The sequence below is a fragment of the Ochotona curzoniae genome, unplaced genomic scaffold (assembly GCF_017591425.1).
Source record: "Ochotona curzoniae isolate NIBS_2020 unplaced genomic scaffold, NIBS_Ocur_1.0 scaffold_2587, whole genome shotgun sequence".
Classification (NCBI taxonomy): domain Eukaryota; kingdom Metazoa; phylum Chordata; class Mammalia; order Lagomorpha; family Ochotonidae; genus Ochotona; species Ochotona curzoniae.
In genome coordinates, this window is record NW_024467096.1 from 16,558,597 (window position 1) to 16,630,685 (window position 72,089).

At 45.0% G+C, this 72,089-nt stretch overlaps 1 protein-coding gene and 2 pseudogenes across 1 annotated transcript; 1 reads left to right on the top strand and 2 right to left on the bottom strand.

Moving 5' to 3' along the window:
* Positions 1-16,567: 16,567 nt before the first annotated feature.
* On the bottom strand, positions 16,568-18,120 carry LOC121171229 (annotated as a pseudogene).
* A 6,073-nt stretch (positions 18,121-24,193) lies between these two features.
* Positions 24,194-28,506, top strand: LOC121171108 (annotated as a pseudogene).
* A 10,016-nt stretch (positions 28,507-38,522) lies between these two features.
* LOC121171247 (nmrA-like family domain-containing protein 1) lies at positions 38,523-47,709 on the bottom strand. Its single transcript, XM_041002871.1, has 5 exons — positions 47,612-47,709; positions 44,284-44,522; positions 42,898-43,147; positions 41,650-41,840; positions 38,523-39,162 (listed from the first exon to the last, which is right to left on the bottom strand). Exons 1-5 carry the CDS (start codon positions 47,649-47,651, stop codon positions 38,983-38,985), a joined length of 900 nt encoding a protein of 299 aa, XP_040858805.1. The 5' UTR covers positions 47,652-47,709; the 3' UTR covers positions 38,523-38,982.
* Between the last annotated feature and the right edge of the window lie 24,380 nt (positions 47,710-72,089).

Below are 72,089 nucleotides of genomic sequence, written 5' to 3' on the forward strand. Positions count from 1 at the left end.
GGGAGATCTCTGTGAGCTGGGCAGCTTTCCCAATTTGTGTCAACCACAAGAAATTTAAAATTTTTATGTACCCAGAACTCCAGCTTTTCTTTATGAGGCATTTCTTTATTACATTTAGGCTTAAAAAGTCATTTCTCATCATGAGATGGAATAAATGTACCTTTAAATTTTCCTCTAGGATTAAAAATAATGATTTCCTTTCAATATTTAATAGAACTTGGGCAGTTTTCTTTACGAAAACAGAAAAAACACAGAAAACAGGACTCAGGGCAGGAAACTTTCTCGATTTCACAGAAGGAAAAAAAGACATGAGAGATTTTTCTTCACTGATTTACTATGGGTAAAGAGAATTTTTTTTTTAAAAAAAAGATTTATTTATTTTTATTACAAAGTCAGATATACAGAGAGCAGGAGAGACAGAGAGGAAGATCTTCCATCCGATGGGTCACTCCCCAAGTGGCTGCAATGGCTGGAGTTGAGCCAATCTGAAGCCAGGAGCCAGGAGACTCTTCCAGGTCTCGCACATAGGTACAGGGTCCCAAAGCTTTGGGCTGTCCTCGACTGCTTTCCCAGGCCACAAGCAGGGAGCTGGAAGGGAAGTGGAGCTGCCAGGATTAGAGCCAGCACCCACATGTGATACCGGCGCGTTCAAGGCGAGGACTTTAGCCGGTAGGCCACGCTGCAGGGCCCGAGAATATCTTTTTTAAAAAATTAAATTTATTTTATTTTTTTGATGATGATTCATGGTTGGCCAGGGTGGGAAGGACTGAGGGTTAGGGAAAAGTGGATGAAATCACTGTTTCCTAGTTCTCCTTTTCTTCATGCCTCTGGGTGAGGGGGAGACATAAAGGCCACACCCAGCCTCCCAAATGTCCCAGTACCCAGGGATGGGGAACCGCCATCCAGGATCAACCCAGGGTCCCGCTGTAGTGCAAGTTCTGAGGGTTCTGATCAGGTGGTTTGGATAGTTCTGAAACGCTGTCAATTTCACTGATCCAAGCATGACGCAACCCTCCCTATGTCCATTAGCTGACATAGTTGACCTCAAGGCTCTATTCACCAAGATTTTTGCTGTCATTGTTTGCTGGGGTAGTTGTTTAGTTTGCTCTGTTCTTCTTCTTGTTCGACAGTACCACATGGGCTGGCATATTCTCCATGTGCATCAGGGTCTGCATCCACTACTATGCCTTTTTCACTCATGGGCAGGTCAAAAGATCAGGGCCAGGTGACATGAGCCCCACCAGATCCTCCACCTCCAGAGCTTATGAACCCAGCACCCACCTCACAGGCAGGACCCAGGCTGGTCAACCCAAGCCCGTCTGGATCCCCCACCTCTGGGGCTCATGAATCCAGTACCCATCTTGCAGGCAGGACCCAGGACCCAGACTAGGTAACCCGAGCTCTGCCAGATCTCCCTCCCCTGGGGTTCCTGAACCAAACACCCACCTTGCAGGTGGCCCCAGGGCCCTGGACCAGGTGACCCAAGTCCCCTTGAATCTCCCACCCTCAGGGCTAACGAACCTAGCACGAGTCCAGGCTGGCATGGCTTGTCTTACCTCAGCATCCATTATCACGTTGCCCTAGTGTGAACTGGCTGATGTTGTGGCCTGACCAGGCCCCTTCTCAACCCTGTCCTGGTTATCAGGTCTGCTAGTGGATGTTATGAACTGGCCCAACCTGATCTGTCCCCAGACCTGAACCACATGTGTGCTTTCAGGTATTGTAACCTGGCATGGTCTGGGTTGTTCCTTGACTTGGTTCTTGTGTTCACCTACATGGACTGTGTCCCTACAAAGGAGTTTCCCAAGCTCCTCTGTCAGATCTCCTCCCAGTGGCAGTTCTTGCGCACACCAGTGGGTCTGTGGCCCATGCTGGCTTTGTCCGCCTCCTGTCCTGGAAGAAACAGTGACTTTGCTCAGCCATCCCACATCCATTCTGGTTCTTACTGTTCGGTGCTACAGCCCAGCCACACCTACTCCATTCCCAGACACAACTATTACATGGTTCAGCGGGAGTCAGGACCTAGCCCAGCCTGTCCTATACCCACCATGGCTCTCATGAGCACCAGTAGATGCTGGAGTGTAGCCCAGTCTGTTGCTCCCCAGACCCAGTTTGCACCCACATGGAGGGAGACTATAGCCGTGTCCAGCCCAACCTGCTGCCCTCAAGCTGGCTCTCGTGAAAGAGGATATCAATGTTCTCTTTGTTCTCACCAGCATGTTTACTTTGCCAGCACCATTAAAAGAAGACTAAAAGAATGTACTGTGTTTCTCTCTCTTTTAAGATCTCCATATTTTTGTGTGAAAGGCAGAGTTACAGAGAGGAGAGACAGAGAGGCCTTCCGTATGCTGTTCCACTCCCTAACTGGCCACATGGCTGGATCTTGGGTGGCCTGAAGCAGGAGCATTTTTCAGGTCTCAGAAGTTAAAGAGAGAGAAGGGTTTGGGAGAGAGATTGAGAGCAAGTTTTCCATTTGCTGGTTCATTCCCCAAATCACTGCAACCGCTGGTGCTGAACTATTCTGACACCAGGAGCTTCATCTGGGGCCAACAGGGGCCATCTTCCATTGCTTTCCCATGTGTATGAGCAGGAGGCTGGATCAGAAGTGGAGTATCTGGGACTTTTACTGGCATCTATATTGTGTGCTGGCATTGCAGGCAGTGGCTTAACCTGTGCAACAATGCTAGTCTCAACAATATTACTTTGTTTTAGGATTTATCTATTTTTATTGCAAAATCAGATACACAGAGAGGAGAACAGACAGAGAGGAAGATCTTCTGTCCGTTGATTTACTCCCCAAGTGGCCACAGTGGACAGAGCTGAGCAGATCTGAAGCCAGGAGCCAGGAGCCTCTTCCAGGTCTCCCACATGGGTTGGGTTTCTCCTTGACCTCTTTCCCAGGCCACAAGCAGGGAGCTGGATGGGAAACAGGGCTGCTAGGACTAGAACTGGTGCCCATATGGGACCCTGGCATGTGCAAGGTGAGGACTTTAGCCACTAGGCTATCCAGGCTATCACACTGGGCCCAACAACATTACTTTTTAGGCAGATTTGGGAGCAGGTTTTGTGGCACAGCAGGATAAGCCTGTGCTTAGAATGTCTGTTTCCTACGTCGGTGTGCTTGGTGTGCCTAGGCTTCCTTTCCACGTCCCTGCTATTGCACACCCTGGATGGCAGCAGATGGTTCAAGCACTTGGATCCCTGCCACTCAAGAAAGAAACCTGAATGAAGTTCCTGGCTACTAGCTTTGACCTGCCTCAACCTCCTCTGTTGGGGCCTTCTAGAAAGTGAACCAATGAATGAGATAGTTCTCTGTCTCTCCTCTCTCTGTGTGTCTATGACACTCTGCTGTTCAAAATAAACAAAATATTTAAAAACAGGACTAGGGGACAGGTGTGGCACAATGGATTAAGCTGCTGCCTATCATGCCAGCATCCCATGTGAGTACTAATTCAAGTACCGGCTGGTCCACTTCTAAACTAGTGCCCTGTTAATGTGCTTGGGAAAAAAAAAAGTGGAAGACAGACCAGGTACTCGAGCCCCTTCCACCCAAGGAAGAGACCTGGATGAAGCTCCTGTCTTCTTTCTTTAGCATAAACTATCCCTGTCCAATGCAGCCATTTGGGGAATAAACTAGCAGATTGAATATCTTTTTTCTCTCCCTTCTCTCTTTGCAACTCTGCCTTTCAAATAAATACATAAATGTTTGTATTTATTTGAAAGGCAGAGTTAGAGAGAGTTAGCAAGAGAGAGAGAGAAGAGAGAGAGAGAGAGAGAGTCTTCCATCTAATGGTTCACTCCTCAGATGGCTGCATCAGCTGGGGTTGGCCAGACTGTAGCCAGGAGTTGAGATCTTCATCATCCTGGTCTCCATGTGAGTACAAGGGCCATTTTCTGTTGCCCTGGACAGGTAGCAGAGAGCTGGATTGCAAGTGAAGCACCTGTGACACAAACTGTTGCCCAGGCCGGATGCTGGTGTCACAGGCTGAGGGTCAACCATCATGATCACAACATTGGCCCCCAATAAATGAATCTTTCAAAATTAGTTATTGATCTGTTGACTTTAGGTATAGGAAGCCATTCTGGGCAAACTGGTTGAACCTGATTCAGCCAGTTTAAAGGCCTGAGGACTGAGCGTGTGCTTCCTGGAAGAACTTTGTCCTCCTTGTGGCAGCTGCAGCCTGGGCCTCCGAGCTCTGTCCTGCCCTTTCCGACAGCCCGAGGGCTGCAGACTTCAAGGCAGTCCTTATAACCATGTGAACCAGTTTCGTGTAACAAAATTCAATATACTTCTCCTGCTGGTTCCGGTTGTCTGGTTTAACCCTGACTGATATACTCTATGCATTTTTAAAAATGAGTTTGTTATTTGTGAAACTTCATTCTTTGAAGTAAAATTAAATTATAGAGGTGGACATTGAGTTCTTTAAAAACATCCATGTAAAATTTTGTTCTTTATGGCATCTAATGTGCTGGTCAACTTGGAGGAGATGTACTTAAAATATTAAAATGTTAAGAATAGCTGTCTGCATAGCAAGATTCGAATCTATATTCCTCATAAAAGTTTGAAAGTTGTAAAAAAAATTATTTTAGAGACCAGCACAATGGCTCAACTGACTAACCCTCCATCTCCAAGTGCTAACATTCCGTAGAGGTACCCATTTATGTCCCATTCAGCTCTTTGCTTATGGCCTGGGAAAGAAGAGGAGGATGACACAAGTTCCTAAGATCCTACATCCAAAGAGGAGAGCCAGAGAAGCTCCTGGCTGCTGTATCGGTTTGGCTCAGCTTTGGCTGTTGAAGCCATTTGGGCATGAACCAGTGGATAGAGGACCTTTTTCTCTATCTCTCCTTCCTTTTGTAACTCTGCCTTTTGCTGTAACTCTGACAATAAATAAATCTTTAAAAAAGTTAAATATTTTTAAAAGTTCCTTTAATAAAACCTCATGTATAGTATTCATTAATTTATACTTTAGGGCCCAGCGCCATAGCATAGCGGTTGAAGCCCTCGCCTTGAATGCGCCTGGATCCCATGTGGGCACCAGTTCTAATCCCGACAGCTCCATTTCTATCCAGCTCCCTGGTTGTGGCCTGGGAAGGCAGCCGAGGCTGGCCCAGAGCACTGAGACCCTGTACCCGTGTGGGAGACCCAGTAGAAGTTCCTGGGATTCTGGCTTCAGATCGGCGCAGCACTGGCCGTTGCGCTCACTTGGGGAGTGAATCATTGGACGGAAGATCTTCCTCTCTGTCTCTCCTTTCTGTATAGCTGACTTTCCACTAAAAATAAATAAATCTTTATAAAAAATTATACTTTAAAAATTATTTACCTGAGGCCAGGCTGGACTAGATTATATCACCCATTGATGAGAGCCGGAATGGGTGTGGGCCAGTCTGGTTAGGCTGCCAGTGAGTACAGGGACTGGGGGCTGGCCATGTCAGTCTGGGCAGCAGCACACACTGGCACATGCAAGATCTGTTGCTGGGAGTGGGTCTGGTAGAGGAACTTGGGGAACTCCCCTGCTAGGCCTCAGTTCCTGCTGATGAGCATGAGAGCCAGGTCAGAGAGCAGGCTAGGCCAGGCTAGGCTGCAGCACCCATTCAGGTATGTGTGAGCCAGTTCTGGGAGTGGACTAGGCAGGGTCAGTCTACAGCATATATTGGCACAAGTGAGAGCCAGGACATGGTGCAGGACAGGTCAGGTTGGATCATAACACCCACCAATTCATATGAGGGCTGGGCCTGGAAGTTGGCTCCCTTGGCTAAGCCTGGGCTGAACCAGACTGTAACAGCTGGTGCAAATACTGAGACTGGGGACAGGCCATCTTAGAGTTTGCCACAGCATCCACTGGTGTGTGCAAGACCCAAAAATGGGAGTGAGCCTAGTAATGGAACCTCTGACACTCCCTTGCTGGGCCGGTGCTTCCACAGGTGAGCTTGAGAGACGGGACTGGGGCTGGACTGGTCTGGGTAGGGCTGTAGCACTCAACAGCTGGCATTTATGCTGGGTTTGGAAGTGGACTTGGGTGGGTCAGGTTGAGCTAGGCCTCAGTACTAGCTGGCAAGTGCCAGGAATGGGTCCAGGTCATGTCAGGCTAGACTACAGTACCTCGTGATAGGTGCAGGATTCATGGCTGGGAGCATGCCTGGCAGGGAAACTGGGGGCACTCCCCTGCTAGGCTGTAGCTGGGGCTGATGAGCACAATAACCAGGGTTGGGGGTAGGTCAGGCTGGACAAGGTGGGACAACCTCCTGGCACACTTGTGAGGTTGGGTCTAGAGGCGGGTGGGGCTGAGCTAAGCCACAGCGTCCATGGGTGTGCATGGGTGTGGAACTGTTCTTTGTCAGTAAAAAGATTCCATGGTAGAGGGTGATCCAGTTCTCTGGAATTTCTAGTCTATTTAAGCAAATTCCAATTAATCAAGTTACTCTTGGAATTACTGAAGTTGCTCTGACCATCTTTGCTATTTATATACCTTATAATCACATCTATCCAGTTACACCAAAGGAGATCATCTCCACTAGGGGGCACCAAATCTCAACCAGAGCAGATAGGCTTGAAAAAGACACTAGATCTGGCTCAATCTTGGGGGACTGCACCTGCTCAACTCATCCCAGCTATTGCCTGTTTTTGTATCTTTGGCATTGTACTTCATGTGGCTGAACTTTTACTAGCATTTTTCAGGTGATATAATCCTTGAATTGGCTCTTAGGCGTGTAGAGTGAGGGTTACTGTGATAGGAATAACCAAATGGAAGCCTTTGAAACTCTCCCTTGGTATTGAAATAGAGAAATTCTGAAGAATCACAGAACCTTAATGACAATATCAAAAGTTTTTTTTAGAAGCAAATATTTTATTTCTTATATTAAACTTACTTAATTCATTAGTTTGATAGTGTAAAATTATATTAAAAATTCAAATTTAAATATTTAAAATACTCATTTTTATTTGGAAGAAAGAGTTACAGAGAAAAGAAGAGAGAGAGAGAGTTATATTCTATTTGTTGGTTTACTCCCCAAATGGTAGAAAGGCAGAACTACACCAATCTGAAGTCAGGAACCGGGAGCTTCTTCCAGGTTTCCTATGCAGATACAGGGTTCCAAGACTTTGGGCCATTCTCTACTGCTTTCTCAGACCATAAACAGGAAGCTAGGTGGAAACTGGAGCAGCTAGGACTGTAACCAGTGTCCATATGGGCTGCTGGTGCTGAAGGTAGAGGCTTAGCCTACTATGTGTTGGCACTGGACCCAAGTCAAATGATGAAAAAAAAAAAGATAAATCTATTTATTTGAAAGGTAGAGTGACAGAGAGAAAGAGAGGAAGAGATTGAGACAGTGACTAAAAGAGATCTTCCATCTTTTAGTTCACTTTCCTAAAGGGCCACAACAGTCTGAGCTGGGCCAAGGTGAAGCCAAGAGCCTGGAACATCATTTGGTTCTCCCATGTGAGTGGCTGGGGTCCGAGAAATTGTGCTATCTCCTTCTCCTTCCCTGGGTTTATTGTCAGGGGGCCAGATCAAAATTGGTGTAGCCAAAACTCAAACCAGTACCCTGATATGAAATGTCAACATTATTAGTGGCAGCTTAATCCACCGCGTCTCAACTCTGGCCCAGGAAGATAAGTATCAGAGAATAATGTTAGGTTATCTTAGGTGAAAAGTCACCACAATTGCATTTGCTCTTCCAGATGGGGTCTCCTATTTGCAGAAATCATTGTAAGTCTTGGTGATTGGTACATAGCTATTGATTTAGTAAATTGTGTCTATTCAAGGTTCCACAATTTTCTATTGATATATTTATCATATGTTGTGGCTTGCATATTATTTGGGGTGTTGAATTTTTCCCAAGGGCCTGTGTGTTAAACGCTTGGTTCCTGGGATGCACTACAGAGAAGTGATGGAGACATTAGAAGATGTGTCTATTGAGAAATCCTAAAGTCATTAGGGCATCCCTTGGAAGGTAGTCCTTGTGATAAAATTCTTATAAAAGCCTCAATTGGGGCCTGGTCTTTTCTGCTTCTCACCATATTACCCTTTTGATAGGTCTCTGCCATTGCTACCCTTTGCTCTCACAGAAGCCAAAATATTTTAAGAACATTTTTTTTATTTGAAAGGCAAAATAAAGAGGGAGATGAAGAGGGAGACATTTTTCTACCTGTTGGTTCACTTCCCAAAAGGCTGCAATAGCTGGGCCAGGCTGAAGCCAGGCGTTTGAAAGTCCATATGTATCTCCCGCATAGGTTGCAGGGCTTCACTTGGAGCATCTTCCATTGCCTTCTTTTCTTTCAAAGATTTATTTATTTTTATTGGAAAGGCAGATATACAGAGAGGAAGACCCTCCGTCTGATGGTTCACTCCCCAAGCATCTGCAATGACTGGAACTGAGCCAATCTGAAGCCAGGAGCCAGGAGCTTCTTCTGGGTCTCCCACATGAGTGTGGGGTCCCAAGGCTTTGGGCTGTCCTCAACTGCCTTTGCCGGCCACAGTCAGGGAGCTGGATGGGAAGTGGGGCTGCTGGGACTAGAACTGGTGCCCATATGGGATCCCGGGGCGTTGAAGGTAAGGACTTTGACTGCTACGCTGTTGTTCCGGGCCCGTTCTTCCACTGCTTTTCTAAGCACATTAGCAGGGAGCAGAGTTGGAAGTGAAGCAACCAGGACTCTAACCAATGTTGTGTTGCAGGTAACACCTTAACCTATGCCTCTTCATGCTGGCTCCTATCCCAGATACTTCATTATTGTAACAGAAAGCTGATTAACAGATTATAGAAAGGACAATAATGTGCCTTCATTTTCTCACATCCCAATGAAACTGTTGGACATGTGTAGACAATGGGATGCTGGACTGTCTGACATTGTCTGTGCCAACAATGTCGGGGTGCACTTAAATAAGAGACTGATAGAATTATGATTCCTTATGAAGTACTACACTAATGTAGTAAATTAGGAAAACTCTGTTGGGGGGTGGTAATTTGGGGGGAATCCCAGCCAATTTTATTTTATTTTCATCAATTTTAATTTTTAAAAAAGTTTAATTTTGATTACATAGTTGAGAAGGATGTAAGCCCATGTGGATTACTAATTAGGATGGGAAGGCTCAATTACTATGGAAAATTGGATGAAATGATTTGTTTTCAATTTTTTTTCTTCTTCTTGTTTCTGGCAGAAAGAGAGAGAGAAAAGAAAAGGCTGCACCCAGCATCCTAGCCGCATCAGTACCCGGGAACTGGGGGACAGTCACCCGACGTGATCTCAGGGTCCCTGATGTGGAGCATTCTCCGAGAGTACTGCTCAAGTGGTTTTGATAGTTCTGAGAATTTTGAGAATTCTCAAAATTCTCAATTCTCAAAACTGAGATCTGAGGTTTTGAGGATTTTGTTGCTTCAAGATTGAGGAAATCCTTGCAAGGTCTAATGGCTGACATAATCCACTCTAGAGTCTCCACTTGCCCAAATACTTGCTGTCCATGCTTGGCTAGGAGAGTTGTCCAGTTTATTCTGCCCTCCATCCCCTGCTTTGAGAGTATATGTCCTCTGTAGGCCCCAATGGACTGCCGTATCTACCATGTGCATCTGGGCACACTGTCTACTGTTCTGTCTTCAGCAATTGAGGAGGCCCAGTTCTGACTCATGCACTCCAGAGGCAGACTACAGATCTTATTATCTTCCCTGTAATTTGAGTTCTGAGTCCAGCAGTCTAGTTGAGGGATCTCCAAAGAAACTTCATTTGAGGTGACCCCAGACCTGACTCCTGTGTGTGCTCAATAGTGTGGGGTCAGGCTTAGTCTGTCATCCACATCAACCTACATACATACTAGTGGTTACAGTTGCTGGGTCAGTTCTATTTCCAGCGCTATCTGTTATGTAAACCAAAGGATGCTGTAGCCCAGCCAAACCCTACCCACCACACCCTTAGCCAGCAGGAACTGCAGCCCAGTCAGAGTGATCCCCCAATAACCCCCACCAGTCCTGTCCTCTATCCTCAGTCCTGGTTCCTGTGCATGATTGTATGTGCAGCATACTAGTCCTGTTTATCCTGCATACCATTCGGCTCTCATGCATGTCAATGGGTGCTACAGCCTAGCTCAGCTCCTCCGACCCTAATATCTAGCCTATACTTATGCTGGCAGGTGCTATCACTTGACCAGCCAGATCTACCCCCCATCCTAGTTCTCATGCACACCAGTGCATGAGAGTTGCAGCCCATCAGAGAGGTGCCCACAGTTTTCCTACTAGGCTTGCTTCCAGTCTGGATCTTGCACTTTCCAGGTAGTTCTTCAGTCTAGATCAAGACTTGCCCCTAGTCCTAGCACTTGCCAGCTGATGCTGTGGCAAAGCCCAGCCAGCCTACACTTACTCTGTCTAATGCATGTATCAGTGGATACCACCACTTAGCCCAGTCTGGCTTGCCCCCAACCCAGCTCATATGCAGGCCAGCAGGTTTTGTAGACCTGCCGGACTGGTCTGCCCCTGTCCCAGCTCTTACACTCTCCAGAGGGAACAGTGTAAGGGAGCCTCCACAGCCCTAATACTGGGCTCACTAACTCCCTCCCCAGGTTTTACATATGTTGGTGGGTGCATGATCTGGCATGGCCCATCCCATTTTGGCATTTGCTAGTGGGTGCTGTAGCCCAGCCCTGTCTGCCTCAGTCCCAGCTCATACTGGTTCCAAGTGACTTTTAGAACATCAGTAATTGAACTTAAATGTGTTACACAGCTGGGAAGTTCTTGAATGACTATGAAAACAGAGGACCACATGTTCATTAGAAAGAACACAAATTCTTTTTTTTTTTTTAAGATTTGTTTTATTTTTATTGGAAAGGCGGATATACAGAGAGGAGAGATAGAGAGGAAGATCTTCTGTCCGATGATTCACTCTCCAAGTGAGCGCAACAGTCGATGCTATGCCGATCCGAAGCCAGGAGCCTCTTCCGGGTCTCCCACGCGGGTGCAGGTTCCCAAAGCTTTGGGCCGTCCTCCACTGCTTTCCCAGGCCACAGGCAGGGGAGCTGGATGGGAAGCGGGGCTGCCAGGATTAGAATCGGTGCCCACATGGGATCCCGGACGTGCAAGGCGAGGACCTTAACCACTGCGCCATCGCACTGGGCCCAAGAACACAAATTCTTGTAGCCAGAGAGAAATAAGAACTAGACTGCAACCCTGGCTTTACCTCTTGTTCTACTTGCCTGGCATAAGATTCATTCCCATGACCCCTGTAAATGTTTTCTTGTTTGAGTAAGGAAGATAACAGTGTGATTGCTAGATGGGATAACAGAGTCAGGGCCCTGTTGGAATGAGAAAAGAGGAAGTTTAAAAGTGTATAAGAGGCTTCTGCCCAGAAGATGTTTTTAACAAGACAAAAGTACCATTTCACTCCTCTGAGTTTCTGGTTTTATCAAGAGATTAGAAAGAAGTTACTGGTCACATACTTCGGAAGGCATTTTGTTTTTATTATGTACAAGCTAGACAGGATTCTTCTTTTTTTAAGATCTAATTTTACTGGAAAGGCAGATTTTACAGACCAAAGGAGGGACAGAAAGATCTTCCATCCTGGTTTACTCTCCAATGGCCATAAAAGCCAGAGAAAAGCAGAAGCCAGGAGCTTCTTCTAGGTCTCCCATTTGGGTGCAGGGTCCCAAGCCTTTGCCCCATTCTCCACTGCTTTCCCCAGGCTATAAGCAGGGAGCTGGATTGGAAGTGGAGCAGCCAGGAGATGAATGGGAACCCATATGGGATACTGGCACTTGCAAGGTGATGATTTAGCTTCTGAACCATCACACCAGGCCCAGGACTATTATTCTGCCTTCTGATGGGCTTTGACCCTGCTCTCTGGCTGCTTCTCGGCTGTAATTCTATACTTCTGACTTATGTTTACCATACAACTGGATGATCAGGAAGCAACAGTGGGAATGCAAGTACAGAAGTGAGTGTGTGACTGTCTCAAGGATATTTTAAAGCACAGGGCACTGTGGCCTTGGACCATTGCCAACTGCAGATCCTTGCCTGCACACCTTGAGTTTGCTCTTAGACTTTTTGCCTACTCATAGAGCATTGCCAGCATGATTTACCTTGGTCACTGGCACCAGCAGCCTGTGAACTCAAGATTTCAGGCATAGTCTGCCCTGCTCCCTGATCTTCCTGGTCAGTTCATGCTGTCATTGTTAAAAAAAAAATCCATTTTTTTCTTTTTTTTCAAACTGCCTGTGGCAGTGTTTCAAAAACACCACTTTGATGATTCTCTTGGGTTTTCCTTGTTTGGAGTCCCCCTCTTGACTTCTGTGGCAGGAGGTTTCCTGACTTTAAAAACCTTGCTTTGCTCACTGATTTGTCCATATGGAAATTCTTCCGTCTAATGCATAAACCAAGGTTGGTTCCTTTCCTTGATGCATTTTCCCCTCTTTTTAAAAAAGATTTATTTATTTATTTTAAAGATTTATTTTATTTTTATTGCAAAGTCAGATATACAGAGAAGAAGAGAGACAGAGAGGAAGATCTTCCATCAGATGATTCACTCCCCAAGTGACCGCAATGGCCGGTGCTGAGCTGTTCTAAAGCCAGGAGCCTCTTCTGGGTCTCCCACGTGGGTGCAGGATCCCAAGGCTTTGGGCTGTCCTTGATTGCTTTCCCAGGCCACAAGCAGGGATGGGAACTGGGGCTGTTGGGATTAGAATTGGCACCTGTGAAGGATACTGGCTTGTGCAAGGCAAGGCTACTCTACCAGATCCAAAATTAAATACATCTTAAAAGAAAAAAAAAAGAATAAAGATGTGGGGAAGGCGAGGAATGCTGAGCCAAGGCATGCCACCCTGCCCCCCAGGTGGCAGGTTGCAGATTACTTGGGGTAAGGGGTCTAGGGATGTACCTGAGTGGAAATGGCTGAGGGCATGTGTGAAAGGGGAAGCATAACTTCTGGGGTCTCATTAGGCTGGGCCAATAAACTCCCAGGGAGGTGAGGAGCTCAGACAGAGTGGTTTAGAGGAGATTTAAGTCACCTGCCCATGTGGGAGACCTGGGTTGGACTAAATGGCATTGCTTACCTGCCACTGGTACACACAAAATTGAGGCTTGGGAGCATGTCTGGTTGGTCTAGGCTGCAATACCCCTGCGAATATTAGAGTAGGGAGTAGGTCACATCAGCCTGGGCACAGCACCCACCAGAATGCAAGATAACTGATCTGGGGGCAGATTCTGTAGGGGAATTGTGGGCTCACCTCTGTGGGACTATAGCACATGCTGGTTTACCCAGAGAGCTGGGAGTGGTAATGGGCAGAGCCAGGCTGGACCACAAAACTCACCTGACAGGAACCCATCTGACACAGGAACTGGGCCTGGGAGGAGGCTGGGCAGGGCCATGCTACAGCATCTACAGCATCACGCCAAGGCTGGAACTGAGGAAAGACCATACCAAGAAAGACCTCTGCTCCCTCTGGCATGTGTGAGACTTGAAGTTGGGAACAAACCTGATAGGGGAACTTGGGGAACTCCCCTCTGAAGCCATAGCTCCTTCTGGGGAGCACAAGAACCATGGCAAGGGTGGACCAGACCAGGCTGGGTTATAGCACCTGTTGGTGTATGTGTGAGCTGGGTCTAGAGGCAGGCTAGGTAGGGTCAGTCCATAACACACACTGGCATGAGTGAGAGCCAGGATGGGGTGTAGGCCAAGTTGGGTTGGACTGTAACACCTACCAGTTCACCTGAGGACTGGGAATGGGCCAGACTGGGCTAAGCTGCTGAACCCATCAACAAGAGTTGGGACTGGGGGCAGATCAGGCTAGCCAGGCTCTCTTATCCTCTGGTGATACCAAGATTGGGGGGTGAACCATCTCAGAGTAGGTTATAGTACCTGTTGACATGCTTAAGACCTGGGGCTGAGAGTGGGCCTGGAAAGGAAATTGGGAACTCCCTTCCTGGGCTGTTGCTTCCACAGGTGAACATGAGAGCTGGGACTGAGGGTGGGCCAGACCATGACACTTCTTTAGGTACCTCCTTCATAGAGTCCGTGGCTATCAGGCTGCCACTATTCAGCCCATCCTTTTAGACTCTGAGTCCAAAGGTCCCAAAGGAAACCTTAGCCCATCAGAAGATGCTCGGGTCAAAGAGCAAGATGCTTGGGTCAAAGAGCAAGATGCTTGGACTACCGAGCAAAGATGTATTTAAACAGTGGGATGATGGTATCAACATGAGTAGATAGCACATGTCCCCAGGCATTCCAATGGAAAGACTGCCTTGGGCCTGGTGTGATGGCTCAGTGGCTAAATCCTGGGCTTGCAAGTGGCAGTATCCCATATGGGTGCTGGTTCATATCCTGGTTGCTGCTCTTCCAATCCAGTTCCCTGCTTGTGGCCTAGGAAAGCAGTATAGGATGGCCCAAACCCTTGAGGTCCTGCACTCACATGGGAGAACCAGAGGAAGCTCCTGGCTTCACTTTGGTTCAGTTCTGGCTATTGTGGCCACTTGGGGAATAAACCAACAGACAGAAGACTTTTCTCTTCCTATCGTTTTCTCTGTAAGTTTGGTTTGCCAATAAAAACAAATAAATCTTTTATTAAAACAAAGACTTTATTTAAAAATAAACATTTTGTTAGAAAGATATATATAAAGGAGAGTAGTAGGAACAGAGAGAATGATCTTCCATCGGCTAGTTGACTTGCCAAATCCCTACAATGGCCTGAGTTAATCTGATTTGATGCCAGGAGCCAGAAGCTTCTTTTGGGTGTCTCATATGGGCATGGGGGCCCCAGGACTTGGGCCATCCTCCACTGCTTTGCCAGGCAATAAGGGGAGCTAGATAGGAAGTAGAGCAGCTGGGATGTGTCCTTATCTCCATATGGGATGCTGGTGTTTGCAGGCAGAGAATTGGCCTTGTTGAGCCACCGTGGAGACAGTCTTTTTATGTCATCTTAGGATGCAGTGGGTAGGAGAATGCCCTGACTGTGTTATTTGAGTGGTCATGATAGCTCTGAGATGTTTTTGACTTCATTGTATCAAAGGTGAGAAATTACTTCTAGTACCTCTTAGCTGTTCATGTTTACTTCAGGATGTCCACAGACTTAAGTGCTTTGTATAGAACTTGGCCTGAAATGTTTCTCAGCTTGTTTCTCTTTCCACCATTTGATGAAGTACTTGAAGTCTTTTGCTGGATTGGATAAGCTGAATGTCTTGTCTTTTGTGTGTATTGGGTAATACTCTTTATCTTTGATTGGGATTCAGCGATGGAGATTTCCCAGTCTAGCAACATGTGGTCTGAGGCATCTATGCAATGATCCTTGAAGTTAGGATTCAGGTGGAATGGTCTAGAATCCTTATAGATTCTATAAGGGCTGGTTCTCCCACCTGGCTCTTGTGTGTGCTGGTGGGTTTAGTAGCCTAGATTGGCCCACTGCTGGCCCCAGCCTGTGAATGCATTCGCAGGTGCAGCCGCCAGCTCCTGCTTGCCTGATTAGGCCTATTCTTTGGCCTAGTTAGGGAAACTCTTAGGAACTCCTACCAGGCCTAATCCCAGACCCTGTTCTAATTTGCTGCAGGGTGTTGTGACCTAGCTTGGCCAGCCCACCCCTAGGCCTGGATTTCATATATGCTAGTGGCAAATATTTTCCTTCTTTAGCTCAATTTCAAAAGAAAATCAGGACCATAGGCTTCAACAGGCCAGACACCAGTGTATCCAGTTGATATAAACCTGGTTCTACTTAAAAATCTGAAAGGATGGCTCCCCCAGGTTCCAACTCATTGCTGCATGGAAAGTAGCATGTCCTATCTGATTTCCTCATCTGTAGTAATAAAGGTGCCTAGTGTCCCCATCTTGGTCCACCATACCAGAGTAAAACCGTACTGCTCTGCAGACTAACAAGACTGCAGCAAAGGGCACTTGGTCAACAGAAGGCCTGGGAGATTTGTGCTCACTCTTTCTAAGGACCCAGACTATAAAAAAGATCTCCTGTATTCTTCCCTTTCTCTTTTTGCTAACATGTTTCTAACCCATGCTTCTAGCACACATCCTTTTATCAGGCTACTTCAAGCTGTTACTGATTTACCAGCCAACACTTCCCATAGCTGTTGTTGTTGGGTTCAGGAGCAGAGAGCTTATCTGGTGAGGCAGCCTGAGCTCTTTGAAGGAATGGGTCCACATCTTTTTAGCCTCTTTTGGAGATGAAGGAACATGCATCAGATGGGAAAGGCCTCTCCCACCCTGACATGAAGTCTACTTATGCACAGGTCAATCAGATGACCACTGTCCCCTCTGTCTCTTTCCTCTGGACTTTCCCTGGGATATCCTGTGGGACCCCAAAAAAACTCTTTCTGCAACTTGATGGTTACCATACACACTAACCACTGGATACTCATCTTGCTCCTGTCTTCTTCTTTTTCTTTCTTTGAAAAATTTTTTTCCCTCAAAAACAAGCAGCTTTTATTGCAGTATTACAAAACACTTCTCATTTTGGCAATATTTTACAATGCATTTAGCTTCAAGGGTTGAGGAAGAGAAGATTGGAAACTAAAAGGGGAAATTTCAACGGACATTGCCTAAAGAAAAATTGTCCCTGCCCTCCCACCCAAATAAAAATCCAAACAGCACTTAATTTCACTACCCAAGAAGAGGCCACGAGGAAAGCAGCAGGCACGACTCTGGCAAATTCACCATGGATCGTGTCAGAGACAAAGGAACATTCAAAACAGTCATCAGTATGGTCGGTTGCGCTGATCGTTTCTGTAGTCATTTCTTCCTCCCATCTTGCCTCCATAGCCGCCGCCGCTCCTGTCTCCTCCGTACCCTCTGTGGTCTCCTCCATAGCTCCCTTGGTCTCCTCCATAACCTCCTCGGTTTCCGCCATAGCCACCTCCTCTGTCCCCACCATAGCCACCCCCACTTCTGTCACCACCATAGCTGCCTCGGTCTCCACCTCTGCCCCCATGACCTCCGTAGCCCCTCTCTCCACCATAGCCTCTCCCCCGGAAATCCCCTCCTGGGGGACGAGAGTCCTCTGGTCTTGGCTCATTGCACTGATTACAAGAATTTCTTCGTGCAAAATCCGTATTTCCACATGACGGATTCGGGCAAACCCAGTCTCCACTTTTGGGATCTCCACCTCTCCCTTGAAAGCCTCCCCTGCCTCTATATCCTCCACGACCTCGCCGCCCACCCCCACTTCCACCGCCTCTCATAAATTCAGGTCTTCTGGTGGCAAAGGACACTTTAATGATGTTGCCATGGAATTCTTTTCCATCAAACCAGTCAATAGCTGCCTTAGCAGAAGGAAGGTCATCAAACGACACTGTCACCTCCTCTTTTGGCTTGCCAGTATCCTTGTCTGTGAAAAGATTTATCTTTGGTCTCCCAGTCTTCTTGTTTGTCTTGATAATTCCCGTTTGCTTAAAGAACTCCCCCACTTGATCTGTAGATACACCCTCCCCGAGTCCTTGCACAAGGATTGTGTTGTTATCTGAATTGTCAGATTCTGAATCAGCAGCTGGTCTGGGCCCATAATCCCTGTGACCACCAAAATTTTTGAAGCCACTGTGGTCACCACCACTTGATCCACGTCATAGGACCTCTTCCATTCTTGTCATATCCCCCATGCCCTCTACCTCCTCCCTGTGACCCACCATCTCCTCTATTATCTTCTCCATACCTACTCACATCAGGACGGTCATCTTGTGTGTGATGGCTGTAATTTTCCCTTTGTGAATGATAGGATTGCTGGTTTTGATTATAGGAATCACGCTGTTGATCATAATTTGACCGCTCATCATACGAGCCTTGGTGCTGATCATAGCCTGACTGCTGGTCATAGGAATCTTGCTGACCATTGTCTGACTGGTCCTATGAAGGCGCTCTTCTACCTTGGCCTCCTTATGATTCCATGTTTTGTTGTCCCTGATTATTATATGATTGCTGGCCTTATGAGCTCTGCTTTTGATTCTCATAACCACCGTAGGACTGTGAATGACCTGATTGGCTTTGTCCATAACTGGAGTAACCGCCATAGCTTTGTCCAGATGAGGAGTCAGTTGTTTGACCATAGCCAGAATAGCTTTGTGGTGCTTGTCCATAGCCTGGTTGCTTTGATTTCCATAGGAAGAATAATTTTGCTGCTCACCCCCAGACTGACCGTAACTTTCAGAATCTGACATGACTAACGGCCGCGGCGTGGAGCCCCACAGCCTGCTGAGAACAAGGACTAGCACAGCCAGGTGGCGCGGCAGCCAGAGCTCCTGTCTTATTTCTTATCCCCATTCAACATGTCTCACACATGTAGGGTTTTTTTTAATTGCTCATTTACTTTTATTTGTAAGGCAGATTCTATCATAAGAGAAGGAGAGGTAGAGAGCAAAGGTTTTCTATACACTGGTTCATTTCTCAAATGGTGGCAATGGCCAGAGCTGAGCTGATCTGCAGCTGGGTGCCAGCAGCTTCTTCTGGGTCTGCCACATGAATACAGGGTTTCAAGGACTTGGATCATCCTCTCCTGCTTTCCTGGGCCATATGGTTTGAACTGGATGGAAAGTGGAGAAGCTGAGATGTGAACGGGCACCCATATAGAATGCTGATGTTTGCTGGTAGAGGATTCTTCTGTTAAGCCACCGTGTCAGTCCTGAAATGTCATCTTAATTATACTGGGAGTTTTGCTAGTAAAAGCTGATGCTGCAGGCAGTTTATAAAAAAGAAAAAAGTAATAATAATATCAACATGAGTTGATAGGGAAGGGTAAGGCAGATTGTGTCTGAAGACAGTTCAGACTGCTGATGCTAGAGATCAAAGTCAAACTCTGCAAGCAATGGTGCATGAGTTGGCAAAACTCCAAGACCAACTTCAGGCCTGCTGGCAAGGACCCTCAGTTAGACAACAGTCCATGGTCATAGAACTGTGTGTTTTGGGCCCGGCGCGGTGGCGCAAGTGGCTAAGTCCTCGCCTAGCACGCCCGGGATCCCATATGGGCGCCGGTTCTAATCCCGGCAGCCCCGCTTCCCTTCCAGCTCCCTGCCTGTGGCCTGGGAAAGCAGTCGAGGACGGCCCAAAGCTTTGGGACCCTGCACCCACGTGGGAGACCCGGAAGAGGCTCCTGGCTTCGGATCGGCATAGTATCGGCCCGTTGCGCTCACTTGGGGAGTGAATCATCGGACGGAAGATCTTCCTCTCTGTCTCTCCTCTCTGTATATCCGCCTTTCCAATGAAAAAATAATAAAAATAAATCTTTAAAAAAAAAAAAAGAACTGTGTGTTTTATTTTTATTGTTATTTATTATTTTATTGGAAAGGAAGATTTACAGAGTAGAACTGTGGCTTTAAGGATATACTTGATGGGGCAGTGCTATGGTATAGTAAGCTCAGCCTCCATGTGCAGTGCCGGCATTCCATAGGGCATAGATTCCAGTCCTGCTGCTCTACTTCCAATCCTTGATAAAGGCCTCAGAGGGCAGTAGGATGGTTCAAATGTTTAGACCTTTGTACTCACTGACTTAGGACTAGCCCAACTCTATTCATTGTGGTCATTTGGGGAATGGAAGATCTCTCTCCGTCTAATCTCATTCTCTTTCCTTTTTTTTTTATTTTAAAGATTTATTTTTATTATTTTTTTATTAGAAAGGCAGATATACAAAGAGGAGAGACAGAGAGGAAGATCTTTCGTCCGATGATTCACTCCCCAAGTGAGCGCAACAGCCGATGCTATGCCGATCTGAAGCCAGGAGCCTCTTCCGGGTCTCTCACATGGGTGCAGGATCCCAAAGCCTTGGGCCATCCTCAACTGCTTTCCCGGGCCACAGGCAGGGAGCTGGAAGGGAAGCGGGGCTGCCGGGATTAGAACCAGCGCCCATATGGGATCCCGGGCATGCAAGGCGAGGACTTAACCACTGTGCCACCGCGCCGGGCCCCCTCATTCTCTTTCTATAACTCATTATTAGTTACTATAATAAATAAATATTTTTAGAAGATTAATCTTATTTTAATTGGAAAGGCAGATTTATGGAAAGGAGAGACAAAGATCTTTCATCTGCTGGTTCACTCCCCAAATGGCCGCCATGGCCAGAGTTGAGCTGATCTAAAGCCAGGAGAGAGGAACTTTTCTCTTGTTTCCCAAGTGGGTGCTATCCTCTGCTTGGCCATCCTCTGCTGCTTTCCCAGGCCACAAGCAGGGAGCCAGTTAGGAAGTGGAGTACTGGGGCCTGGTTGCCTGAGTCCAGCTCCATCTGAGTTCAGAGCTCGGGAAGGGTGTGTGGAGTCAGTGATAAAGAAAGACACAGGCACTGTCACTTCTTGTGCTCTCACTATAGCTCAAGAAGAAGCTGTCCTTTTTATTTACTCAAACACCACACAAGCTTCTACACAAACAACTAATTGTTCTATTTTTACTTCAAGACTAAGAGGGCATGTACAGACATTTGGTCATTCTGTCTACACTTCAGGGCTAAGCAGGTGCCCCTAAAGATAATTCTGCAAAATGCTATATTCTTATTCTTCAAAGCAAGCCATTATTCATTCTTCAGTAGTAGTCATGGAGCAACAGCCAGGACTCCAAGGCCAAGGCACATGCGATTACCTGCTAATCAATATTACATTCCTACCACATTTCTATTTCTACAATTTACCCATTATTTGATGGGAAAATAGGTTACAAGGGAAAAAACATAAAATCCAAGACAAGAGTTTCAAATATTAAATCCCCTTACAACTATAGGCTCTACAACCCCATAAACAATAAAACAATAATTAAAAGCATACTTCCTTAATAAAAGCATCCTTAATTCCTCTAGCTAAAAATTATAAAAGCTACTAAAACAGTTACATTTTCTATGCTCCAAAAAATTGCAAAGACAGGCTAGCCTTTGACATAACAATAACTATATTTATTGCCATAGCAGTTTCAGCTCTCACTCCCATCACTTGCATTAATATTTAGGATATATATAAAGCCCTTTCCCAGAAGGTGTGCTACATGTCTGGGCCAGATTCTGAGGCAGTGGGTAGGCACACAATAAGGTGTCCAGAAATGGCACGGGCTTAATTGTGCTCCTGTGTGTAAGTTGTCAAAGGCTCACTCACCAAGACATTATCAGTGACTCTCAAACTCACATCAGTTGCAAAAACTGTCTCACAAGGGCAAAAAACAATGCCTCAATAGATTACAGAATTCTTAGTGAGTGCTTGAGTGTCCATGCAAATAGGGGGTGAAACAGTGTCAAGGTGCTCAGAGAGAAATCCGCCGGGCCTTGCCAAACAGCTGGAAGCTCCCCTGGGCCCTGCCAAGCAGGCGAGCTGTTCTCTTCACACCTTCCTGTCATCCACACCTACTGCGCGGACCCCAGCACTGGTCGTAGCCTAGTGGCTAGTGTCGTCACTTTGCATGCGCTGGGATCCCATATGCGCACTGGTCCTAATCCTGGCAGTCCAGCTTGTCATCCGGCTCCCTGCTTGTGGCCTGGGAAAGCAATAGAGGATGGCCCAAAGCCTTGGGATCTTGCATCTGCATGGGAGACCCAGAAGAGCCTGCAGGCTCCTGGCTTCAGATTGGTACACACAAATCTTTAAAAAAAAAAAAACCCCGAAGTGAAGTAGCAGAGACATGAACTGGTCCTAGGATCCCATATGGCATTCCTGGCACTTAGAGGTGGAGGATTAGCCAATTGAGCCATTTACAGGCCCCAATACACATTTACTCAATGAGTAAATGAAAAGGTAAATTATCATACAGAAATCTGAAGAGTGATAATGACTAATCCAGCTGGCAGTTATCAGTGAATGTTACAGATAAAGAATTTTAAGGGGTGTGGTTATCAGAACAGTTTTATAATTCTCATGCAACAAACAAAGCTGCATTGCGGCTGCTGTTGCTGTGCTGAGGGTAGTTTTCCACCTCCTTCGTCCGGGGACATGGCCAGCAGGAAAGTGATTACCGTGTTTGGAGCAACAGGTAGGAAGGCTTTTCAAATGCTTGCCCACTCTGCTCTTCCTCCGAGTCACTGTTTTTTATCCTCAGAGTTAGCAAGTGTAGCTTGAAGAAAGCCCTTTGGAGGGGATTCAGAAACATGCTGGATGCTTCAGGCTTCAGTCATTGATGCCATGAGGGACAGGATATTTTAACTCAATTTCTCAGAAATTATTTCAACAGGTCATGGACCACTTTTCTCTCTCAACCAGGGGCTGACCTGTTGGAGTGTCTCACTTCAGCATCAAGCTGTTTGATGCTTTTTCTCTACTTGCTTCCTGGTAAGCATGAGGAGGCAGTGTGAGAAGGCCCTGGGCGTGCAGGGTATAGCTGCTCTCTGCTCATCACTCCTGTGGTTCTAGAAGGAGGACAGAGGGTGTGGGGATAGGAGGGTGTACTGCAGCTCCTCCATCTGCTCTCCCTTCCCTGAAAGACTCGTCTCTCACCACCAGGGCCATCACTACAGAATGCAATCAGACTGTCTTTCTCCTTCCATCTCTTCTCCTGTCATCCTCTTCTTGATGACCCACTGGAGGCTGTCAGATCATGTCCCACTTGGACTAAAAGCCCACTGGCACCTCCTCTCCCCATTTTACTCTCAGAAAATGCCAAGTCTGGGGTGGGGAGAGCTTTCCCGGTCCTTCCACACTCCCCTTGCGAATGGTGTTCCGCTGCCCCAGTCAGGAGCCTGTGCTTCTTCCCTGGTCATCCACCTACCTTCTCCTCCTATCACTGAGGGCTGTATTCAGCAGTCATGGGCTTGTGGTCATTTCTCTCCAGATCTCCTTATCAAAAGTGGCCACTCTGGGGGCCTGGCAGCATGGCCTAGCAGCTAAAGTCCTCACCTTGAATGCACTGGGATCCCATATGGGCACTGGTTCTAATTTTGGCAGCTCCACTTCCCATCCAGCTCCCTGCCTGTGGCCTGGGAAAGCAGTCGAGGATGGCCCAAAGCTTTGGGACCCTGCACCCATGTGGGAGACCTGGAAGAAGTTCCTGGCTCCTGGCTTCGGAGCGGCATAGCATCGGCTGTTGCGCTCACTTGCGGAGTGAACCATCGGACAGAAGATTTTCCTCTCTGTCTCTCCTCCTCTCTGTATATCTGACTTTCCAATAAAAAAAAAATTAAAAAAAAAAAAAAAAAAGAAGAAGAACAGGTCTGGGATCACCTCAGATTAAAAAAAAAAAAAAGTGGCCACTCTGCTCCTGCCTGGCTGTGCCGTGGTTCCTTTCCCCACCTGATCTCTGAAACTTTCTCTGTCTCCCCACACTAGCATGCAAGCTGTATGAGGACAGGGACTGGAGGAAGGGAGTAAATCAGTGGAGGGGAGAATATATAGTAGCATGAAGCTAATATACCCATATTTGTTTTTAAATATAGGAGTTATTTTAAAAACATTTTCTGAGAAACAGAGAGTAGAAAGAGACCAATCCCACCTGCTGCCTCACACCCTAAACACTTGCAAGGACTGGGGCTGGGCTGAGGCTGAAACAAGGAGCTGGACATGCCGTCCAGATTGCCCATGAAGGTGCCGGAACCCAAAGACTGGAGCCAGTGACTCCTGCCTTCTGTGATCCACATTATCAGGATGCTGGAATGAGGAGCTGGGTCAGGAATTGAATCCAGGCACTTGTTATGGGGGACTTACTAGCTGTTTTGAAAACTGCTGTGAGACTAGTCTATCTGTAGGCATATCACAGTAGATTGGTCTTCTCCTTCCTGGTTAGGGAGCTTCTCCAACTGATGGCTGATATTTTGCAAATGCACTTCAGCTTGCCAAAGTGTTCTTATTTTAAATAATAGCTGGGAGATGGATGCATCAAGTGCTGCGTTTCTTTCTCAATATCCAAAATCATCTTAGCATTCTTCCTTCCCAGAACTCTCAACATCTGGACTGATGTAAGCATTTTCTTGACTTCTTGTTTGATATTAGAGTAAAATTTGTTGTTGGCTTTCTAAATTCTAGTGTTTGTACTCTAGCAGGTTTTCCCAACTGCAGACAAAACAGTATCCATATCCTCTGGCTTTCTTTCTTTGTGGATGGCAAATGAGAAATACCTCAGAGTAGGGTGTCACCTCATGGTTTCTTACTTTTGCCGTAAGGTATCTCTTTTTTTTTTTTACCCCCAGATGTTCTGGTTGTCTTTCTGTTGCTAGACTTTTTCAGCAATCCAGAATCATACACGAAGGGTCCCTATCTTTTAATTTAAAATTTTATTTTTAATAGTGCTTGCATAGTTGAGAGGCATACACACCCATGTGGGGCTCTGATTAGGGTGGAGATGGTCAAGGCATGGAAGAAGGTGAGTAGGACAAAGTTATCATTTTTTTTTAATCTCCTGTGTCTGCTGGGGGAGGTGGTGATGGGGCCCTTCTTGTCAAACTACATTAGCATTCAGGGGTTGGGGACGGCCATTTGTTGATACCTTAGAGATCCTAATGCACAGAAGAACATTCCAAGGGTATTATTTAGTTGTTTTTGATAGTTCTTGTAGAGATTTATTTATTCTAACAACTAATGGCTGACCAAGTCCATGTTAGTACATTCACAAACCCAGCACTTGCTGCAAAGCTTGCTAGGAGCATTATTCAACCTGTTCTGCTTTTCATCCCTTGATGAGACAGTTGACGTCCTTTGCTGGCCTACATGGGTTGGCTGTCATGTTCCCACCATGCATCTGGGCATGCTATCCACTACATTGGCATCAGTAACCGAGGAGGCCCAATCCCAATACATGTACTCCAAGGTCGGGTTGCATATATTGTGATTTTTCCTATGGTCGGGGTTTGGACCCAGTCGTGAAGTTCCCCAAGAAACCTCTCCTGAGGTGACTTCTGACTTGACTCTTATGTGCTGGTGCATATAGTACAGGGTTAGGTTTGCTTTGTCACGTGTATCAGTTTATGCATATACCAGTGGATGCAGCTACCTCATCAGTTCCATTCCAGACCTATCTCTCAGGAGAATCGATGGGTACAGCAGTGTAGCCTAGCCTAGTCTGTCACAGGTGTGGTCCTCATGAGCACATCAGTGGGTGCCACTGCCTAGTCAGCATCACCCCCAATATCCTGCACCAGTCCTGCCCCCAGTCCTGGTTTTTGCATGTACTGGTCTGTGCTGTTGCTTACTTAGCTGGACCTGTCCGCAGGATACCTGGCCCACATGTATGCTGATGGGTGTTGCTGTTTTATTCAGACAGTTCAGCTCCTGGTCCTAGCTTTCATTCTCCCAGCAGTGTGTACTTGCCTAGGTACAAGAAAACCTAGGCAGTTACCTATAGCTAGGCTGGGTGATGGAGTTGGGTGGGGTGGGGAGTCCTATCTTTCAAGAAGTAACTCCCTCTTTCTCTCCTCCTTCCTCTTCTTCTTTTATAAAATATCTATTTAATTTATTGGAAGGAGAGACGCAGAGAAAGATCTTCCATCCACTGGTTCACTCTCCAGATGGCTGTAATGGCCAGAGCTGAGCCAATTTGAAGCCAGGAATTAGAAGCTGCTTTCAGATCTCTCACCTGTTGCATAGTTTCGAGGCGTTGGACCATCTTCCACTGCCTTCTTAGGCCACAAACCGAGAGCTGGTTGGAAAGCAGAGCAGCCAGGACATGAACCAGTGCCCATATGGGATCCTGGTGCTTGGAGGTAGAAGATTAGTGAGTTGAGCCATTGTTCTGGGTCCAGACTTTACTGCTAACATTGATGGATGACCCTTGCATAAAGACAGAGATCTGGCATAGCATCCTTGCGTATGGGATAATTAATGGTTTCAGTGACACACTCTCGTCCAGAAGTTGAGGAAATGTAATAAAGGCAGGTATGGGAGAAAGCAGTAAGGAGCAAATAAACAACAGTAAGGAGAAAAGGACAACATGGTTGACCATAATCTGGAGACAGTAGTGACAGGAGAGAATCGCCCTCTTCTTACCTTGGTCTCCTGCTGATGCTTCTCATCCTGCAAACCTAGGAGCCCATTGTAGGAGACCAAGAGAGAGAGCATTCCAGGGCCCTGAGCAGGTGGAGAAAGAGAACAGGGATCTAAAATTGAACTCCCCCCGCCCCACACAGAGTATATATATATATATATATATGCCTGTCTAGACAAAATACCAGCTAATACAGAAATGGAAGTATTGGTAACCCATTACACTCAACAGATATTATTTAGACTGTGTAAATTTAGATTAATCATGTAGTCATCACAGTGGACCTCCTTTTTTATATCATAAAAGAAGCCTCTATCAGGATTCACATTTTAGAAAAAGTATAGGTTACAAACCTATTTTCTGTTTTAATTGATACATTGTAATTATACATATTTATGTGGTACAGTGGAATAATTTGATACACAAATACAATGTACAAGGAACTTCTGTTTGAAACAAATTTTTAAAAGAACTTCACCCTGAAAGTCAATAACAAGTAAAAGAGAACTGTTATTGTTTAAGATTTATTTTTGTAATTTATTTGAAAGGCACAGTTGTAGAGAGATGAGGGCTAGGTTGAATTGAACTCAAAAAGCAAATGCTTTCATGAGAACCACCTTGTAATAGCATGCTCTTACCCTTGATTTCTTAGAAGACTCCTACCAACCCACCTCTTTTTAAATTTCTTGTTTTAGATTCATTTATTTTTACCTAAATGTCAGATATACAGAGAGGAGGAGAGGCAGAGAGGAAGATCTTCCATCTGCTGATTCACTCCCCCAAGTGGCTACAATGGCCAGAACTGAGCTGATCCAAAGCCAGAATCCAGGAATTTTTTCCAGGTCTCCCTTGCAAGTGCTGAGTTCCAAGGCTTTGGGGCATTCTTGACTGCTTTCCCAAGTCACAGGTAGGTAGCTGGTAGAGAAACAGGACCACTGGACATGAATAGGCGATCAGATGGAATCCTGGAATGTGCAAGGTGAGGACTTTAGCTGCTAGACTATCATGCTGGGCTCCCAAGCCATCACCTATACACTATATGTATGGATGAAGTCTCTACCCTTAATCCATCAACCTATAATATACAGACTTCCAAATTGACATATATTCATAAATTTGAAGGGAAACAATGGAATTCAACCCATAGCAGATGGCACAGGTACATCTGAAGAGGCCAGTTCTAATCTCGTCAGCCCTACTTCCCATCTAGCTCCCTGCTTGTGGCCTGGGAAAGCAGTGGAGGACGGCCCAAAGCCTTGAGACCCTGCATCCACATGGGAGACCTGGAGGAATCTCCTGGCTCCTGGCTTCAGATTGGCTCAGCTCCAGCCGTTGCGGCCGCTTGGGGAGTGAATCAACAGATGGAAGATCTTCCTCTCTGCCTCTCCTCCCCTCTGTATATCTGACTTAGTAATGAAAATAAATTAAATCTTAAAAATAAATTAATTAATTAAAAAATTGTAGATGGGAGGGGCCCTAAGAATTTCTTAAACAAATGGAGATTTACTCTAGCTTGGACAAGGGATAATGGAATGAAACAGGAGTTCCAAGTTTTAGACAGAGACTGGAAATCAATCAATAATGAGTATTTAGAAATCAACAAGTGAAAGAACCCATATAGATGATTTTCTCTAGAGAAAATCAAAGTGTATATACAGAATAAATGTAAACCCAGGACAAAAGACCTCAGTCTCAGCTCTGTGTGAGCAGACACTATTGTTCTAGCCATAAACGATGCTATTGGAAGGATGAATAACAGGCACCTGCCTCTATGCGTGTGATGATTGTGGTGGGTGATTTGGCCTCTAAGAACATAATTGGATGTATTTCAATGCCACATGTGTTTTCTCTCCATGTGGATGTAGATGATAACAAAAAGAGAAAGGAGGGTCTACCACCTGCCCCCTTGTCTGTATGCAAACATAAGAGTCCCTGTGAAGCCTTTGCTTTGTTTCCTTAGGGGAAGCTGGTGGCAGACCTCAGCAAACACCTGGGTCTGAAGCATGTGGTGTTCAGCGGCCTGGAGAATGTAAAGAAGCTAACTGGGGTCCAATTGGCTGTGCCACACTTTGATGGCAAAGGAGAGGTGGAGGAGTACTTCTGGTCTATTGGTGTCCCCATGACCAGTGTCCGTGTGGGAGCTTACTATGAGAACTTTTCCAACTAGTGGAAACCTGTGAAAGCCTCTGATGGAGATTACTACACCTTGGGTAAGTGGAAGGTTGCAGGGAGAGTCAAACAGATACCTGCTGCCCACTGCTCCCAACTCTCTTCCCTCTTCAGGCCTCCCCTCCCTCACTGCCCTCCTGCCTGTCTTCTGCGCACATGGTATTGAAGTGTTTACTAGGGCACAGCTCTGTGGGGAGCACCAAGAGGGATAACTGTGGCCACTGACTTTAGCATTACATCCTCACATTCTCTGCTTTAGTGGTTGATTATATCTGACTGGAGGATGTGATCTAATATTGTTTTGATTTTTTTTCCCCACAAACTAGTGCTGCCCATGGGGGATGTTCCAATTGATAGCATCTCTGTTGCTGATGCGGGAGTCGTCATCTCTTACATCTTTAATTCTCCAGAGGTGTTCAAAGGCAAGGCTGTGGGTCTCTGTAGAAGCACTAACAACACAACAATATGCTGAAATTTTATGCAAGAGTTTGGGGAAAGATATCTGAGATGCAAATGTGAGCTCTTAGGAGACATTGCATGATCATGAGCTAATCATGTGTGTTGACATTCCTGCCAACTTCCCGTTCCTGTAGGGTTTTGGGTGTGTGGAGGCAGGGTTGAGCATAGCCTGTCCGAAGACACTGAGGAGGACTGTAGTTCCACAAGTCTGTCTGTGTTGGTTGATGTGGTTGAAGCTCTAGCACGGAGCTTTATTCCTTTGGCTTAAGGGTGATCAGCACATCAAAGGGAAGTTACATTTGGGTGGAAAGAACCTAGGATCTGAAGACTGATGTGTAGTTTTTTCCTCTTGCACCATTCCAGTCCTCCTCCTAAGCTCTCTCTGCTGGCCACTATGGTCAGCAGAGCTGGCTGACCTGGGCAAGGCTCCTGGCCTTTCTGAGCCCCAGCTTCCTTATTCGCAGAGTGGGGAGAATTGTGTCTGCTTTGGGTGTCCTTGTGGAAGTTAAGAATCTATTGAAAGGGGTTGCCATGATGTCTGGCATGTAGTTGCTGTATGGGGCCATGTTTAAGGGCTTTTTGGCAGAACAAGGGTGAAAACTTTGATGCCCCTCTGATCCTGATGCTTGTTAGAAGACCCATTGCCACAGGTGTTGCTATGGTTTTGGTGTTTTTTTTTTTTTTTTTTTATCCCCGAGAGGTTCACGTGCTGGATGGCTGGGCCCCAAGACGGCAATGTTGAGAGGCATTAGGGAGTTATGGAGTAGGGCCTAGGAGTGAGTCCCTTAGGTCCTTGGGTACTGCCTTCAGAAGGAAGTAAGCTTGTCTTGTGGGACTGCCTGTTACCAGAGGGGTGTTGTACAAGCAGTGCTGTCCTCCCCTCACTGTGAATCCTGACTCAGCATGTGGTCCCTCTGACATGTGCTCCCATCATGATGTATCCTTCAGCAGAGCCAAGCTGGCACTGGTACCATGCTTCTGACCTTGGAACTGAGCTGAAGAAACCTGTTCTCCTCATAGAGCATGTGTGCCATGAGAATGACAGAAATTAAACTAATTCAAACAATACATAAAATAGTCAAAACATTAATTTTCCCAACTGCATAATATTCTTAGGGAACAGGTATCACCACAGCATTCCCCTATTATAGGACATGTGGGGCTTTCATTTTGTGTTATTATAAACAGCATATGCCAAATTCATTTTATATAGATTGCACATGTCACAAAAGAGCCTTTTTATAATTTGAGAGGGATGGAGATAGAGATAAGGGGATAATGGGAAAGAGGGAAGGAGAGAATGAATGCAAGCACCCATCACCTGAATATCTTTGTAAATGATCAAAATAGATGGGTTCTTGACCTGGGTAGAGTAGAGCCAGGAAATCAGTCTGGTCATCAAATCAACGGCAGGATTTTAGTTACCTGAGCCAGACAGTTGCCTTCAGGCCAGGGTCTACACCGGCTGAAAGCTGGAAAAGCGAGCAGAGCTGTGAACTGAATCCTGGTCGTATCATATGGAATGCAAGTGTCTTACTCAGAAACCTAAACACCTGGAGCTTCTGACACATCTTTTCAGGACCTCTGTCCTCTTTTCATGTTTCTGACCTCTGTTTTTGCCTCTGGGGGCTACAGAGACTGTATTGTATCCGATCAAAGTAGTTTTTGATAATCCAGAGGGAAATTAGTAATATTGTCAATATCTGAAAGGATTCCGGGGTAGATTTGGTGGGTAGTGACGAGGCAAGTCACGGGGCATAGGCAGTGTTCCTTGGCTGAGCTGGAAAGAGCGAAGGCACAAGGTACCTATGACAAAGGTAGTGAGGATGGGTGTGGCATCAGTCTGGTGAGAAGGAGGAGCTGGGCCATTGTCAAGGCAGGTGGTGCATGTACTGCATGGAGGGGCAGGGCGTAAATGTTCTGGAATGCTGTCAGGGCCACCCCAAGAGTGACTGTAGAAGTCTTCACATGAAAGGTGGCATAGTTCCACAATACGTTATCACAAACAGCTGGGGCCAGAAGCAATGTTGCTTACTGAATCCTACAGGTTTCTCAGTAGTTATATGCTCCATATGTGATGTGACATCATCAGCCAAGGAGCTTGTCATCACAGATGTGACTGGTTCCACTAAATGAGATCATTGAAGATCTTAAATAGCTTCACATAGCTTGGATTGCCAGTCAAATGTGACCCGAAATGTCAGTTTGTTACCCCACCTGGGAAAAGGACGTTGACATTGGATTTTGGAGTTAGATTGTGAATTTGTATGACCATCAAAGTGAAATATCTTTTCAGAATTATTTTGAATGTGGGTTCTAATATTCCCTGCTGTTTTGCTATTAACAGATGACCCCAGAAGCTTATGAGATGTTGAACTTTCGGGGGGCAAAGTAATTGGCAGATATGTGTCTTTTCTTCCAGAAGAAGCCAGATTGTGATATCAAGCTCACCCACCGACTATATCCTAAAATCAGAAGCTTCCAGCAGTTTGTGTCAGAGAACCTGGAAGCCTTTAAGGATGTTTAGGAAGTCAGCTATTTATGTTGGGCTTCTACATGCTGTCTCCTACCCTATTCCTCTCCATCTTCACGCAACAGTGAGGTTGGAATACCACCATTTACAACCTTCTCTTGGTAGGAAACACTGCACTAGTAGCCTGGGAGTGTGATTTGATTCAAGCATATTTTCAGCCGGTGATATGTTCATCTGTTAGGGGACAGGAGAAGCCCCAAACTGATGTCACCTTTTGTAGTCCTCTCTCTTTCTGCAGCCAGTAACTCATCACTTCTCAAAGGTCTGGCTAGAGGATGCTGGAGCTCCTTCCTAATACAACATGAGCTCACTCATCTTTGTCCTGCAGGAATCAACTCAAGACCCAGGGAGCTGCTTTTTACTAGTCCATTATAAAATCCTCAGTGACCTTGTCATTTGAACCTCTAAAAATAAACATTGCTGTGGAGATTATTCTATTTGGTGTTCAATGAGCAAACACAAAGATTTGGAAACTCCCAAGTTCAGTTTGGCTGCAAAGGTTGGAAGTGTGTTCTGTGAGTCACTCAGTCAACCATCAGTGCAGCCATTCAGTACTTAGCGATCCATGCATCTGTCCCATAGTCCTTAGCTTCATCACCAGCCCTTGGATGATGTTTGTGGATCTCCCTCCCCTTCCTGTGTGCTTTCTCACAGGATCCTCCGTTGAGGCCATTTCCTGTCAGCTGGATCAGTGGGGACCTGAATTGACATCCATAGGGGATACCGCTGCCACAGACATAGGAATAGCCCCACTGCCACCATGTTGGTGCCAAGTACATTTTCTTTATTTTTTTCCCCTCTTTTTAAAATTAGTATCATTTTAGGATACAGTTTCACAGATCCTGGGATTTCCCTTATTCCCTCCCCTTCACTGGGTTCCCTTATATTATTACTATAGCATAGTTCTTCATACTCAGTCATATGTCCATCATTGCGGGCATGGACAATGGCAGAGAGTCCACCATCCTATTGTCAAGATAGAGTAAACAGTTTCATTGGGAGTCCATCTTTAGTCTGGAAGTAATAATGCATTGTATCCTCACATCTGGATATAGGATAGTCTCCATTACACAATTACTCTACATCCCCTTAAATGAAAAGCCACAAAACCCAATCAACAACAGGAAGAAAAAAGTAATTAACAACACCATGAAATTAAATAAATAATATGCTATTGAATGACTAATGTGTCACTGAAGGAATGAAAAAGAAAATCAACTTTCTTGAATAAAATGATGTTACTCTGTGATCTATGAGTCATTGAAGAATTTGATAAGAAACTGTTTTGATGAGATGAAACTAACAAAAAAAGTCAAAATCCATGAGATATAGTGAGATATACTTTCCGCTGATCTTTGTTGGTGAGATATATCTCCTGTAGGCAACAAGTAGCTGGTTTTTTTTTTTTTAAATCCAGTCTACTAATCTGTGATGTTTGATTAGTTTAAGCTATTTACATTCAGGGCTAATACAAATAGGTGGTAATTTGCTTCTATCATTTCAGCAATGGGTTGTTCGGTGATTTAGTCTTCTGTTGTTATTTTACTGGGATGTTCTTTGGATTTGCCTCTTCTCTGTCAAGAAAACATCTTTAAGTATCATTTGTAGGGCAGGTTTAGAAGAGGCATATTCTTTTTTTTCAAAAATTTATTTATTTTTATTGGATAGGCAGATGTACAGAGAGGAGGAGAGACAGAGAGGAAGATCCTTCATCCGATGATTCACTCCCCAAGTGAGCGCAATGGCCGGTGCTGCAACTTTCTGAAGCAAGGAGCCAGGAACTTCCTCCAGGTCTCCCACACGGGTGTAGGGTTCCAATGTTCTGGGCCATCCTCAACTGCTTTCCCAGGCCACAAGCTGGTACAGGGTCCCAGTGTTCTGGGCCGTCCTCCACTGCTTTTCCAGGCCACAAGCAGGAAGCTGGATGGGAAGTGGAGCTGCCAGGATTAGAACTGGCACCCATATGGGATCCTGGTGCGCTCAACGCAAGGACCTTAATCACTACGCTATCATGCCTGGCCACCTAACTTTTCTTTACTATAGAGAAATTTTATTTCATTTTCAAAAATAAAGGAAAGCTTTTCTAGGTACGTTATCCTGGGCTGACAAGTTTTTGCTTTTAGAATCTGCAATATGTTGTTCCATTTTCTTCTGTGTGTAGAGTTTCCTGTGAGAGGTCTCCTGTAAATTTAACTTGTTTTCCTTGATATATCAATTGATTTTTTTTTACGTGCACATTTAAGTACTTTTCCTTATGTTCGATTGAAGAGAGCTCACCAAGACAAATGAACTTAATTGCTGTCTACAGAAACTTTCACCTTATAAACACAGGATTCACTTATTTTTCATCAGTACATGGAACCTTCTTCAGAATTGATCACAATATAGGTCACAAAAACTGGAGATCATACCAGCTTTTTTTTTTTTAAAGATTTATTTTTATTATTTTTTATTGGAAAGGCGGATATACAGAGAGGAGATACAGAGAGGAAGATCTTCCATCCGATGATTCACTCCCCAAGTGAGCACAACGGGCCGATACTATGCTGATCAGAAGCCAAGAGCCTCTTCAGGGTCTCCCACGCTGGTGCAGGGTCCCAAAGCTTTGGGCAGTCCTCGACTGCTTCCCCAGGCCACAGGCAGGGAGCTGGAAGGGAAGCGGGGCTGCCGGGATTAGAACTGGCGCCCATATGGGATCCCGGGCATGCAAGGCGAGGACCTTAACCACTTGCGCCACCGCGCCGGGCCCCATACCAGCTTTTAAAAACTAGAGATCATACCATGCAGATTTTTAGTCATGGAATGAAACTGGAGACTAATGAGTCATAATACCCCAGAAAATATAAAAATACTTGGAAACTGTTTAATAAATGCTAAATAAACAGTGGGTTACAGAAGAAATCAAAGAGGAAATAAAACATTTCTTGGAATGAATGAAGGTGTTAACACAAATTAATAAGCCTTATGAGACCCAGTCAAGGCAGAACTAAGAGAAAAATTAGTGCCTACATCAAGAAACTAGAAAGGCACAAGAAAATGAGTTAAGTATACATATGAAGGAAAAATAGAAAATAGAAAAATAGCAAAATAATCTCAACATTAACAGAAAAAAAAGAAGTAATCAAAATAAGGGAGGAAACAAATTAAATAGAGAATGAAAGAACAATTCATATGCTCAATGAATCAAAGAGCTGATTGTCTGAAAAAAAATCTACAAAAATAGCCCAACTGACCAAAAAAACAAAAAAAAGAGAGAGGGAGAGAAAGAGCAAGAGAAAGAAAGAAATAAAAAGAAGCATTGGACATAAATCAATAGGAATCAATAGAATCAGATGAAAAGGATATACAACAGTGAATATCTCAGACATACAAAAAATAATCAGTAACTATTACAAGCAACTATACACAAACAAATCAGAAGACCTAAAAGAAATAGGTAGATTTTTGGACATATGCAATTTACCAAAAATTGAATCATGAAGTAATTAAAAAGTCTACAAAAATCCATAAAAAGGCAGAGGCAAAATCAGTAATTAAATACCTCCTAAGCCAGGACTGGATGATATACTACTGAACTCTACCAAATCTTTTTTTGTCTACCAAATATTTCAAGATTTTACTCCAATGCTCCACAAGCTATTCAAAACAGTAGAAAGGGAGGCAAGTCTACCAAATTCTTTCTATGGAGTCAACGCTAGCTTTCCTACTTCACTGTTGGTTAGAGTATGGACCAATACAACCACCATGGAAGCTTGCATGGAGAGTGTTAAGACCACTGAAAATTGATCTACCATACGACCCATTCTACACATGATCTACCATATGACCCATTCTACTTGTGGTAATATACACAAAGAAATTAAATCTGCACATTGAGAAAGCAATCTGCATTCCTATATTTATAGCAGCACAATCCACAATAATAAAGACATGGAAACAACCCAGATGTCCATTGAAAGGGGAATGGATAAAGAAACTACTCCATGGAACATTTCTCAGCTATTAAAAAAAAATTTACCATTTTTGACAATATGGTCCCAACTAGAGACCATTATGCTAAGTGAAATAAGCCAATTCCAAAGGGAAAAATTATTATGTTCTTTCTGATATAAGACAACCTTCATGTGAAACACACTAAAAAATAGATATATAAGTAAACACATACATACAAATATGTGTGTATGTTGCAGTATGCATTTCTACACCCACATAAAGACTCCCTGTTAAATAGTTAAATCTACCTTGACTTGCGATAGTAGATTTTCTACCTTTGTCTATGCTTGCAATTCTGTGATGCACTTAAATAGCAGAAGGCTAAACTTGTGACTGTTAATATATATATATTTTATATATAGAATATATTATATGTAATATATAACATATACAATATCACATATATTATATATTATAATATATAATATATGAATATATATACTATATAACATTATATATAATATTGCATATATTATATATTAATATATAATATATTTTATATTATATATTTTTAAAAATTATGTGGTACAATTTTGTATAGACTGGGATTTCCCCCCAAACTCCCACTCCCCCACAAATTTTCCCCATTTTACTACAGTGGTATAGTCCTTCATAAGGAATCATAATTCCATCAGTCTCTTATTTAATTGTACCCCAACATGGCTGGTACAGACAATGTCAGACAGTCCAGCATCCCATTGTCTAAACATGTCCAACAGTTTCCTGGGAGTCCATCTTTTGTCCGGAAACAGGGATTCATGTTGCATTATATCCCCACATCTGGATATGGTAGACTCCAATACTCCATCATTATACATTTCCATAATTGAGAAGCCATGAAACAAGGTCAAGAACTGGTATGAATTAGAACAACAGTCACAACAACAACAAATTGCAGTACTATGAAAAAACGTGCCACTGAGTAACTAACACATGGATGACAAAAAGAAAACACAAAAGTCTCTTGGGAAAAATGATGCCACCGTGTAATACGTGAGCCAGCAATGAATTCAACAAGAGAAAAGTAAGCACTTGGAATAAATAAAACTGAAATAAAAAACATCAAAACACATAGGATGCAGCCAAACAAAACAAAACAAAACAGAGCAGTATAGATTGGATTATTGAAGTTACACTTTCCATGATGGTTTCCTTATATAAGAGAGAACATATGATATTTGTTCTTTTGTGATTGACTCATTCCACTGAGCACAATGGTGTCTAGTTGGGACCACCTGGTTGTAAACAGTATAATTTCATTCTTCCTAATGGCTGAATAATATTCCATGGAATAGATGTACCACCGTTTCTTTAACCACTCTTCTTTGGACTCATATCTGGATTGTTTCCATGTCTTTGCTATTGTAGATTGTGCTGCTGTAAATATAGGATTACTGATCCCCTCCTCACATGCAGATTTCACTCCTTTTGGGTATATTCCTAGGAGCGGGAAAGCTGGGTCATATGGCAGGTTTATTTGCAATTCTCCAAGCACTCTCCATACTGATTTCCACAGTGGTTGCACTAGCCTGCACTCCTACCAGCAGTGAAGGAGGGTACCTTTCTCCCCATATCCACAACTAACAGGTGTTGTTGAGTTCTGAATGTAGGCCAGTCTCACTGGAGTTAGTGGTACCTGAACATGGTTTTCATTTATATCTCGCTGATGGCTAGGGAGCATGAGCGTCTTTTCATATGCGTGCTAGCCATTTGAACCTCTTCTTTTGAAAAATGTTCATTTCCTTTGCCCATTTTGCTACAGGGTTGGTTTTTTTATTGTTGTTGTCCCAGGGTTTCTGAAGTTCTTTGTAAATCCTGGATATTAGTCCCCTATCACTTGTGTAGTGTGCAAAAATGTTCTCCCACTCTGTTAATTGCTTCTTTATTTTGTTAATTGTTTCCTTTGCTGTACAGAAGCTTTTTAGTTTGATGTAGTCCCATTTGTTCATTTTGGCTTTGATTGCCTTTGCTTTTGGCATCTTTTCTAAGAAGTCTTTCCCTGTTCCTATATCTTGGAGTGTTTTTCCTGATGGTTTCTGGGTATGGATTTAGGTACTTGATCCATTTAGAGTTGATTTTTATATAATGCAACAGGTGTGGGTCTTGCTTCTTAATTCTGCAAGCTGCTATCCAGTTGTCCCAACAGTATAGGAGAATCAAAAGACTCAGTCAAGATACTGTTGGAACTCCTAAGAGACTTTGGCAGAGTAGCAGGATACAAAATTAATGAACACAAGTCGATTGCACTAGCACTAGTGTATACAAATAATTCCATGGATGAGAAAGAAATTTTAAGTACAGTGCCCTTTTAAAGAGGTGAGGAATCTCAAATACCTAGGAATTAAGCTAACTAAATACATGGAAGACCTCCATGATAAAAACTACAAAACATTTAAAAAGGAAATAGAAGATCTTGAAAAATTGAGAAACTTTCCATGCTCCTGGATTGGCAGGATCAACATCATCAAAATGACCATACTACCAAAAGCAATATACAGATTAAACGCAATCCCAATCAAAATCCCCACAACATTCTTTTCAGAAATAGAAAAGATGATAGAAAAGTTCCTCTGTAATTACAAAAGACCACAAATAGCCAAAGCTATCTTGAAAAATAGAAATTAAGCTGGAAGAATAACAATTCCAGACCTCAAGACATACTACAGAGCAGTGGTTATCAAAACAGTCTGATATTGGCACAGGAACAGAGAAGAAGATCATTTGAACAGAATAGAAACACCAGAAGGGAGCCCACACATGTATAGTCAACTAATCTTGACAAGAAAACTGAAAACAATCCAGGTAAAAAGCCTGGTCTTTTCAACAAATGCTGTTGGGTCAGCTGGATAGCAGCTTGAAGAATTAAGAAGCAAGACCCACATCTGTCATATTATGTGAAAACCAACTTTAAGTGATTCTTCTTAAGTTCATATTACCCATAATAATATGGAGGAAAATGGTGGGAGGAGAAAATAGGCAGTGTGGAAGTGAAGGGAAAATGGGAAATTCCTTTTATCTATAAAACTATGTCATGAAAAATAATAAAAATAATTTTAAACACTCCAAGAAATCCTTGTCTCCTTTCCTAAGGTATAGGAGTCCCATGCACAATGCAGATTGAAATCTGTCCAGGGCCTGAGTGATTCGCTAGGTCATTTCAGACTCAAAGACCAGGCCACTGTCATTTTGCAGGGAACAGAAAACTGTGAAATGGGGACTAACTTGCTGTGTTACTTATTGCTCTGTTGCTTTTTCAAACCTAAGAGATTGAGTCACTGGTTTATCTTGATTCTCAATCTTGAGTGAGGACTCAGAACTGTTTCCTTTTGGTACCAGTGACACAGGTGTCAGTTTTTCCCAGTGTGCCACAATGCTAACTCCAGTTTCTCTTTTCTTACATGCATGGATGCCTAAGTACTGAATGAGTGCATAGATAGTTGACTGAGTGAATCACAGAACACACTTCCAACCTTTGCAGCCAAACTGAACTTGGGAGTTTCCAAATCTTTGTGTTTGCTCATTGAACACCAAATAGAATAATCTCTACAACATCGTTTATTTTTGTAAATATGCAAATGACAAATTTCCTGAGGAAAAGGAGCTCAATAGGGCTTAAGCTGACACCCACAGGAGAAAGCTGAGTGGGTTCATGTTGTGGTACGAAGGAGCTCCAGCATCCTCTTGTGATGGATCACTGGGCTGCAGAGAGAGAGAGAGAGAGTTAGAAAAGGTGACATCCATTTAGGACTTCTGAGGTCACCTTTTGTGACATATCCATTCATCTCCAGATGAATATATCACTGGCTGAAAAGATGCCTGAATCAAATCACACTGCCAGGCCACTAGTGCAGCATTTCTCACCAAAGAGGGAGCTGCAGGGAATACATGGATGTTGAAATGATGTTGTTCCAATTTCACTGATGTGGTGAGGTAGAGAGAAAAAGTGTGGTAGGGAATACAGAACATGTGAGGCGCTCCTAGGAGAACATCTGGTTTTCTAGATGTTCTTGAAGGCCTCTATGCTCTCAGATACAAACTGCTGGAAGCTTCTGACTTTGGGGTTTAGTCGTTTCGTAAGTTCAAAATCACGTTCTGGATTCTTTAGTGTAAAGCGAAATGCATCGGCCACTCCCTTGGCTTGAGGGATGCTTAGCTTCTCGAAAGCTTCTGGGGTGATCTGTTCAAAGCAAAACAACAGGGAATGTTTTTAAGCACATTCAAAATAATTCTGAAAATACAGTATTTCATTTTGATGATGACACAAGTCCAGAGTTTCATATCTAACTTCCAAAACCAACCTCCTTTCTTCAGAAACTGGGGGACAGCCAATGGACTCTCCTGGTCATATCTGATGGTCAATCTGAGCCCTATGAAGCTATTTATAGTCTTGAAAGATCTCATTTAGAGGAACCAGTCACATGCTTGATGAAGAGTTCTTGCTCCTGGCCCTGCTGGTGATGTCATACCATTTATGTGGAGCTTGTAACTTCTGAGAAAGCTGTAGGATTCAAGAAGCAACATTGCTTCCAGCCTCAGGTGTTTGGGGTAAGCTATGTCACCTTTTGTGTGAACACTTCTACATTCCCCTTGGCTTCCCCTAACAGCCTTCCAGGGGATATCCCTGTTCTGACCCTCCATGCAGTACAAGGTACCTTGTACCCTCACTCTGGCCTGGCCCCTCCTTCTCACCACACTGATGCCCCACCTTCCTCACTAGCCCTCTTGTCCCAGGTGCCTTGTGTCTTCACTCCTCACAGCTCAGCCAGGGACCACTGCCTATGCCCCCTGACCTGTCTTGCACTGTCTATCATACCTACCTACGTACCCCTGGATCCCCTCAGACACCAACTAGATCACTGATTGCCCCTCAGATTCAGCAAAAACTATTTCTACCTGATGTGATACAATCTCTGTAGCTCCCAGGGTCTATTTTGACCTTAGGAACATGATGTTAAAAAGATGTGACACAGGGCACAAGTGTTCATCCTGGTGGCTAAGATACTTGCATTCCACATGGTAGGACCTGGATTCAGTTCCCATCTCTGCCTCTTGTTCTAGCTGCCTGTGGACCCTGATTTGGAGGCAGCTGTGCTAGCTGAGGCAATTGGACTGTTGCCATTGACTTGGGAGGGAGGCCAGGACTGACTCTAACCAGGCCCAGGTAACAACCATTGTAAGCATTTCCAGAATGAAACAAGATGTGGGAGCTCTCTCTCTCTTTAACCTCATACTCCCTCCCTCTTAAATTAAAAAAAAAAAAAACTTTAATGTGACAGACAGAATTGATGTACATGAAATAATTGTTATATGCTATTAATAATGAAAAATTAAGAACCAAGCTGTGGTATCTGTTCTCTAAGAATACCTTGCAGTTACAAAAATAAATGTTTTATTCTTTTCCATACTATTTCAATAAAAATTTGAAAGGAAACAATGAATACTGCATTTGAAAAAATCAAACCAAATTATTGCTTTTTAAAAAGATTTACAAGCTAGACATATACTCATGATATAGCATTAAGTTGAAAGGCTAGATTCAGAATGGACTGTTTGTGTTGTTTCAGATGTATTAAAGATTTATATGTATGTAGTTATTATGGGAAAAGACGAGAAAATCATGGCAGCTTTATCCCTATATGAGATTGAGTTATGTTCAATTTATTTTTCCTTTGCATCAGTGTCTACACTAAACAATCGCGATTTTGTAATCCACAAAATCTTACTGAGTTTGTCAACAGAAGTTTCTGTGAATGATGCACGAATGATCAATTTGTGTGCCTCTTTGAGTCACTTTGATAGCTCTAGTAACTCATGTATCTCAGAAAGCAGGGAATTCCTGGGCTGCACATTTTCAGCACAGAGAACGCGTGCTGTTGAGTCTCACTGTCTGTGAGAGCCATGCTCTGCCAGGGTCAGACACATCCTCTCAGCTAGAGCAGAGTTCCTGATGGCCTTGTGTTCTGGCCCTGCCTTCCCTGAGGCCCAGTGAGGTGGAGGACCTCACACTGCAAGTCACAGAGCGCCACCTGTGGCAGGCTGCATCCTCCCCAGAATTAGCATAGCAACTAAGCCTTTTCACATTAGAGAAGGGGAGTGGTATCTTCAAGTCAATCTCCTTCCTGTGCATCCCTCACACAAAGGAATAATGTTCCATGCTAGGGTTTCAGCCACATAAAGCAATACAGATAGATTTAAGGAACTGTAGTCCTCTTCAGTGTCCCCTGGCAGGCTACACTTAATCCTGCCTGAACCCACAGAAAGCTCTAGAGGAACTTGCAAATTGACAAGAATGTTAGCACACTCAGTTCCCTAGAACATAGTCTCCTAAGAATTTACCTTTGGGGCCCAATATGACAGTTCAATTGGCTAATCTTCACCTTGCAAATGCTCAAGGATCCCATATGGGAGCCAGTTTATGTCCTGGCTGCTCCACTATTATGGCCTGGGAAAGCAGTCGAGGACAGCCCAAAGCCTTGGGATCCTGCACCCATGTGGGAGACCAGGAAGAAGCTCCTGGCTTTGGATCAGCTCAGCTCTGGCTGTTGTGGCTACTGGGGAGTGAACCAGCAGATGGAAGATCCTTCTCTCTGTCTCCTCTTTTCCACATAAATCTGATCGGCCTTCCCAATAATAATAAATAAATCTTAACAGAAAGAGAACTCACCTTTGAATCTCGGATATCTTTCCCCAAACCCTTGGATAAAATCTCAGCATATTGCTTCACCGTTAGTGCTTCTGCACCGAGATTCAAGTCATGTCCTATGAACTCCTCTGGAGAATTAAAGATGTTAGAGACGATGACTCCAATATCAGCAATGGATATGCCAGGCAGAGGTACATCCCCGGTGGGCAGCACTAGTTTGAAAAAATATAAAAAGCAAGATTAAAACTGTTAACTATGTCGCATCTATCAGCCTCAAATCCCACAGCCACAGAAAATGAGAGGCAGCCATGGAAACCTGAGTGGCTACAGTTCCATATTATACCAATGCTTTGTATGAGAATACATGATTGCCTCTGGATGTCAGCCAAAAAGAACAGCCTTTGGCTACAGAGCTGCTGAGCGCAGAGTAGGGCTCATTGCATCACCAGCCCAGATAGCTCTGCTGAATGTGTCCAGCTTCTTACTCAGTATCCTCACTGATCTGTTTCATAGGTGTTCTCAATATCCCTGGCCCCACCCGGAACTCTACATCACTGATAACCCCCCGCTGCACGCCTCCCCATCTAGGGTATAGCGTCTCTTTTCAGTGTGTCAGATCAGTAACCTCCATGTTAGCAACAAGATCCTCTGCTTTACTTCCCGTGGAATCCTCTTCACTTTGTCTGGAACCAGACTGTTTCTCGACATGTCCAATGCTGTTACTCTGGACCATGCCACCAGCATGCTTGACTTGGGTGAGGACAAAGTCATCATTTACAGTCTCCCAGCACTCAATCCCTATCTAGAACAGCAAGCTCTGTGTGGGTGGAGCCCCACGTCTCAGGACTCTGAATCTGAACAGGCGATCCATGTCAGGAGGGGAACTCATTCCTTGCTTCTTGCCCAAGAAGGTCAAGTGGATCGGCCAGAGGATCCTAGAGGTCATCCTGATGAGAGGTAACTGAAGCTGACTCCTGGCTGATGACTTGCACAAGGTCATCCTGTGAGAGCCTGGGTGTGCACCTTCTGTGCGTTGGGTCTTCGTGAGGTTCTTCACTCTTGATAGTGAAACCACCTGAGAGGGTACCTGAGCAATTGGCAACCCTGTTAGCGCTTCCCACAGAGCTGAGACCCTAGTAGGCACTCGAATATTGTGTGGTTGAAATGGAGGAGAGAGGCAGAGGAGGGAGGACTGGAAGGAGGAAGAGAGTTGGGAGGGAGGGAGGGCAGCAGGTGTCTGGTTGACTTTCCCTGCAACCTTCCACTTACCCAAGGTGTAGTAATCTCCATCAGAGGCTTTGGCAGGTTTCAAACCACCATGAAAATTCTCAAAGTAGAATGGCATGCGGACACTGGTCATGGGGACTGCAATGGACCTGAAGTACTCTTCCACCTCTCCTTTGCCATCGAAGTGTGGTGCAGTCAATTTTCCCCCACTTAGTTTATGCACGTGCTCCAGGCCACTGAACACCACGTGCTTCAGACCTAGGCGCTTGCTGAGATCTGCCACCAGCTTCCCCTAAGGGAACAAAGTGAAGCCAGTATGAGGACCCTAGCTTTGCATACAGACCAGAGGGCATCGCTTCTCCTTTTCATACCATCTGCATCCACATGGAGAGGAAGCACATGTGACCTCTAAATACATCAGGTTATGTGCTGACAGATCACACACAGAACAGTGCCCTGTATCTCATCCTTCCAGCAGTGTTGTTTGGAGCTAGATTAATAGTCCCTGCTCAAACACAGTTGAAGCTGAACCCTGTTCTATGAGGCTTATATTTACTCTGTCCATATTTTGTTCTTCTCTGGAGTTCATCTTTGTGGCTTTATTCGCTTGTTAATTTCTAGGTGCCCATTATGGAACAATCTCTAGATTCTCTTCCTGAAATTTAGAACTCCCATTTCATCCCATTCTCCCTCTTTCACCATCAGAATAGCTTCCATTTGTGTGAGCAGTTCTTCTGCGCATGCCAACACTATCTACAGTAAGTGGGAGCAATGAGTGGCACCATTAAAGAATCTCACATATCTAACTCTTGAAATTTGTATGCGTGCCATTATTTTCACAATCAAAGATACTTTTAGCAAATACTCAAAGTATACACATTTTATGGATAGCACAGGGATGTTGTGGAGTGAACTTCCTATATTGCCCAGACTGATGGCTTGTCCATTCCAGGGAGCACAAAAGTAGTTAGGAATAGCAACAGAAAATGGTGCTGCAGAGTTCATTTTTGTTACTAAGATGAGATTTTTGATTGTGGGGAACTTTTATAAAGAAAAGTAGCTTTGGAAGCTCTTGGTTCTGGATGCTGAAGAGCCTGCAACTGGTTATACCTTCCTGCTGGCAGACGCCCAGAGTGCAGGACATCATCCAGCAACACACAGGGAGCATGTGGGTCTCCTCTGCAGTCTGTCCTTCTTACCAAGAATTAGGGGTCCACAACAGAGGCTCCACTCTCATACCATTCCTAACCCTTCCAACTCCTAAGCCCAGCTACCATATAGTAGTTAGACTACCATACCACAGTTAGATTAAACTTCCACCATCTTCACATCTCACTGTGGGGACTAATTTGAGCAAATGAAAACCTAGGGAACACATTCCAGGCACAGCAGGCTCAAAGGGGCAGGAGGACACAGACAGCTGCTCACCTGACGCACTTCCCTCTCCTGGTCGAGATATTCCCAAAAGTTGGTCACCAGGAAGGCTCCATAGACACCTTTTAAGGCAGTCACTAAAGACACTTCGTCATCCAGATCACATTTCTTCACCTCAGCACCAAGATCCTTGAGCGCCAGGGCACTGGGTTTAGTCACATCTCTGGTCAATGCCCTCACTGTAAAATGTTTGGCATCCAAAAGTGCCCTGGCCACAGAGCCTCCTTGAGCACCTGCAAGTGAGGGAGAAAGAAACATGGGAAAGATCCGGAGGATGATTCACTAGGGAACTTTATCCTCAAAGGTCCCTGATTCAGAGCAGGCCTGGAGTGGCATCTCCTTTGGGAGGCACTGCCTGGCTCTTTGGGTAGCCCATGCCTTTTATACTACTTTCTAACAACTCCTTCAAAGTCCCAAGTGCTATGAATTTCGCAGCCTTATCTCATGCAAATTTGTCAACCCTGAAGTCTGACTGTTATGTGTTTGGTGGGTTAACGGTAGAGACTTAGCTAATCGGAGTATCTAAGACATAGGTCTGTTGTGAGACCCTCAAGTCATGGGTGCTGGTACATACCATTAGAGAGTGGTTCTCCTGAGAGTACTGGGGCCTTTTGAGTACAACCTGGCTGGCTTCACTCCTCTTTCTGCCTTACACTATGATTGTGCTTCTACATCTACCATGTTCAGCTCCCATCAAGTGCCGACTCTAGATTATCCTGCTAATGGAGGACATCCCATTCACCACTGTACAATTTCAGAACTCTGAGGATGCCTGGTGCTAACACCTGGGGTACAAAAATATGGAATGCAGTGGACATTGAAGTATGGGTTAAGAATCCAGTCAGAATTCATGTTTCATGTAAGAGTGCCTAGCTTCATCTCCCAGTTCTGTGGGTACATGCATTCCCCTGAGGCCAAATGCCCTCTTCCCATAAACACATGTGATGATTGGATTACAATCCACCCTAATGGTCGCATGTAAACTGATTATCTCTCTCTGTCTCTCTCTCTCTCTTTTTTTTTTTTTTAAAGATTTACTTATTTATTGGAAAGTCAGATATACAGACAGGAGGAGAGACAGAGAGGAAGATCTTACATCCGATGGTTCACTCCCCAAGTGACCGCAACGGCTGACACTATGCTGATCCGAAGCCAGGATCCAGGAACTTCTTCCGGGTATCCTACACGGGTGCAGGGTCCCAAAGCTTTGGGCCATCCTCGACTGCTTTCCCAGGCCACAGGCAGGGAGCTGGAAGGGAAGTGGAGCTGCCGGGATTAGAACCAGCGCTCATATGGGATCCCAGTGCGTTCAAGACGAGGACTTTAGCCGCTAGGCCATGCCGCCGGGCCCCTGATTATCTCTTTAAAGACCCTGTCTCCAAAAGCAGTCCCATTTTGAAGCACTTGGAGTTAGGACATCAACAGAGGGGATGGAATGATCATGAATATTGTAATTATTTCCTTGCACTTCTGCCCTTGCAAAGCAAGGAACTGGGTAAAAACAGAGACTGTTCATACTGTATTTCCCAATCATGGACTCAGATTACTACCTGGCATGGTAGAGGTTCTCAATGCCTCCTGTCAGCTGAATGAATGGATGAGTGATTGAATGGAGTATAAATACTGAAATCTATGTCCACTTAGCTCTGCGCTTTGGAGATGTGCAGTCCTTTAGGTCTAACATGAGATAAAACAAATAACAAACACCAGGAGCAAAGAGTAAGAGTCACTGGACTATGAGGTCATCAAGGCCTGCAGGTGCAGTGTAATCTAAGGACACTGCAGGAGAGCATGTGCTACAGAATGGATCCTCCTTCACGTGCATTGCTGTGCATGCCAAGATGGATTCTTCCAGTACTGTGGGTCATCCACTCCTCAAAGGAACAGTTGAGAGAAGCTTGAACAGGTAGGAGAGTGAAGCAGTGAAAGCAAATTCATAAAACCTAGTGAACACTCATGTGTTTGGTTTAGTGGTTAAGCTGCCACATGGGATGCCCACCTCCCACATCAGAGTGCCTACGTTTGAGTCCTTGCTCTGCACCTGTTTCCAGCTTCCTGCTGATGCACAATTTGGAGCCAGTGACCAGTGGTGGTTTGAGTGTCCCTGGCAGCCAGAGGGACATCCTAGACAGAAAATCACAGCTCCTGGGGCCCGGCGCGGTGGCGCAGTGGTTAAGGTCCTCACCTTGCACGCCCAGAATCCCATATGGGCGCCGGTTCTACTCCCAGCAGCCCCACTTCCCTTCCAGCTCCCTGCCTGGGGCCCGGGAAAGCAGTCGAGGACAGCCCAAAGCTTTGGGACCCTGCACCCACGTGGGAGTCCCGGAAGAGGCTCCTGGCTTCGGATCGGCATAGCATCGGCCGTTGCGCTCACTTGGGGAGTGAATCATCAGATGTAAGATCTTCCTCTCTGTCTCTCCTCTCTGTATATCCGCCTTTCCAATTAAAAAATAATAAAAATAAATCTTTAAAAAAAAATCACAGCTCCTGGCTTACACCCATTCCAGTCTTGTTGTGGGCATCTGTGGAGTGAATCAGCACATGGGCAATCTCCATCTCTCTGTGTGCCTCTGCCTTGCAAATTAGACAACAATCATAATTTTAAAAAATTAAAAATTAGTGCCAATGATTGAGGAAGAAAACAGAAGTCTACTAGTGAAGAATGTGAAAATTATGAAGATACCTTGTGAGGCAGAAAATTTAAATCATCAAAATAGTAAAATACACAGTAACAGGGACCAGTCCCAGAGGGCACAGAAGATACTGTCTGCAGTATTGGTGTCTTATATAGGCACCAGTTCAAGTCCTGGCTGTTCCATTTCTGATCCAGCTCACTGCTTAACGCCTGGAAAAGCAATGAAAGATGACCCAGGTCCTTGAGCCCCTCGACTCACGTCAGAAACCCAGGAGAGACTCCTGGTTTCTGTTCTCAGATTGGTTCAGCTTGGGACAGTGCAGCCCAAGGGAAGGGAACCAATGGATGGAGATCTCTGTGCTTGTCTCTCTCTCAAATCTACTTCTCAAATAAAAAATACATGAGAACCTAAAGCTACTTGGACTACAGTCTCTCCCAAACATAGAAAACCAGTTGAGTCAATCCACAAGTCAGCCCCCGGTTGAGACAGAGAGATGTGGTCCTTGACCCACTGTGAAAATGGAGTCCAACATCCCAGTCCTGGAGCCACCAATGATGTAAGCTTCTAGGTGTGTTTTCCAGTCCCCTAAAGGGCTTTGTTTAAGCCACACTTGCGAACTGCAGTAAAAAACATTGAGACAGGAGGGTGAGCAGAGTGGGTATGTAGTAAAAAAAAACCTTTCTTACCTGTTGCTCCAAACACAGCAATCACTTTCTTGTTGGCCATGTTTCCGGATGAAGAAGAAGTTTCTGGGGAGCTCTCCTCAGTACAGCAACAGCAGCTGCAATGCAGCTCTGCTTCTTGCACAAGAATTATAAAGCTCTTCTTATAACCACACCCTTAATACATTGTTTCTATTTGTAATTGGCCCGGAACTGGCAGCTGAATTAGTCATTGTGACTCAGCAGTTTCCTTTCCTTTTTTTTTTTAATTCTATTTTATTTTTTAAAATTGCTTTATTTTGACAATCTTTACATAGTTGATTAGGGTACAAAGGGTCAAGGGCTACAGGAAAGTGGGTAAAACCATTGTTTCCACACTAATATCATCATTTCCACCCTGTATCTGGGGTAAGTGGGGAGAAACAAAGGGAGAAGCCCCACCCAGCCTCCCACCCAGCCCAGGTCTCCGGCGTGAGGCATGCTCCAAGGGTCCTGTTCAAGCAGTTTTGATAGTTCAACACTTCTGAACTGCTGCCAAACTCGCTATTCCAAGCACGATGAAACCTCTCCAGAATCCACTGGCTGACATAGTTCACTTCAGAGTCTGTGTTTGCCCAGATTTTCACTGCCAACACATGGCTGGGGCAGTTGATTGATTTTTTTCTGTCCTCCATCCTCTGATGTGGTACCAGGTATCTTCTTCAGGTTCCGATGGACTGCCTATCCTCCATGTGCACCTGGATATGCTGGCCACCAACTCAGCAGTTTTCTATATGATAAATTGTCCTTTCATTCACTCCCTAATAAAACAGTTATAAGGGTCCCTGCATTGGTGGCCTCATGCTGAAGTTCTTGTTTTACATCAGCCAGGATCCTGTGTGGGTGCCGGTTCATGTTCTGGCTGTTCCACTTCTTATCTGGCTTCCTGCTTGTGGCTTGGAAAGGCAGTGGAGGATGGCCCAAAGCCTTGGGACCCTGCACCCTAGTTGGAGACTCAAAAGAAGCTCCTGGCTCCTGGGTTTGGATCTACTCAGCTTTGGCAGTTGTGGCTACTTGAGGAGTAGGTCAGCCGATGGAAGATTTTTCACTCTGTGTCTCCTTCTCTCTATAAATTTGACTTTCTAATAAAAATAAATAAATCTTTAAAAAAATACACATTGGGTGCTTGACTGCGAGGTTTGGGTAAAAGGAGCCCTCAGCAGCATGGCAATGTGAAGGATACCCGAGCCAGGCTGGACCCAATGCTTGGGACCTTGGGCATGGACACTGTCACCATGTGTTGAACGAGTCCTGACTTTTGGGAGGCCATCATGTGAGGTGGCGTGAAGTTCTGCATGCAGGCCTCCCGGCGGCTGGCTCTAGGATTTATGGATGTGTAATTGGTACCTAGAGACATCCAGGGATAAGGCCAATGAGAGGGTAGGTGAGGGATGAATGCAGTGTGACTCCCAGCGACGAGGTCACTGAAGTTGCTAGCAAGTGTGGGAACTGAGACTTGGTGGTTTGGAGGGGAGAGTTTGTAAGATCTGTTTGAGTCAGACTGATTCACCGGCCCACATGTGAGTCCTGAGATGGGCTGTTAGTGCACATTATCACTGACTGCCACACACCAGTCCACACAAAAGCTATGGCTGAGGGCATGTCTGGCAGGGCTAGATCCCAGTACCTGAGTGTCAGAACAGGGGATGGGTCACATTAGGAAGGGTCATGATACCAACTAGCATGTGAGAGAACCAGGTCTGGGGGGTAGATTCTGTGAAGGAATAAATAGGCCTAACCCTGTGAAAACACAAGTCCCACTGGTTAGCTTAAGAGTTGGGGTATGATTCATGGAACCTGCCATCATTCACCGGGTAAACGAACCACCAACAGTCAAGGCAGCAGCACCCGCATGTGCATCCTAAAACAGGATGTGGGGTGGGTCGGGCATAAAGCTCACAGCTCGTACAAGGCCAAGATGGAAGGGCAGACTATGCTGGGCACTGGTCTAGCACCTGCTGGCATGTATGAGATCTGGGTCTGGGACAGGGTCAAGTAGACGCACTTGGGAAACTCCCCTAGTGGATCATAACTCTCACCAACGATCACATGGTCCAGTCCTGGGGGTCAAGCAAGCTGGGCAAAATAGCTCCAACTATTGGCTAATGTGTACGTTTGTTATAGAAGGGGGTGGACTGGACAGGCTGAGCAAACCTCAGCTCATCAGCAAGAACAGAAATCAGCCTGGAGTACAGGTCATGCCGAGCTAGGCTCTTACACCTACTGGTTTGTATGACCCAGGGATTTTAGGTCACAGCATCTAAGGCAAAGGCCAAGAAGGGTGAGGGGCTATGCCAACTGAGTCAGAGCAACCACTGGCACACACAGGATCTATGGTTGGGAACAGGGCTGGTTGGGGACCTACGGGTACACACTTGCTGGGTTGGGGTTCCCACTGGTGAGTGCGGGGGTCAGAGTGGGAGCTGTATTCTGGTCTAGACATGACTGCAGTATCCCTTGGCACAAGTGTGAACTGTGTCTGGGTGCATTGAGCCAGGCTAGACTCCAGCAACATTTGGTGCTCTGGAGGACCAGGGTAGATGTAGGATGGACTAGGCTAGGACTCTGCCCCTAGTGTGCCATGTGTGAGCTATGTCTGGCTATGGATGAGCCTTGGCTGCTCTGAAATGTGCAGCAGTAAGAACCAGAATGGAGTGAAGGCGAGTCACAAAAGGCCGGGACAGGAGGTGGACTGAGTAGGGCTGGCTCATGGACCCATTGGTAGGTGCTGTATCTAGCATTGGGAGAGGTTCTGATGGAGGAGCTTGGGAAACTCCTTTGGCAGGACACAGTCCCTGCAGGGGAGTATAAGAACCACAATAGAGAGCAGCCCGACCAGGCCAGGGAAATGTACCCAGCAGCATACATTTGGCATAGGTCAGGGGCAGACCAGGCTGGGTCAGTTCACATCACCAGCTGGTGAATTTGAGCACCAGAATAGAGTGTGAGTTGGGCCAGGTTCTGTCACAACACATACCAGTACACAGTATGGTTGGGATTGGATACCTGCTGGACTGGGTTAGGCTATAACCCCAACCAGCATCAGCTGGAATTGGTGGTGGGATGGGTCAGGCCAGGCTACAAGCACCCTCTGGTAAAAACCGAGGTGAGGGGAGCCATGCTAGATTGGGCTGCAGCACCCAACCAGCACAAGTGAGAACCAGGGAGAGAGGGGGCAAAGCTGGGAATGTGGAGGGCTCTCCTGCTGGGCCACCACTCCCACTGGAGAGTGTGAGTTGAGATGGGGGGCAGATCAGACCAGGCAGGGCTATAAAACCTGTGGGCCTCATGTGAGCTAGATCAGGGAAAAGACAGTCTGGGTTGAGTGTTCCTACTGGTGTAAGCATAAATCAGAGTGGGTGAGGATTGGTTGGATTTTGCTGCAGCATCAGCAGGCAGATGCTGACACTGGGGGCTAATTCTGTCAAGTTAAACTACAGAACCACTTGGAGACTCCATGATCTGGGTATGGGAGTGGCCCAGTAAGGAAATAGTGGGCACCTCCTTCTAGGGTTATCACTCCCACTGGAGAGCATGAAACCCAGAGGCTGGACAGATGGCACCTACCAGCATGTGTGTGGGCTGATGTGTGTGGGCTGGATAGTGGGGCTGGTTAGGTTGAACAAGGCTTCAATGCCCATTGAAATGTGTAAGAGCTGAATGGGATGTGGGACAGACTGGATCAGTCTGCTGTACATACTGGCAAGTATGGGAACCAGGGTAGGGCCTGGTGGGGGTTATTGAGGATTGCTCCGACTAGGCTCCAGCTCGCATTGGTTTGTGTGAAGGTCAGTTGTGCTGGGCATAATAGGGCTTACTTACACCCATTGGTTTGTGTAGAAGACAGGTCTGGAGACAGAACTGAACCAGCAATTGCAACCACCAGCATGTGCATAAGCTGATTGGGGTGACGGACTGTGCCAGACCCTGTACAGGCAAGCACACACAAGAATCAGGTCTGGGATCACCACAGGCAAAGTTTCTTTCGGGATCCCTCCAACTGAACTGCTGATCTCAGAACCCCAACCATGAGGAGAATTGCAGGTTCCATGATCTGACCATTGAGTGCATGTGTCACAGCTGAGCCTCCTCAGAAGCTTAGACAGAGCAGTGGCCAGCATATCCAGGTGCACATGGAGGATAGGCAGTCCATCAGAATCTGCAGAGGACACCTGGTACCACAAAAGAGGATGGAGGACAGAAAAAAATCAATCAACTGCCCCAGCCATGTGTTGGCAGTGAAAATCTGGGCAAACACAGACTCTGAAGTGAACTATGTCAGCCAGTGGATTCTGGAGAGGTTTCATCGTGCTTGGAATAGCGAGTTTGGCAGCAGTTCAGAAGTGTTGAACTATCAAAACTGCTTGAGCAGGACCCTCGGAGCATGCCTCACGCCGGAGACCTGGGATGGATGGGAGGCTGGGTGGGGCTTCTTCCTTTGTTTCTCCCCACTTACCCCAGATACAGTGTGGAAATAATAATAATAATAATAATAATAATAATAATAATAAAAACAATGGTTTTACCCACTTTCCTGTAGCCCTTGACCCTTTGTGCCTTAATCAACTATGTAAAAATTATCAAATAAAATAATTTACAAAATGCATTGGAGCAGTGCATTTTCTCAACTGCCTAATCCTTTCCCTATATGGACAGCTTCCTATATGGATGCTGTTTCTAGTTGTGGCTGCACTACTTTTATCCAACTCTAAGTTTACCACCTTTGAAAACAACAGAAAATGGCTCATGTCCCTGGGCTCCTACACCAGCGTGGGAGACCCAGCAGAGTCTCCTGGCTCCTGTTTTAGATTCAGCTCAGCTCTAGCCTTTACTGCTATTTGGAGAGTGAATCAGTGGATGGAAGATATCTTTTTCCATTTCTCCTTGTTTTGTAGATGTGCTTTTCAAATAAAAATAAATTTAAAAGGGAGGGATTTACAGAGAGTTCTTCTATCCATTGGTTCACTCATCAGTGTCACAATGGCTGGAGCAGATCTAACTCTGTTAATTCTCCGGTTCTCTCACCAGAGTGGCAAGGAACGAGGTTCTTAGATTGAATCACTTGCTGTTTTCCCAGGTGCATTGATTGGAATTTGGAACACACACATTTCAGGTCAGTGCTGGAATATATGCTGTTAAATGGGATGGAGATGTCTCAAACCATGACTGAACGCACTGGGCCACAAAACTGGTTTCAGACTGGGACTTTTAAGTGTAAGGGGCTCACCCTTTCCCTCTGATTTCCCCCTGCCAAACCACTTCTGAAATGTTATTGGGTACAGGGACTTCCAAGCATTGGGTTTTTAAATTTCTCTTGGGGCTTTATCAGCACAGTGTTGCTGCACAAAATAGACATCCTGTCACAGCTTCTAGAACATTACCCTGGGATTTCAGTAGGGAACCTAGAACTCTTATAAGTCCATTGGAAATGGACAAAACCTTTAAGAAAGAGTAGATTTTTATAATTTTAACTAAGGTCTGAGTTACAGAGAGGGAGAGGCATAGAAAAGGTGAAAGAGAAGATGTTCTATCTTCTGTTTCAATCCTCAAATGACCACAATGGATGGAGCTGGGTCTGTCCATAGCTGGGATCTGAAGGCATCTTCTGGGCCTTCCACATGGGTGCAGAGCCCAAGAGCTTGAACCAACCATCTACTGCTTCCCCAGCTCATTTGCTGGATCTGAGTGGAGCAGCTGGTACTACAGTTGGTGCCCTTTGGACACTGCACTGCACTGCACGCAGATTAGCCTGGACTTTTGATGCATAAATATTGGGCTGCTCTCAAGGCCGTCTTCAATGGTTTCTCCCATCCTCCCCACATTTAACTACACAAAATCACCCTGTTTATTTTCTTCATCCCCTCTCACACACATAGGCTAGTGTCCACCTTCCTACCTAAGATTCCATATCAAGACAAGTTTTCTGTAATCCTATGGTGGTAGCCAGGTTGGAGATCTGTAGTGTGAGGCTTCTTCAAGCTGGCATGAGTTTCCAATGGGTTGTGCATATTCATCTTTTGTATAATGGGTTGTGCATATTCATCTTGTTTGAAGGTGACCTGGGTAAACATTGTCATGTGTAGTTCAGAGGGCTGTTCCTATGATCTTATGGGATGAGCTGGAAGCCCTGCCTCATCACCATTGGTAAGTTGATCCTGAACAACTTGTATTCCATCAGAGGCAAAATGCATGAGGACTTCAAAGACAGACATGTGGTCCAAAGAGAAGCAGTAGGAGTATGGAGTTTGTAGGACCAAAAAGGGAGTATCAGCCAGGTGATCTAATTTCTACCTTATTTAGCCTGGTCATAAAGTTGTTAGTTCTTGGCTAAGAATATTTAATAAGCTTTGTACCATCTGCCTTGATGATCCCAAAATAGCATTCTTTATGGACACGGTTAAGACACTCATTAGGCAGCAGTTAGCATGCCTGTAGTGTGTCTTGCAGGACCACCAGACCCCAGGAGTTGATCTGACCTAGGAGTGTGAAGGAAGCTTTGATCTTGGTGTTGCGTTCAGCAAGTTCAGAGGAGCATTTAACACAGATGTTGGTGGTTGAAATGACCTCACTTGTTTCTGTGGCAACCCTGGCTATTCTGGTACAGTGTTTTTTCCCATCAGGATGGAAGTTAGGGATAATTGCTTTGTAGACCTGAGAAGTGGTGTGAGGGAATTGATAAGGGACTGAGGCATTGACAACAACTGGGTCTAGTGCACAGAGCCATGTAGCTAGTGGGTCAGCATTGATTTCTTGAAATTCCACAAATGAAGTTTACCCTCTCTGTAGAAAAGGGACAACTGGACAGATGATACCTTTGAAATTTTATTATTGTTATTATTTTCTATGATACAGAGTTGTAATTATAAGGATTCCCTCTAATCTCACCTCTACCATGTCTCATTTTCTCTATTTTCCCACATATTATTTCAGTGGTAAAACCTTTGTAAGAATTTTATATGTTTAACATTAAGCCACTTAAATGTATCATGTTAGGGTGGGTTTATGCAATGGTAGAAAATCTAGTATCAAATAGTTAAGGTGTATTTGACAGTTTCTTATTAAGAGTCCTCATTTGATTCAGGAAGAGCCTCCATGGGCAGTGCTACCTGGATTAGCTTTTTTTTTTTTTTTTTGATCCTGACATTGTGTCTTGTACATATCACTGTCAGCGAGCATAGCCTTTCTCCTGCTCATGGTTCCAGTGGCACTCAGGACTGGGAAGACACATCAGTTTTGTAATCTGGGTGGATCATTGGTCAGTGGTCAGCTATTCCATGTTCACATTCTGCTTTGGACTGATTTCCTGTGACACATGAATTTGTTTTTTTCTCTTTTTTTGCAGAAACATGCTAGCTGTTAGGTCATGGGACAACCTGGATCTATTTTAGATGGAACTTCTGAGATGACAAGTTGGTATTATTTTCCAGGTAGTACCAGAAAAATGAGTTAATAGTATCAGTTTGCAAGGAAAACAGTTGAAGAGGTGGATGTGGGTTCTCCCTTTGTATAGCAAATGCACAATTCGATTTTTTTTCCCCAAAGAGTCTTTGCTGCCATAATCAAATGGTGCCCAATGTGCCACTCAGAATTATAGGGATTTGGGCAGCAAACAGCACTCCCTCTCCCATTGCTTCTGCAGGGTCTCCACTGTTCTGTTTTAGTTCATGATTTGATTTTAAAAAAAAATCAGTGGAACCTGTGAATCTGTGACTTGACTCACCTCCTGAATCCCAGGTGGTCTCCTTTTCTCACAGTTGTGTCTATGGCACTCCTATCACCATTGGGGTATCTGCTGCAGCACCTCAACACTATTACTGCCACTTCCCCACGTCAATGGATTTATAAGTATCTCTGCTGATGGCCTGCCCACTTCTATTAGCCAGCATCTCACCCTCTCTGTGTTTCCTTTGCTAACGCTTCTCTGTCAGTTTTAAGATGTCCTCCCCCGAGTCTGATACCTTGCCTCCTCAGGTGATGTACATTGAATGGGAGATTTGTCTTAAAGGTGTATTTGAAGGATGTGACAGCAAAGATGCACCAAAGTGAGGTCAGTTCACCAAACAAAGAGTCTTATTTAGAGAGGCATCATTTGTCTGTCTTCCAGGACACTATGTACAAGGTGGTATCAATGAAATACCAGGCCATTGTGGATGTCCATGAGTGGAGGGGAGGAGGAGAAACTATTTTATGCTTCCTGGGTTAACATTGATAGTCAGAACTAGGTATCTACCCAACAGGGTCTACTTCTTGCAGTTGCATGTACAGAATTGGAAAGGGAGGAAATGCACAGTTGAGAAAATCAGAAATACACTAGATAAAAATTATGAAAGCTGGATAATCAGTGATAAACCCCCTTCTCTAAAGAGAAAGGTCGACCTATAACGCTTGCTGGTCAAACTTTTATTGAACTGGTTAGGGAGTCCAATTACAAGAATCGACGTGGCATAGACTTATCAGCTATTCCCCATGCTGATGTTAACCTGCCAATACCTGATTATCAGGAAACAAAGTATTACCCAAGCACAGATGTCAGCATGTGACTATCTCAAGGAAATCCTTAAAGTGCACAGTTCTGCAGCCTTGGACCTTTGCCTAACTGCCAGCCCTCGGCTAGATGCCTTGATCATGGACTCTGATTTTTCCCAGTTATGGACCATTGGCATAGAGTTTGACTTTGATATTTGGTATCAGCACTCTGTGCCTTCAAGTCTTCAGACACAATGTACCCTGATCTTCATGATCAACTCATGCTGTTGTTTTGTACAAACTGACTGTGGCATAGACTTTCTCTGGCAAAGCTCAAAATGTAATGAAGCTGACACATTTCAGATATCGGAGAGGGGATAAGAGATGAGAGGAGCAAGGTGAGAATCCAATTATGAGTTTAATGGTGACCATTACGTTTCATAAAGAGCTATTGTGGGATTTCTCTGGGCAGAAATCTGGAAGCAGAGGGAGCTGTGGTCATCCAACTGACTTTTGCCATAGCAGACCTGTCAGGGTGGGAGGGGCCATCTTTCAGGAATGACACCTGTCCCCTCATCTTCAGTAGAAGCTGAAAATATGTGAGCCCATCTATCTGAGCCCATTCACTCAGAGAGCTCAGTCCTGCTTCCCCAGGTGAGCCCTGTGTTCTTGAACAAACCCAATAAGAACAACGATGGGAAGAGTTGTTTGGTAAATCAATCACAATTGGAAGTGGCCTGATAAAAGGAGAGGCATTAGTTAGAGTTACAGTTTGGGAGTATGTTGGCAGAAAGAGAAAGGGAAGACCACAGGAGGGCATTTTTTTTTTAATAGTGTAGGACTCTTAGAAAGAGTGAGCACAAATCCTCCAGGGCTTGTGTTGACCAAGTGCCCTTTGCAGCTTGGAATCTTGTTAGTCTTCAGAGCAGTATGGCTTTACCCTGGTATGGTGGACAAAGATTGGGTATGATTGATGAGGAAATAAGATAGGGCTTGCTCCTCTCCACACAGAAGTACATTGTGATCTGGGGGAACTGTCTTTCCAGGACTAAAGTAGAACCAGATATATATCCACTGGATTGGTTTGCATCCTAGTCTGTTTAAAAAACAAGGTCTTAGACTTAGAAATTGTGGGGGCTGGCATGGTGACTCAACCAGCTAATCTTCAACATGCAAGTGCTGCCATCCCTTACGGGCACTGGTTCATGTCTTGGGCTCTCCAGTTCCTGTCCAACTCCCTGCTTATGACCTGGAAAAGCATCAGGGTATGGTGCACCATAGGGACCCTGCACCTATGTGGAAGACTAAGAATAACATCCTGGATTCTGATGGACTCAGCTCTAGTTGTTGCAGCCAAATGGGGAGTAAACTAGTGAACGGATGATCTTTCTCTCCTTTTTTCTATTTCTCTCTAATTTTGCCTTTCCAATAAAAATAAATAAATCTGTTTTTATTTTGTTAAGAAATTGCATTAAAGACTGGGATGGCACCATGGTGTAGTATGCTAATCCTCTGCCTGTAGCACCAGTACCCCTGGGCACAGGTTCATGTGTTAGCTGTTCCACTTCCAATCTGCCTCCCTCCCATGGTCTAGGAAAGCGAGAAATCATGTCCCAGCACCTTGTGGCCTGCACCCGTAGGGGAGACCCAGAAGCTCTTGGACCCTGGCTTCAAAGTGTCAAGTTCTGGGCTTTAGGACAAGTTGGGAATTGAGCCAGTGAGTGGAAGAATCCCTCTTCATCTTTCTGTAACTCATTTGTTCTGTAACTCTGCCTTTCAAATAAAAAATTTAAAAGTCCCTTAAAAAAAGAAAACAATAAGAAATTGAGCTGAGGAAAATAGTATTTGACAGTTGTTATCAGTTTGGGTCTACTAGATATCCGAGGAAAGGCCTTCCATGAACTGCTTCTAAGAAGCTAAGGAGGTGCTCGCTTCAGCAGCACATATACTAAAAAAGGAGCTAAGGGAGAGCAGGGAGGTGGGTCCTGCCATGACTCTGAGCTGGGCAGTGGGAGAGCTAGAAGCCAGCTTGCATTTGACTGCTCTTAAAGGGTGACATCAACCTCGAGAGAGCATTTGTTGCTTCCTGAGCTCCGTCAAATCTAGATGGAAAAGCTTCCACTCTTCCCATGATGGTATCTGTGAAACAAGCAGGTTTGTATAGCTTTGACAGAATGGCCTCTATGTAAAAATTTCCTCCATGTTACCGTAGGCTTAAATAAGGGGAAAATGTGTCCAGACCCCAGGGGAATATTTGAGGTACACAAAACATAATTTTGGCTGATTCTTTGGGTAGTTGTTCTCAGGTCTTTATCAGAAAACAATTTGCTACCCAGTTCATGAAGTTTCTCTTTCTCAAAATGGCAGAACTTTTGTACTTTTACTAGAATTTTCCATTCCATTTGGAATACCTGAAGGAGGCGTGTTATCTCCTCATGCTGATACCATCCTCCCACTGCTCAGATGCATCTCTGCTCTGTAGCCAAGGCACCTTGCTCTTTGACCTAGGTATCCTCTGAGGGTTTCCTTTGGAACTTTTGGATTTCAGAGTGAAAAGAAAGAGGCTGAATAGTGGCAGTCTTATAGCCATTGAGTCTGTGAAAAAGCTACATCCTGTGGCTGGAACTATGGTGCAGTATGCTAAGCCTCCACCTCCAGTGGGAACATCCTGGTAGACAGTGATTGAATCCTTGCTGCTCCACTTCCAATCCAGTGCCTAAACAATGGCCTGAGAATGTAGAGGATGATGGGATAAGTGTTGGGCTCCTGTACCTACATGGGAGATCTGGAAGAAGCTCCAGGCTCCTTGCTTCATACTGGCCCAGCTCTGACTGTTGTGGCCATTTGTGGAGTGAATCACTGAGGAAAACATCTCTCCTTCTGTCTCTTTCTCTCTGTAATTCTGCCTTTCAAATAAAAATAAATTAACCTTGAAAATAATCTGATCCATTTTGATGATTTCTGCAGAGTATGCTTACGATCTTTCTGAGCAAAATTTCTGCCTCAAGGTTTAAGGATGTGAGGCCCCATGGGGCTGATTCGTGATGCAGAGTTATGCCCCTGCTTACAACATTGGCATTCCATTTGAGCACAAGTTCAAGTCCCAGGTGCTCTACTGCGAATCCAGATCCCTGCTAATGCATCTGGAAGGCAGTGATGATGGCCCAAGTACCTCTGCCTCTGCCACTCGTACTGTGGAGATCAGGAAGAATTAGCGAGCTTAACAGCTTTGGCTTGGCCCAGAACCATCTGCTGTGGCCATTTGGGGAATAAGCCAGAGTGGACTATCTGTGTCTCCTTTTCTCTGTAATTTTGTCTTTCAAATAAAAATAAAACAAATCTGAAAAAACCTAGTGTGCTTATTACTTGATAGGAATGTCTTGAGGCATCAAGTGTCTCCTTTTCTCCAGACAATCATGTGAATGTGTAAGATCAAAATGATATCTTTGGGCTTTGTATATATACTAAGCCTTTTGTCTTTGGCTATTTCTGGCAGAAGGGTTAAGGCAATTAATTCTTCTAATTGAACTACCTAATTGAACTTCCTAAAGAAATAGCACAGGCTTCAATAACATGCCACTGTGTAACTATTACTTAAACTGAAAATGGAGTCCCATCACTGATGAAACTGCCACCATTTGCAAGCCAAACCTTATCCTCACTGCTAAGAAGTTGGTCTGTTAGGAGTTGTTCCTATCTTCTGGCAGATTAGCAACCTCAGAACAAGAGTGAAGATAACTGCTCTCCCCTGGTATTGGCAGTGGAATAGTTGGGCTGAAAGTGCAATGGTATGTAATTTGGATCTTCTGATGTCTATAAGCCAATGAGAGGCCTTTCATTCTAGTAAGAAATTCATCTGATGTGAAGTATAAAGAAGGATCTCTTACGCTAGTATAATGCTGGAGGCCTCCTTGGCCAGTAAGATGACAGCCACTGTCTCCAGGAAAGATGCTTTTTTTTCCCCATGCAACTATATCCAGAGTTTTGGAAATGTGGCAAAAATTACCTTCATAGGTATCCTGAGTTAATATTCCTAATTTAAGCCCTTGCCTCTTGGTGACACAGAGCTGATAAAATTGAGCTATGTGTAGCCATTTCAGCATGGGGCCATAGACACAGAAGCCTTAAACTGGCAAAGGCTGTGACTTGTTCCTTTTCCAAAGCTAGGATCCCTCTTCTGACTTGCACTTGACAGTCTAATGTTGGTGCTTTGCTAGTTCCCTGGTCCTAGAGACCCATAATCTGAAATACCCTGTTAGTCTGAGAAATACCCAGAGCTGCCTTAGGGCTTTAGGTTGTGTAGCCTGCATCATCTTCAGAGTTAATCTTAATTCAACATGGGTGAGGATAGCCCCATAAAGTCAACTTTCAGCTATGCTTTTTCTGTGGACACCCAATAGCTACATCTGCCAAAAGTCAAAGAGTGCTAGCTAAATGTCCAAAACCGGAGGCTCAGATGGTGGCAAAGATGGTGAAGTCAATGACATATTACATCACCTTTCCACTTCCTGCCAGAGATGGGTCCTTTACATCCTCTACAATGACCTGTAAAATAGGTGGAGCAGCCTCTGGAATTCTGTGGCAACATAGTCCAAATCCACAATTGCTTTAAGGCTAATCTGCTAGTCCATTCAAAGGCAAAGAGGAACTGCCAGGAGGGGGCTATAGGAATCAAGAAATAGACAGCTTTAAGATCTAAGATTGAAAATCATTTAGTCCTGGGATGTATTTCCACTAAGATGTATAAGAATTGTATACAAGAGGTAAATGGATATTGTTGCCTTATTGATGGTCCAAAAATCTTGGACTAATCTGTGTTTTCCATTTATTTTCTTAACTGGAAAAATAGGTGCATTACAAGAGGAATGAGGATGCCTATTCAGGCTCGAGAAATTCGTTGCTCATTGGTCATAGGCCTTTTCTCACTTCCGGTGTTACAGGGTAATACTTCTAATAGGGGAAACGTTAGGGCCTCTAAGCTTCCTAATTATCAGGCAGGATTCTTAAAAATGTTTATTTATTTTTTATTAGAAAGTCAGACATACAGAAAGAAGGAGAGACAGAGAGGAAGACCTTCTGTCCAGTGATTTGCTCCCCAGGTGGCCACAACAGCTAGAGCTGATCTGATCTGATCTGATCTGATCTGAAGCCAGGAGCCAAGAGCTTCTTCTGAGTTTCCTACATGGGTACAGGGTCACAAGGGTTTGGACTGTCCTCGACTGTTTTCCCAGGCCACAAGCAGGGAGCTGGAAGGGAAGCAGGGTCACCAGGATTAGAACTGGTGCCCAAATGGGATCCTGGCACGTGTGAGGTGAGGACTCCAACTACTAGGCTACTGCACTGGGCCCTGTGAGGTAGGCTTTTAAAGCCTGACCATGTTTGTCTGAAATTCAAAGGTAGGAGGTGCCTGTACATCTCTTTATGTGGGATATTGGAATGTGTGGGATGACATCTGGAAATAGTAGTTGCCTGGTTGTCTTCATGTGTGGGGAAGGCTACCTGGGTCCAAAATGTTTCTTCCAGAAGAGCCCTGGGTGATTCAGTCATTACCAAGAACTGGTGAGAGAAGACGTTCTTGTCCCAGAGAAAATCCAATAACAAGATGAAAACGAATGTCAGGGAAGGCATAGTGGATATCATTAGCTGGATGGACTGAGAATAGAACTTGTCTGAATAGGATAATAGAATAGAAAAATATGTCCAACCTCTTAAAAAAGTGTTAGTATCCTTTCTGCAATATTAACAATGACCCAAGTTCCATCCCTTGATGGTAGACGTAGGGGCCAAGCAGAGCAAAATATTTGTTTAGGTTTGGGACGATGGAGTCTGTGGTTCCTATCTGGTGTCATTTGCACCCCAGAGCAGCTGTCTAGTGGTTGTCAGTAGGCAAGGAAAGACTGTCAAAACTTCCTGTCTTTTGTTCTCCCATAGGCTCCCTCACACACATTGACCAATGTCTATTTTCCTCCCTAACACCAATCCCCAGTATCTCAGAATGTGACCTCATTTAAGATGGGGTCATTAAAGAGATAAGCCAGTAAAGGTGAGGTCATTAGGGTAGGTCCCAACCCTAATGACCTTTTTCCTTATCAAAAGGAGAAATGTGAACACATAGATATGTAGAGAGAGGAAAGTACAGGCAGAACACCAAGTGACTGTGAAGACAGTTGTGGGCAAGCCAAGGAGAGAGGTCTGAACTGATCCCTCCCTCACTGCCTGCGGAGGAACCTTACAGGAGAACCATGAGGCAGTGGATTTCTGTTGCCTAATCTGCTCACGCTGTGGTTCTTTGCTACAGCAGCCTTAGCAGTGACAAAGGAGGAGATGCCAAAAAGGAGGAGATGTAGAAGCTGTTTAGGAGGCAAACTGAGAAGATTTTCATGATTGCTGGCATGTGGGTTAAGCAAAGTGGGAAGAGATGGACTAAAGTAAGACTCCAGCAACTGAGGAGGGAAGAGTGGAGAGGGGTTAGGTTTATTGGAAAATGAGCTTAGAGTTTGAGGTTACAGCTGAGTGAAAGATGGAGGGTGGGGAAATGAAGAAAGCAAGCACAAATGTTTCTTCAAAGAGGGCTGCCAGGGGAAGCGTTGTGGTACGGTGAGTTAAGCTGTCACTTGTGATACAAGCATCCCATGTTATACTCCAGTTCATGTCCCAGATACTCTGACACCCAGATTCCTGTTAATATGCTTGGGAAAGCAGCAGCAGATGACCCAAGTACTTGGGTCCCTGTCACACAGATGGGAGGCCAGGATGGAGTTTCTGGTTCTTGCCTTCAGCCTGGCCCAGCCTCAGATTTTACAGCCATCTGATGAGGGAATTGAGAGGTGGAAGATTTTTTTTTTGTCTCTTGATTTGACTCTCAAATAAATAAATAAGTAAATAAATAATTTTAATAATAGTCTTGTGAGAAAGGATGAGTGAACTATGGTCACAAGATGAAACACAATGTTATTTTAATAGGAAAGATTTGCTGTGTTTATGACTTTGAAATACTCGAGAGGAGCTTCTGGGAAAGGGGAAGGGTCATCTCCATTTAAAATTTGGAGGTTCACAGTTTAAAATTAGAGGGCCTCAGTAAATGGGTGTGTGATGGAAGCTGGTACTGGAGAGTGGGTGGTGGGAAGGAAAGTTGATCACATGGTGAGGCCATAAGCAAAGAGAAGCTCAGCTGAATTCAGCTTGCAAAACGCATCCCTTCTGAGGGTGAACCCCCACTATCTTGAATAGCTCCCATTGGCCCAACCTCCCATCCACCATAATTAGATTATGTCTTTAAAAAAAATTCTTTAATTTTGTTTTTAACATTGTTTACATAGTTGAGAGAGATGTATGCCTGTGTGGGTTTCTTCAGGGTATGAGGGAGGAGGAATGGAGGAAAGTAGGTGGGACAAATATTTCAGTTCTTTTTTTTTCTCCTGTGTTTCCAGTGGGTCATATGGAAAAGACCACTCTTAACTGTCAAACTACATCAGTAGCCAGTGACAGAGGATGGTACATTGATGAAGCCTAACTGGGGAAGAATGTTCCAAGGGTGTTATCTATGGTTTTGATAGTTCTGAGATGTCTTCTGTGTCATTGGATCAAGGATGAGAAAATCTTTCCAAGGTCTAGTTGATGGCTAAGTACACCTTAGTGCATCCACAGACCCAAACACTTGCTGCAAAGCCTGGCCAGAAGTGTTGTGCAACCTCTTCTACTTTCTATCCCCCAATGAGGCATTCGACATCCTCTACTGGTCTAGATCAGCTGCCTGTCATTTCACCTGTGTGCATCTAGGCTTGCTGTCCAATGCACATGCATCAGCAACTGAAGAGTCTCAGGTCAGACTCATGTACTCCAAGATTGGATCAGATATCTTATGATTTTTTTTTTCCTGTGGCCAGGGTTTGAGTCCAATGATCTACTGCGGGAGTCCCCCAAGAAACCTTGCTTGAGGTGACCTCATACTTGACTTTGGTGTGCACCAGCTGGTGCAGGGTCCGGTTTGATGTGTCACCTGCACCAGCCAATATAGCAATGTTTGCAGATGCCCAGTAAATTCCATGCCTTGAAACTGGGGGTTCTACTACCTAACCCAGCGCAGCCCACTAGAGGCCTGGTGCTCACATAGTGGCAAGTACAATATTCTAATTGGGACAACACCAACAACCCCCACCAGGCCTGCCCCCATCCCTGGTTTTTGTGTGTGCTGATAGGTGTTGCTGTCTAGTCATTTTGCATTCCCTCCGGCTCTTATACACACCCATAGGTGCACAGCTTAGCTCAGCCTGATGCACCAGCGCACGTACATACTGACAGGTGCTACTGCCTTTTCCAGGCTAGCCCACTCCTAGCCCTGGCTCTTGTATTCTTATGTCAGCAGGAGCCACAGCCAAACATGGGAGTGCCAACAGTTTCCCTAATAGGTCCTTCTCAGCCCTGAATCTTGTGCTTGCTAGAGGGTACTGCAGTTTACCCTGACATGACTCACATCTGGTCGTGGCATATGCAAGTGGTGCCGAAGCCTAACCTAACTAGCCCTCACCAAGACTCAGCCCGCATGCTGGCCAAAGGGTGCTACAGCCTTGCCCAAATCAGTCTGCCTCCAGCCCCAGATTTCACACTTGTCAGTGGATGCAGCAGCCTAGCAGGAAATTCCCAAAGTTCCCCAATCAGGCACATTCCCAGCCCCAGGTCTTGCGTGTGCCAGCGGGTACTATGGCTCACCTGCAGTCTCAGCTCTCGCTGAGGATGTTGCAGCCTAATCTAGTTCAACACAGACCACAGTCCATCTTGCCTCTTGCATGTGCCAGCAAAGACTGTGGCCTGCCCCAAGACCCAGCTCACACATATGCCAATGAGTGCTGCACCCTTGCCTGGTCTGGCTCTCCCATTGCTCTCTCATGCTCCCCAGCAGGAGCTGTGGCCTTGCATGGGAGTTTCCCAAGTCTATGGGGTCCATGGCCCTACTTGGCATGGTCTGTGTTCAGTCCTTATCTTTGCATGTGCTGGCCAGTGCTGTAGCCAGCCCAGCCAGGCGTCCTCCCAGCTCTGGCTATCTTGATTGAGTTCCACAGTCCAACTTCACTTGGTCTGTCAGCATCTCCAGCTGCTGTGCAAACCAGCAAGCAGGTACTGCAGTCCCATAGAGATGAGCCCATAAGTCCACTACAGAATTTGCCCCCATTCTGGCTCTCTTGTATTTTGGTGGGTACTGTGGCCCAGCCTCATGTTGCCTACCCCCTGCCCTGACATTCATGAGCAGGTACTGCAGTTTAGCCCACGCAGACTTGCCACCCATCCCCAGCTTTCTCATGTGCCAGTGGATAGCAGGTGATGCTGCTTGGTCCTGTTCAGATCTTCCATGTGCACGAGTGCCATGGCCTGATCCAGACATGCCCTCTGATTCCCCTCCTCTAAGCCATTCTGTTTCAACTCCCTCACCTACCTGTGAGTGCAGTGGTGTGATCTGTGTAAGACCCCAGAAGTCAAACCTCACCTCTCAAACCTGCCCTTGGAGCACACTCCAACATGTCCCCAGATTCCCTTCCCTGGGTAATCTGCAGCACCCTTGCAACAACACAACACACTGCATGCCTGGGGTCTGGAGTGGGATGTCCTGGACCAGCATTCCCCACCTTCTGCTTTACTACACTACATGGTAGCCCACAGAATTCCTGGAATATATTTAAAGGTGACTCTAGCTTTTATACTCCACCTGGTTTTCTCCATAACATTTTGAATTGACCTCTTATATATGCAGATAGGCTTATTTGCTCATGTATTTCTTCTTTGCCCACCCAACTACACTATGCTCTATTAGGGTTGGGCATTTGTATGTACTCTTGTATAACCCAGGGCTTACAGCTGCAACTGGCACATAGGAATGCTGAGGGTACAGCTAGTTGAGTCAGGTTCTTGGGAGAGCTGTATGGCACAGACTACAGCACAGGTGGAGATGTGTGAACATACCAGCTGTCGGCAAGGCAACACCGGAGTCACTATGTGCCCCAGTCTAGCAGAGGGACTCGGGTTACAAAGAAGACAACACACACTGGGTCACTCCTGCAAAGAGAATGCCGCCTTTATTGAACTCTAGCCTGCCTTTATACTCTCTGGTTCCTCCCAGTATTTTTCCAATGCTCAAGCAGCTCCTAAGACCCCCAGGGGCATCTTGTTAAATGGGAAGCAGGGAAGCAGGAACTTGCGGTTAAGCCGGGAACTAAATGCATCAGGCCAAGATTGTGCATCCTGTTACCCCTTGAAAAACAAGCTAAGCTGTGGAGTTAACCCTTGAGAAACCAGGCCCTGCAACCAGCTACCCAGTGACACCTGGACCTCTCTGCCCAAAACAAATGCAGACAAACCCAAAACACAGAGCAGATCATGGAGGCATCTACCCATTGCCTTTCCCTCCACTCATCTGCATGTATCACCTGCTTCTGTCTATTTTTCTTTGCAGGAGACAGTAATTGTAATAACTCCCCCACCCCATGATGTAATCCAAGATGAAACAGAGGTAAATTCTGAAGTAGTAAAGATTTAAGGGTTGGTCATATGCAGCTGTTCATTTCTTGAGGACAGAGAAGCTGCATCCAGGGGCAGGTGTTGTGGCATATCAGGTGAAGCCACTGCCTGCAAATACCAGAGTACCATTGGGAGACAGCTTGAGTTCCGTCCCCTTCACTTTAATTCAATTCCTTGCCGATGTCCTGGAAAATGTGAGAAATGGTGGCCCAAGTACTTGGTTCCCTTCCAGTCATGTGGCAGGTCCAGATGAAGCTCTAGGCTCCTGACCTCACCCTGGCTCAACGCAGAGCACTGCAGCCTTCTGGGAAATGAGCCAGCCGATAGAAATCTTTGTCTCTTTGTCCTTTTATCCATCTCTTCCTCTCTCTTATTCTCTCTTAAATAAATAATCTTACAAAAAGCTGCTGCATACAACAGAGGGCCCAGATAAGCACATTCTATGGTTTGAATATATTGGAAATTTAATTCCTGAGGAGGAGTTACTGTTATTTGGAGGTGCAGCACTTGGGACAAAATTATATTAGCTGAGTTCTTGATAAGTTGGGCTTCCAGGATGGTTGGTCTTATGAGAAGAGAAAGAAAAACTTGAGCACCAGATGTTTTAATAAAGTACCCGGTCAGAGAGGAGATAGGGTGTATTTCTCCAACCCTGCACTGGATTGGGTTTCTCAGACTTTTCTTTTTCTTTCTTTTTTTTTTTTTCTTTATTTTTGACGATCTTTACAGAGTTAATTAGAGCAAAAAAAATTTAAGGGCTACAGGAAAATGGGTAAGACTATTATTTCCACATTGTTTTTTTCCTGTATCTGGGGGCAAAGGGAGAGATAAAGGGAGAAGCTCCAGTCAGCCTCCCACCCATTCCAGGTCCCTGATGTGGGGCATATTCCGAGGGTCTTGCTCAAGTGGTTTTGATAGTTCACCAGTTATGAATTGCTGCCAATTTTGTCATTTCACGCACAATTAAGTTGCTGCAGAATCCATTGATGGACACAATCCATCTTAGAGTCTCCTTTTGCCCAGTTTTTCACTGCCAATAAATGGCTGGGGTAGTTCGTTGATTTGTTCCATCCTCTGTCGTGATGCCAGGTATCCTCTGCAGGTTCTGATAGACTGCCATATCCTCCATGTGCAGCTGGTTATGCTCTCCACTGCTCCGTCTGAGTCTCTGAGGAAGTTTGGTTCTGGACTTTTCACCTAATTAGTAGGACGCAGCTGTGCCTAGTTATTCAATAGCTCTTACCCATTAGCCTTCCCCCAGCCTCCACCCAGTTATCTTAGCAAATCCTGGGCTTCTGAATTCCTGAACCAGTCTCAGACCTCCTCCTTTGAATCCCACACCCTACTACTATAGGGGTTATAGGTGATGGTGTGGTCTGACTGCTTCTTGCTAAGTGGGATGGTGATGGAGATCAGAACCCTCAGGGTGTGGAATCTGGAGAGCACCAGTCCAGGCTTCCAGATGGTCTTGATAGAAGGTGGCTTTCATTTGGGTTCCATCTGAAGCTCCATTTGCATCTTGATAGACTCCATGTTCTAAGAGACAAATTGAACAAGATAGTTCAGAATCCAGTGGCTGAACAGGAGTTAGAAACAGGACCTCAATCCCATCAGTTGGGGTAACTTCTGTTGAGTCAAGGGCAAGGATTAGGGACACACTTGCGATTGCAGATAACGCCAGTGGGTGACATGGCACAGCCAGCATGAACACACATAATTGTCAGGTGTTCTCATGAAAAGTAGTCTCAAAATTTAAAGTAACTTGCCAGAGTATGCAGGTTCTGAAGAATCTGGAGGGCCAGGTCAGCTGATTCCAGCAGGTATTTGGCAGCCGTCCACTTCTTCCCCCCGGTGTAGTGTGTCTAGGTGTGTGTTTCAGGTAGAAATGGAATATCCAGGTAGAGAAATTTTATCCAGGGTAGTTTATCCATCTGACCCGAACTCCCAGAGCAGCATGGCTTCTTCTTTACCCTATGAGGGCTCCTGGCAGAGCTCACCCAAGACCTGTAGGAAGGCTTGTTGTCACTGGGGAGAAATGGTCACTGATACAGCTTTCAAAGAAAGAATGACTGCACTTTCAAATCCAAAGGCAAAAGCTGCAACCAGGATGCCTGGACTTCCAGGGGGTAATTTCTTTTGGAAGTCCACTGGGAGCCAGTTTGATGGAAAATTAGGCTAATCCTCCAGCTGTGGTGCCTCATCATCTATGAGGGTCAGCTCCTGTCCAAGCTGCTCCACTTCTGATACAGCTCTTTGATAATGGCCTTGGAAATCAGAAGAAGATGGACTAAGTCCTTAGGACCCACCATGCATGTGGAGTTCAGAAATTCCTGGCTCCCCCCTCAGATCAGCTCAGCTCTGGCCGTGATGGCAACTTGGGGAATGAACCAGTGGATGGAAGATCTTTTTTTTTTTCTTCCTTTCCCTCTCTCTGTAATTTGGAGTTTAAAATAAATACCTTAAATAAAACAAGATGCTCATAACCTTGGGAGCATCATGATACAATTGTAGATTGTCACCACTTTCCATATGGCATGCCTGGGAAAGCAGTTTAAGTTGGTCTGGACCCTTGGGATCCTGCACCTTCTTCAGAAATCCAGAGAAAGACCCTGACTCTTGGTTACAGACCAGCCAGCTCTAGCCATCACAGCCATTTGGGGAATGAATCAGCATATGTAACATCTGTCTGTCCTCTCTCTATAACTGTACATTTCAAGTAAAAATAAATAAATAATATATTTTAAAAAAAACAAAGGGAAAGGAAGATGGCAGAATATGTTGAGGGCTTGTTAAAATGGACTGAGAAGTATTAGCAGAAGAGAAGCAGCGAGGGCACAATTCCAGGCAACAGGAGTGGGCAGGCTGGCAGACGAGAGACACCAGGGCACCTGGGGACCTGAAAAAGTAGCAAAGAGCTGGTCTACAGCAAACAGACATTTCAGTGGTGATTGGAACTCTACTAGCAGACAGATGGGAAGGAAAGATCATTATGAAGGCAGGAGGTGAATCAAACCATAGAATCGCAGGTCCAGCTGATTTTAAGTCCAATCGTGAGATAAAATAGAGAAGCAGAGCCATTGCAGACAAGTGTGTGAGCAGGGTAAAGTTCATGGCCAAGCCCATCCTGCCCCACCAGTGGAGCAAGTGCCACATTAGGTGCCATTTTGAGCATTGTAGCAAAGCCCTGGTGGGGGGATAACAACAAGGTTTGCATGCACTGGTCCCGGGGGAAATCCACTTCTGGTTCAACGCATTTTGCTGGTCCCACCAGGAAAATAATGCCAACTTGGAATTCCATGTGTTCTATCCAAAATAGGTTCAGGTTGCCCAAAGACCTAGCTTCTAGCAGGTTCCAGGCAAGAAGAGAGAAAACAAAAATCTGTGCTGTACTAACAGGAACAGGTTTCACTAACAGCCCTGCGCTCTAGTTTAAACATGCAGTTGGTATCTCCCTCATCCTGGGTACAGTTGCAACCATGCATGGAAGAATGGCTGAGCAGCCAATGATGTGCCTATGACACAGGATCAAAGGTGGCAGAGAGAGATGACCCAGGTGCTTTGGCTGCAGAAGCCATGACAGGAGCTTAGCATGGGAGTTCAGGACTGAAACTCACTATACAGAGCACAAGTGACACACAAAGGGAACTGGGTGCTGAACGAGATCAGTAAAGTTGATCTGTAGACCTGCAGGGGACACAGCTTATGCTAATATGGATTGCAATAGCCAAGAGCAAAAGAAGTCACACAGCCACCATGAAGGATCCAAAGGATATTTCACAGATTCAGCTGATGAAGAAGAAATTCAGGACATGCCAGATAAAGAATTTTTTTTAAAGATTTATTTTTATTATTTTTTTAAAAGATTTATTTTTATTATGTTTTTATTGGAAAGGCAGATATACAGAGAGGAGAGACAGAGAGGAAGATCTTCCGTCCGATGGTTCACTCCTCAAGTGAGCACAATGGGCCGATACTATGCCGGTCCGATGCCAGGAGCCTCTTCCGGGTCTCCCACGCAGGTGCAGGGTCCCAAAGCTTTGGGCCGTCCTTGACTGCTTTCCCGGGCCACAGGCAGGGAGCTGGAAGGGAAGCGGGGCTGCCGGGATAGAACCAGCGCCCATATGGGATCCCGGGCGTGCAAGGCAAGGACCTTAACCACTGCGCCACCACGCTGGGCCCCTTTATTTTAAAAAATAAAGAATATTTTAAAATCGTTAGAAAACTCCTTAGAAACAATCAAAAGCAGATGCAAAGTTCAAGGAGCACATTATACAAGAAATTGCAGCTCAAAAGCAAAATCAATCAGAAACATTAGAAATAAAGAATACATAGAACAAATTAAAAATGTAATGCAAAGTTTCAATAATAGAATGAATAAGACAGAAGAATTTCAGAACTAGAAGACATCACATGAGAAAATGCCCAAACAATCAGAAATAGAGAAGAGGAACTGAGTAATGCTAAGAATACCATCTAAATCAAGTGAAATGAAACCATCAAAAAGCCAAACACAAGGGTGATAGGAGTTCCTGAATGCACCGAGAGAAGCTAGATTGAAAGATGCAGGAAATAGAAAGGGACCAGGCAAATGAGTCAACCCTACAATTTGAAGGAGGTAGAAAACAACAGCAAAATAATCCCAAGATTAACAGAAGAAAAGAAATAATCAAAATAAAGGAGGAAATAAAGCAAACAGAGACCACAAGAACAATACATACGATCAATGAATTGAAAAGCTGCTTCTTTGGGAAAATTAGTAAAACAGACACTTCACTAGCCCAACTATAAATTTAAAAAAAAAAAAAAAAGGGAAAGCTGTTAGATATCAGCTTGAAGTTGACCAAAGACCTAAATCTTCACCCAGAAATCATCAAAATATTAGAGAAAAATATGGAAAGCACGCTACAAGAAATAGGTATGGGTAAAGACTTTTCAAAAAAGTCACCAAAACCACAGGTAGTCAAGGTGAAAATAAGTGGGAATACATCACACTGAAAAGCTGCGATACAGCAAAGGAAACAGCAAAGTGAAGAGGCGACCGATACAGGGGGAAGTGGGAGAGAAGCTTTGCACACTGTGCAGACTGGAGACCTGTATCTAGGATTTATAAACAGCTTCAGAGACTGAACAACAGAAAAACAACACTATTGATCAAATGAAGGATGAATAAAGAAACTGTGCTACGGTCACCCCACAGAATAGCACACAGCCATCAAAAAGAATGAAATTCTATGATTTGCAACAAAATGGTTCCAACCAGAGCCCATTATACTCAGTGAAATACGCCAGTCCTGAAAGGACAAATACCAAACGTTCTCTCTGATATTAAGCAACCTTCATGGGCCTGGCACAGTAGCCTGGCGGCTAAAGGAGGACTCCCAGTGAACAGTTAAACGTACTTTGATGATATGACAGTAGATTTCTACTTTTGTTTATACCTACAATTCCTTATGCACTTAAATGACAGAATTATATACTTGTAATTGTT

What these genes read in the sequence shown, in the direction of transcription:
- LOC121171247 (XM_041002871.1), bottom strand. Translation starts at nt 47,651, where the DNA reads ATGGCCAACAAGAAAGTGATTGCTGTGTTTGGAGCAACAG. An exon ending in AGGAGAGGGAAGTGCGTCAG is followed by an intron (nt 43,148 to 44,283) that starts GTGAGCAGCTGT and finishes TTGTTCCCTTAG; the next exon opens with GGGAAGCTGGTGGCAGATCT. An exon ending in AAGATATCCGAGATTCAAAG is followed by an intron (nt 39,163 to 41,649) that starts GTGAGTTCTCTT and finishes TGCTTTGAACAG; the next exon opens with ATCACCCCAGAAGCTTTCGA.